The sequence below is a fragment of the Cryptomeria japonica genome, chromosome 8, assembly GCF_030272615.1.
Source record: "Cryptomeria japonica chromosome 8, Sugi_1.0, whole genome shotgun sequence".
Classification (NCBI taxonomy): Eukaryota; Viridiplantae; Streptophyta; class Pinopsida; order Cupressales; family Cupressaceae; genus Cryptomeria; species Cryptomeria japonica.
Genome location: NC_081412.1, coordinates 549074522 through 549146610, shown reverse-complemented (window position 1 = coordinate 549146610; position 72089 = coordinate 549074522). Strand labels below are relative to the sequence as shown.

At 33.7% G+C, this 72089-nt stretch overlaps 1 protein-coding gene and 1 pseudogene across 1 annotated transcript; one reads left to right on the top strand and one right to left on the bottom strand.

Moving 5' to 3' along the window:
• Positions 1-20209: 20209 nt before the first annotated feature.
• Positions 20210-32088, top strand: LOC131067028 (ABC transporter B family member 19-like; annotated as a pseudogene).
• An 8813-nt stretch (positions 32089-40901) lies between these two features.
• On the bottom strand, positions 40902-41873 carry LOC131067029 (uncharacterized). Its single transcript, XM_058001964.2, has one exon. The coding sequence runs from the start codon at positions 41871-41873 to the stop codon at positions 40902-40904; it is 972 nt and encodes a 323-aa protein (XP_057857947.2).
• Positions 41874-72089: the final 30216 nt, after the last annotated feature.

Sequence of the window (72089 nt, the reverse complement as noted above, 5' to 3'; positions counted from 1 at the left end):
AGCAACAACTCTTTTTCTTGGGATCAAAATGACATTTTTCCTAAAGATTAAAAACCTCGAAATAGAGGGCGATTCATTAAATTTCATCTACTCCTTAACAAATTTTCAAGCCTCTTCATAGAATATGGATTATATATTAAAAGAGGTTGTACAAATTATTTCAAACTTTGAATTTTACAATATCAAAACTTGTCATCATGAGGGTAACAGGTTGGTAGATTTACTTGCCAACATGGGGTGTAAGCTAAATAAAAGTGAAAAATTCTTGACTAAAAATGACTTCATTGTTGATTATCACCTTCGTGATTAGGATTGGTGTGATGCCCAGTCTCATTAAATGGGTGGCACACTCATGGTCATCATTGGTCACTTCCAGCCACATTTTAAATGGGTGTATGTTTTCTTGGTTTTCAGGGATGTTAGGTGCCATGCTTGATCCCTTGCCACATTATAACTGCTGACCCCATTTTGACCTTGATGCCAAAAAGTGTGCATCGTGGCTAAAATTAATCATGGTTCAATAAGACTCTTATCCATCATAATAAGTGGTTGCGTGGTAGTAAAGGGTGAGTGAACAGGCTGTTTGACTAAGCACTTAAAACACTTGGAAATTATGATCCACATGGGAGGCAATGTGTTATGGATTTGAAATGAAGTTCATTTTTATTCATAGATGCTAAAAGTCTTGGTTAACTTTGAAAAGAAAGAAAGAATATCTTTTCTATGTTTCTTCCATACCTCAAACCCTAGCCACTGTCGTGAACTATTCTGTGATTGCAGAGCTTATCTTTGATGCACTTGTGGGTTTTCTGCTATGTTAAATAGCTCAGTTCAAGCTATCTTTTGGTGGTATTTTTGGCTCTATTTCTTGGGATAATGTGAATGTTTTTTTGGGATTTTCTATAGTCCTCTTCAGGTGATTCTTGGTTAGTAATGACAGGTAATATCTTCTATATTTCATTGTATATTTCATTTATTTCACCAAGGCAGTGCAAAAAACAAAATGAGGAAAGTTTACAGTTACTCTTTGGTGGTTTTTCGAATCTGTTATCCACACTTGCTTACATTTTTGTTATGATCAGTTATTCCATTTCTTTCCGCATTTTGGAAATCAGAATGGAAGTGTTTGCTAAGAGTAATCATTATTGTTTGCATGTCCTCTTTCAGACATATACATTGCATTTAAATTTGTTTTAAGAAACAACAAAATAATTGGTGTAACAGTGAGATCTGTTTTTTAGTTGTATTTAGTTTGTAACCCTAACCCAGGTTTTCATACTCTTCTTCGAGGTTTTCTTTTGTACAATATGCTGAATCTATTTACATATAAAGATGCTCATTATTGTGAGTTTTTTTGTGGAGGAAAAAGAAAACAAAACATTTTAAAAAGAGGGGTTTCTATAGAAAAGTCTGTTTGATCTTGATTCTGCTCTGGTTCTGATACAGAGTACAGATTGTAATCTTTGATTGTTGTAGGTTTATGATGATTACCCTCTGTAAATGAAATATTTTGATTATGTTGATATATCTAACTCAGTCAACTCATTGATAAGTTTGTAGTTGCAAGATACATTGCACCTATAAGGTTACCAGTGATTGGAATTTGAGTTGTTCTTGATATTGTATAAGACTTAGGGGTTGATGCTCCTTGAAGTAGATACTTCTAAAATCAGTGTACATAGTTGGTGCTCTTTAAAATAATAAAAGGAATCATTTGGCGAGTAGTTTTTCTACCCCAAGAGGGTTTTCCACTCATGAAATCTTTGTGTCATGTGTCAAATGTGTTTTATATGTTCCATTAGTTGATCAGCTCTGATACTTTTAGTTATCCTGTTTATTATGTGTTTATTTGTTGCACATTTTATTGTGTTCTTAAAATCAAGTTAGGAGCTTTATCTATTTTCAGTTAGATCATTATTGCATATTAAGTCAAGAAGTTTAGCACAAAAGGATTACTCAATCAGTTAATATTGAATGATCTAAAATGAATGCTTACATAAAGGTTTTGTGTATAATTCGTATCTCTGAAGAAACTTTTATGTTTTGGTCATAAAGTATAACTTATCATATAGTGAGTCAAAATTTTATAGACTCTGGTTCACCCCCCCTCTCAGAGTCTACCCACTTCAAACAAGTGGTATCAGATCATAGGGTCCCTCCATATAGGTCTATCCTAGGGATTGTACCTGGTCTTTTGGAAGGTATTATGACTTAAACTCAAGAAGGTGCTTCACTTTCAAGAACTCCTATTTTTTATGGAACAGATTATGTGTTCTAGAAGATTAGGATGGAAACTTATCTCATTTCAGTTGATCTTAATGTGTGGAACATTGTGACCACAAAATATATAGTTCCTCCCACTATTCCTATTGACCCTAATGATAAAGCTAAATATGAGTTAAATGGTAGAGCTAAGCATGCTCTCTTATGTGGTCTCACTAAAGATGTCTTTGTTAAAGTCATGCATTGCTCTTCTGCTTATGATATTTGGAAAAAACTTGAAACTATTTATCAAGGGGATGCTAAGGTTAAGGAGTCTAAAATTCTTACACTCAAAACTCAGTTCGAATCCTTAAGAATGAAAGAAGATGAAACAATAGCAAGCTATTTTCTTAGAGTTGATGAAATAGTAAATTCTAGAAAGGGTCTTGGTGAAGATGTTGAAGAAAATGAAGTTGTTAATAAGGTGATTAGAACCTTGTTACCCAAGTTTGAAACTAAGGTTTCAACCTTAGAAGAAAAGAAAAGCTTTTCTACCATGACACTTGATAACCTAAAAAGCATTCTTACTACCTATGAGATGAGGATAGGTAATAATCCTCCTTCTTCAAAAGAAACAACTTTTAAAGTAGAGAAGCAAGAAGAACCTAACAGTGAGTCTGAACTTTTAGATGCTATAGAAGCTCTTCTTGTTAGAAAACTGAAAAATAAATATAAGGGTAAATTACCTTTTAAGTGTTTTAATTGTGGCAAAGCTAGACACTTTGTTGCTCAATGTCCTCTAAGTGATCAAAACAGTGAAGAAGAAAAACCAAAAAAAATTTACAAAAATAAAATGTGGAATCCTAAAAAGAAATTCAATACCTTCAAGAAAAAGAAGAGTCTCTTTACTAAAGAAGACTCTGGAGATGAATCGGACGATTCACTTTGTGAAGGTGATGAAACTCTATTTATGGCAGAGTTAGAAGATTTAACTAGCAAAACAAAAAATAAACTTGTTGATTTAGATCAAGGAGAAATTGATCTTGAAGGAGAGTTTCTCTATGCTCTAAAATAAATTAAGAGGTTAAAGAAGCTTGTAGCTTCACATGAAAGTTCAAATCAGATTCTACAAGTCGAGCTGAATGATGCAAACTTAGTGATCTCAAACTTGAAGTCTCTTCTTGAAGAAAGAGAAAAGAAAATTGAAACATCAGAACAACAGTCCACAAAACTTCAAAAATAGATTGAACAGTATGAAAGTACAATGCATATAAATGATATCTTGAGCAAGAAAAAGTTACATAAAGATTTGGCTGGTATAGGTTTTGATAAAGCTAAATCATCAAAGATGAACACCAAGCCTGCAACTAGAAAATCATTTCAAACTTACAATAGGACAACACCTTTTAGGTTTGGTTTCTTTCATGGATATTGTTTCTATTGCAATAGGTTTGGTCATAAGGTTAACACTTGCAAATTTCTACAATAAAGAACTCCTATGTTTGGACACAATGAAGCCTATGGCTTTCCAAACATAGTGAAGTGCAATAAGTGTAACATCTTTGGACATACTACTACACAATGCAAATCAAAGGCAAGTGCAAATAAAGTATGGAAACCTAAGCTTGTATCTAGTATTGAGCAGTCAATGATAGTGCAAAATGTATTTCTCTCAAATAAAAAATCATTATGGGTGTTGGACAGTGGCTTTTCACACCATATGACAGGGGATAGAAATAAATTTCTGCATCTTGAAGATTTTAATGGTGGCTTTGTACGATTTGGGGATAATTCAGGAGCTTATGTACGAGGTAAAGGTACATTACTGCTAAATGATGATACTCCTATTCAGGATGTGTATTTTGTTGAGGGATTAAAGCACAATCTATTGAGTTTCAGTCAAATTTGTGATAGTGGTTATAGTGTATCTTTTAGCTCTCAAGACTGTACTTTAAAAAATAAATCTGTTAAAACTGTTGTTGCTAGTCAGAGAACAATTCACAATGTTTACAATTTGCTTGATTCAACTGATTATGGGAATAATGAAGGCATTTGTCTTATGGGTCAAATAGAAGAAAATTGGTTATGGCATAAACACCTAGGACATATAAACTTTGACAATCTGGTTAGGATCAGTAAAAATCAGAATGCTAAAGGTTTGCCTGTTTTGAGCAAACCATTCAACTCAGTTTGTAAAGAGTGTTTAAAAGGTAAGAAAACAAAAGTGTTTTTCAAATCTAAAGAACATTCTTCTACAAGACCATTACAACTTGTACACACAGACTGATGTGGTCCTACAAGGACACAATCAATAAATGGTGAAAAATATTTTATGCTTTTTGTTGATGACTATACCAGAATGGTATGGGTCACTTTTCTCAAACACAAATCTGAAGCAATTGATAGATTTAAGATTTTCATAAAAATGGTTGAACGAGAATCTGATCTAAAATTAAAATGCTTAAGATCGGATAAGGGTGGTGAGTTTAATTCATAGGAATTCATTGATTACTATGAAAAACATGGCATTAGAAGACAATATGTTGTTTCTCATAAACCTCAATAGAATGGAGTGGTTGAGAGAAAAAATAGAACAGTCAAAGAAATGGCTCGCACAATGCTCAATGAGTCAAATCTGCCAGAAAGGTATTGGAAAGAAGCTATACACATAGTTGTTTACATTTTGAATCATGTGCAAATCAGGGTAAAATCTACCTTTACTCCTTATGAACTCTGGTATGGAAAAGATGCTTCTATTAAATATTTCAAGATTTTTGGTGCCAAATGTTATATAAAAAGAGATGAAGAAAATCTAGGAAACTTTGATACCAAAACTGATGAGGGTATCTTTCTTGGATACTCTACTCATAGCAAAGCCTATAGATATTTCAATAATAGATTGAACAAAATTGTTGAAACAATAAATGTGAGATTCGATGAACAATTTTTGTTAAGTAATGATTTGCAGGATGTTGAGGAAGAGGAAAACACTTTAAGAAAGCTTGATCAAGTTCCTAAACCTGCAGAAATAGAAAAGAAAAATGAAATATGTTCAGCAAGTTCTGATGAAGAAAATACAGAGAGTTCAAATGCAGAGACAGGTATTCCCCATTACACACCTTCAAAAATCATAACAAAAAGACATCCTCAAAGTTAGGTTACTGGCAATATAGATGCAGCAATTTTAAGTATAAGAAGGGCAAAAACAACTGAATAGGCTCAAATGGCTGAGCATTATTGTTTGGTAACTGATTTCGAACCCAAAATTTTTTTTGATGCTTTATCTAATGAATGTTGGTTGAATGCAATGAAAGATGAAATCAGTCAAATAGAGAAAAATCAAACTTGGGAGTTAGCGCCTAGGGCAGATGATAAAAATGTGATAGGAGGCAAATGGGTTTTTAGAAATAAGTTTAATGAATCTAGAAGGGTTGTTAGAAACAAAGCTCATTTTGTTTGTAAGGGTTATGCTCAATAGGAAGGAATATACTTTGGTGAAACATTCGCACCTGTAGCTAGATTAGAATCAATCCGAATCTTTCTTGCATACTCTTTCTATAAAAACTTTAAAGTTTACCAAATGGATGTCAAAACTTCCTTTCTGAATGGTTATCTTGATGAAGAAATTTATATGGAATAGCCGGAAGGTTTTGAAGTCGTAGATAAACCTGATTATGTATATAGGTTAAAGAAAGCACTCTATGGCCTTAAACAGGCTCCAAGAGCTTGGTACTCTAGACTAGATAATCATCTTACATCAAATGGATCCACTGAAGGTGTTGTAGATAGAAACTTATATGTTAAAGTCAAAGGTAATGATATCTTAGTGGTTGAGATATATGTAGAAGATATTATTTTTGGCTGTAATAATGATTCCTTATCCAAAAAGTTCTCTAAAATCATGGAATCTGAGTTTGAAATGTCTATGTTGGGGGAACTAACATTCTTTCTTGGTCTTCAAGTGATACAACTTCAGCAAGGTATCTTCTTGTCACAAACCAAATATGCAAAATAGATGATTAGAAGATTTAATATGACAGACTGTAAACCAATCAGCACTCCAATGAAGATAGGTTGTAAGCTAACCAAATCTAATGACTCACCTGAGGTAAACCAATCAGAGTATAGGTCAATGATTGAAAGTCTATTATATTTAACTGTATCTTGACCAGATTTAATGTTTGCAGTATGTCTAGTCTCATGCTTTCAATCTGCACCTAAACAATCTCATTTGAATGCTGTAAAACAGATCTTTAGATATATTCAAGGCACACTAGATTATGGTCTTTGGTATCCTCGCAATAATGATTTCACTCTTGTTGCCTTCACTGATTCCGATTGGGAAAGTTGTCTAAATGATAGTAAAAGCACTAGTGGAGCTGCCTTTTTCCTTGGTGATTGTCTTGTTGCCTGGCACAGTAAAAAGCAAGATTGTGTCACTCTGTCCACCATAGAGTCTGAATACATTGCAGCCAGTGCATGCTATACACAAATGATATGGATGTCTCATCAAATTACTGATATGGGCATTTATGTAGCTAAACCTATTTCAATTTATTGTGACAATACAAAAATCTTTCTAAAAATCTGGTTATGCACTCTCACACTAAACATGTTGCCATCAAACTCCATTTTCTACAAGACCAGGTGTTGGCTAATGAGTTTCAATTAGTATTTGTACCTTCACAAACCTAAGTTGCTGATATATTTACAAAAGCTCTATCTAAAGACACATTTGAAAGGCTCTGAGATAGGTTGGGAGTTCTCTTTCAATCTTCTCTTCTCAGATCCTGCACATATTAAGGGCGAGCATAGCTCTCCACAAGCAACACTCTTCTGCTTTGTCCCTTTGTCCTTGAGACAAAAAGGGGGAGAAACATTGGTATCTTGATAGTAATCTGCATTGGCTGGCAGTAATCTATTTTGGCATCTTGCCATATTTTGGCATATTGATATTGTAGTCACATAAATCTGTCCACTTAATTAAATGAATATTTAATATTTATTTGATTATTTAACCATCAATTAATAATTAATTAAATTAATATATTTAATTAATTCATCTTAACCCTCTTCTCCTATTAATTAAATAAATTATTTGATTTATTTGATTTAATTCACTTAACCAAATTCAGACCATTAATTAAATAAATAAATCATATTTATTTAATTAAATTTTCTCTCACATTTAAATAAATTAATATTTATTTAAATCCCCCAAAATCCCACCTCTCACATTTAAATAAATTAACATTTATTTAAATCACCTTTATCCTCTACCCACTTGTATTTTCCTACAAATGCAAGTTGCACAATTATTTTAAATAAATAATTTATTTAAATCACCTTTATCCTCCACCCACTTGTATTTTCCTACAAAAGCAAGTTGCACAACTATTTTAAATAAATTATTTATTTAAAATCTTATTTATCCTCACCCACTTGAAACCTTTAATGGTTTCCCTTAAAGTCTTCAAACTTGATGGCTTTAAAGTCTTCAAACTTAATGGCTTCCCTTAAAGTCTTCTTAAGACTTTAATGGTTTTCCTTAAAGTCTTCAAGCCTTTAATGGTTTCCCTCAAAGTCTTCAAGCATTTTAATGCTTTATCTTCCTTTTTCTCAATTAAATAAATTAATATTTATTTAAATATTTATCCAAATGCAAATTACACCATTTAATTGAAATAAATGATTTTATTTTAATTGAAAATACCAAAATTCTTCCCACTTGCATTTTCCTACAAAATCCACTTGCATGCCTAAACCCCTTCTAGATTCTTCTAAATCTTTCCTAATTAACCTAATCCATCCCCTAAATATTGTCACATTCCTAAGCAAATTGGAGTCACTTCTCAAAGACTCCAAAGTCTTTGAAAAGCAATTAAAGTTTTGTGTGTTCAACAAATTAACCTCTAAAGTCTTCCAAACCACTTATGGCTCTTACATGACCATTAATGGTTAATTCCACTTGCACCCATGGTTAAGGACTTTGACCCCTAACTTAACCCTCATGAAACCCATGTGTCTCTTCAAAGCATTTATTTCTTTGACTAGGGTAACCATCATGTCCCCTCAAGCATTTAATGCTCCTTATCTCTCCTCTCAAGCCTCCTCATGGTGACACTTGTCAACATGGGATTGGGTTGAAATTCTCATATGGATTGAATATCTTTCAATCCTAACCCTTGTTAAGATTACTCAATCTTAACCCTTCATTTCCCCATTTCTTCTATAAATATAACCCTTCTCCTCAAGCAAAAAGGAAGCATTAGAGTATTGTTGTTATACTGGCATTAGCATAGAGCTTTCTCATAGCATCACTATCTACACTTGCATAGCATTTGCTTATCATATTCAACTATCTTGAATCTCCATATGGCATCCATGGCTAGTGCTAAAAGCTGAGAGCTACACTCATTTGGGACTTGGAGAGGAGAGGAACAAGGGAGGAGCAACTATGAGCATCTTGATTAGCTATTTTATTCTATGTTTATATGCTTTCTATTTCATGCTTAATATCTCTCTTGATATGCCTATTTAGGATAATCTTTTGTTGCTAACACTAATGTTTGTTTCTTGTTCTCTTGTGTGTGTTGCCATCAAACAGATTTTCTAATCCTTTTTGCAGAGCATCAGATATTATTGGCTATCTTGCAATCTTGTAACATTGACATGTGTTTTGGCATTTTGGTGTTTACATATCTTGGTAGATTCATATTGCTATTTTGCATAGATTGCTTTGGTTCTTGATAGTCAAACATTTTGGTGTTGGTATCTTGGCTTCTGATCTTGACAGTGATCTTGGCATTGTTTTTCTTGACTTACCATTGGTATTTGATACAATGGTCATACTTGATACTGCATATTTGACAAGCTTTATTATTGGCAGTGGTTATAAAGTGACATATTATTGTGGCATACTTTTATTAACGAGTCATTGTTAGCATGGTTTTTGCCATCAAGGACAAAGGGGGAGTTTGTTGACCCCATTTTGACCTTGATGCCAAAAAGTGTGCATCGTGGCTAAAATTAATAATGGTTCAATTTGAATCTTATCTGTCATAATAAGTGGTTGCATGGCAGTAAAGGGTGAGTGAACAGGTTGTTTGACTAAGCACTTAAAACACTTGGATATTATGATCCATGTGGGAGGCAATGTGTTATGGATTTGAAATGAAGTTCATTTTTATTCACGGATGCTAAAAGTCTTGGTTAAGTTTGAAAAGAAAGAAAGACTTTATCTTTTCTGTGTTTCTTCCATACCTCAAACCCTAGCCGCCGCCATGAACTATTTTGTGATTGCAGGGCTTATCTTTAAGGCTGCACTTGTGAGTTTTCTGCTATGTTAAACAACTCAGTTCAAGTTATCTTTTGGTGGTATTTTCAGCTCTGTTTCTTGGGATAGTGTGAATTATTTTTGGGGGTTTGCTATAGTCCTCTTCAGGTGATTATTGGTTAGCAATGATAGGTAATATATTCTACATTTCATTTTCTATTTCGTTTATTTCACCAAGGCAGTGCAAATAACAAAATGAGGAAAATTTACAGTTACTCTTTGGTGGTTTTTTGAATTTGTTAACCACACTTGCTTACATTTCTGTTGTGATTGGTTATTTCATTTCTTTTCGCATTTTGGAAATCAGAATGGAAGTGTTTGTTAAGAGTAATCATTATTGTTTTCAATATCCTCTTTTAGACATATACATAGCATTTAAATTTGTTTTAAGAAACAACAAAACCGTTGGTTTAACCGTGAGATCTATTTTTCAATTGTATTTAGTTTGTAACCCTAACCCAGGTTTTAATACTCTTCTTTGAGGTTTTCTTCTGCACAATATGCTGAATCTATTTACATATAAAGATGGACATTATTGTGAGTTTTTTTGTAGAGGAAAAAGAAAACAGAACATCTTAAAAAGAGGGGTTTCTATAGAAAAGTTTGTTTGATCTTGATTCTGCTCTGGTTATGATATAGAGTACAGATTGTAATCTCTGATTGTTGTAAGGTTGCATTGATTACCCTCTATAATGAAATCTTTTGATTATGTTGATATATTTAACTCATTCAACTCATTGATAAGTTTGTAGTTGCAAGATACATTGCACCTATACGGTTACTAGTGATTGAAATTTGAGTTGTTCTTGAAATTGTATAAGACTTAGGGGTCGATGCTCCTTGAAGTAGATACTTTTAAAATCAGTGTACAGAGTTGGTGCTCTTTGAAATAATAAAAGGAATCATTTGGCGAGTGGTTTTTCTACCTCAAGTGGGTTTTCCACTCATGAAATCTTTGTGTCATGTGTCAAATGTGTTTTATATGTTCCATTAGTTGCTCAACTCTGATACTTTCAATTATTCTGTTTATTATGTGTTTATCTGTTGCACATTTTATTGTATTCTTAAAATCAAGTCAGGAACTTTATCTATTTTCAGTTAGATCATTATTGCATATTAAGTCAAGAAGTTTAGCACAAAAGGATTACTCAATCAATTAATATTGAATGATCTGAAATGAATGCTTGCATAAAGGTTTTGTGTATAATTCGTATCTCTGAAAAAACTTTTGTGTTTTGGTCATAAAGTATAACTTATCATATAATGAGTCAAAATTTTATAGACTCTGATTCACCCCCCCTCGTAGAGTCTACCAACTTCCAACAATAACTCCTCACATGGCGTGACTGTAGCCATTCATTTCTGAGATGATTAAACCCATTGCCATGGCACTTGACATGTTTTTTCTCAGCCTTATTGGCTTTTATTTTCTCACAGTTTTGGCACGCATGTGAGATTGGATATGATCCAAGATAGATGTAAATATTGGATAAATAAGGCTTTTGCTGAACAAATAAGGTATAAGGGTTTTAATTTGCTATGGCTTAGGTGGCTTTGCGTGGCAGATTTCATTCTTTGCAATTTAGAGGTAACAAGCCCATTCAATTGCAAATTATTTTTGTTGTTCCATGTTATGATATTCACAAAGCTCTTTCGGAGGTGCTAGGAGATGCTTCGCTTTATGATCACAAGATTGCTCTTCCTTGGCATTATGCTTCCCATTTTGCATCCAACATTATGGATTTATCATGGAATACAGAGTATACTAAATTTCTGGTTGGTTCATACATTCATCCAGAATTTATCACATGGGATGAACTTCTCTCATAGTTAAAAACCTATAATGTATTTGAAGGGTATTCTAGGATTAGAGGCTTCTTGGATAGAATTGACTTACTAGATGATTCTCCAACTCGTTCGTTTTTATTATCCTTTATAAATGGTCTAAGTCATAGTTCCCCCTACCCTTTTCTCAATTAGGTAAATATTCACCGATCCACAATTGGAGAAGATCTATATGCCACAGTTAAATTGAAATTTGAAGCGATATGGGATTTATACAGCCATGTTGATATTGACCCACATGGTTACCTATCCTCATTTCCTTTGCCCATGGATGTAGCTTCATCCGATGAATCAGAAAGTAAAAAGTCTTGGGTAGTCTGTTTCAACATTGTTTTTGACTCTCAGTATGTTTATATGAATTCCCATATGGCTTCTACAGGGCTCTCACTTTTTTCACAGCAGGGTTTTTTGATTAAAGGTTTTTTGAGATTGCAGTGTAATTTGAATATCATATCCCCTATGTTGTTGCTCTTAATACATTACAGGAAGCTTCCATCAACACTTTATAAGGCAAGTACTCAAGGTAGATTTACAAGTCTGGATATGGAGGAAGAAATTATAAGTCATATTCCATGTCAGATCGATCCATGAGTGAGTTTATGGTTTTCATACTCATTGTTGTCTTCCCTCTTTTGGCTCTGAATTCTCTAAGGTTGTAAACCCAATGTCCAATTTGGATGTTGTGAATTTGTTCAAGGTTGTAAACCCAATGTCCAATTTGGGTGTTGTAAAGTTGTTCAAAGTTGTAAATCCAATGTCAGTTTTGGGTGTTGTAATTTTGTTCATACTCATGTTGACTCAATGCCTATAGGTATCTTTTTTGGGGTCGGTTGGGGGTTTTCTTTGCCTGATTCTTTCCTATCGGCATGCCCCCATGAACCGAGTTGTAAAATTTATATATATTAATAATATTATGATGCTCCTCCATCACTGCCTAAAAAAAAAAATTACTTTGTTCTAATTCTATATATTTACAAATATTTGGTTAATGTGAGCACAACCATGAGACTAATACTAGCTCCTTTCAAGTAACCACACTAGAAACAACCTACAGGAAACCAAGAGTCACAAGTTAGAATTCCATATGAGATGTCCCCTTGAGATTTGAACATGGGTTGCATATTAAGAATCCAATAATTTAACTAATTAAACTCAATCTCTTACAAATATTGAATTTACAAATATAATATAAATATATACCACTATAGCTCTTATTACTTAATAGCTATTAAGACTTTTGATATGTAGTGTAGATATATATATTATTTTAAGATCAACTTTCACATATAATAATGTCAATCCAACCATGCATCTTCTAATGTACTTTTATAAAAAAAATTAGCTGATAGGCTTCCCTTGTGAGAAAGCTCGCGTACAGGAAGCCTAAATACTTTTCTCATGCGTAAGAACGTCTTTCAGGTGCTAGAAAACCATGCTTCTGCTGCTGGGAAACTATCTTCATGTCTGTAAAATTTGCTAGAATACAAGTTGGATATAATTTATCTTTGCAGTAAATGTGTTTATATCTGCTCACTATATTTCATTTTCCCGACTCTGATAGTAGTCTTCACAGTAAATGTACTATCAAGTGCACTGTATCTGATTCACTTCTCACCACCATTTATCGTACAGAGTAGTGTGAATGAGTAGTTATTGGCAGGTGTAGTGGTTTACCACCTCCTCTGATCACTGCCAAACTCTGCCCACTTTACCTTTTAATCCAATGGGGTACATATTTAGAAGACATCATCACAAGTGGGATTTCCTTAAGATGTTCTACTTTCTACATATTGTTTTATAGAAATTGACTTTGAAGCAATCAAAATGAACACTGCAGTTCTTTCTGTTAGCATAGGAGTGTTGAGGCTGGTGAAAAAGCTAAGATAAAGTGTAGAGCAATATTTACCTTTAATTGTTTTTAGAAGATCACAACCATTCAATCCTGGCAAATAGTAGTCAATGGTAATCAAATCCACACACCTTACAAGGTCTTCTAGTTTTTGTCTTCATTTGTGAGTTGGAATAAGATCAGTGTTTACGACTGTCCCCATATGCTTTGTTCTGAATCATCTATTTGTTATTAAAAATTTAAAATTATTAGGTATTTTAGATCTAGACGATTTAGCATATTGTATCGTTGTCAAAACACTTAATATAGATGTCCAAAAATTCAACTCGTTGGCGTTTGTTACTTTCTGCTTCTTAAGTGTGTGCTAATCCTGTTTTTCCAATTCGATCATATATTCATGACTCCTTCCTCCATTGTATTAGCCTGAAAATTAGTGTCAAAGTTTTTACGAAGTACATTATGTATTCAATGTATTTGTATATACAATTAATTCTAATCTGAACTAGTAAAGTTCTGTGGATGACTGTAATAATGAAATGGACAATCTTAAAGTTATTTGTCTATGTAGTTTATTTTGTAGTTAACGATTTGAACTTAATGTATACATTTATGTAGTTTATTTTGTAGTTAACGAGTTGAGTTAAAATATATGCGTAATGATAGAATATATGTTTTAATTATAAAATAAGTTATTTTTTTGAAATAATAATTTTAATTTGTTTGTAATGATGTTAGATTTTGCTTGTGGTTTTCATAATATTTTTGTAGGTGATTCTCTTCCTTGTCTTTCACATTATGTTTATATATATTCTTAATCTTACACTAGCATCATGTATTTTGTATTATTATTTGGAATCCTACAACACTTTGTTTTTATGTGTAGATAGTGTTTATTATGTTTTTTTTTTTTAAATAAAAGTGGATTATTCCACTAAACTTTTTTATTAATTTTTTTTTTACGCAGGATTCAAAGAGCATACCAAAGGAAAGAACCCTGGGAAGAAAACCTTCGATCACTGCTTATAAAATAAACCTATAGTATCTAACGGATCAGTTTATGCTCCCCACCCAAAACCACATACAAAATGCAGTCACAAAACATATAATATCAGTTTTGCATAGAGCACATATGACAATTTGCCAAAAAAACCCATCGGATAATTTTCAAATGTAGACTCCATAACTGCTATCAATGGAAGAAGACAAAATTTTCCAAAGCCTTGTGCCAAATCCCATGAGCCAAAAAAGAAAGTATCAAAAAACTTTTGGGAAAACACTATTGTATCAAATACCATGAGCTCGAACTCTCCTCCAGACAACGAACATGAATACTTGAAATGAAAGGGGAAAGCGGGAATAATTATCATCATAAAAATTTTCATCAACATTACTCAAGAAAATCATATAACTATTGCTGCAAACCTTCCCATACCCTAGAAGGAATTTCCTCAAAACCCACCTCTCATTGATTAGCATTGCTATCAATGGCTAAATTTGCCAAATAATCCGCAATCTTATTAACTTCTTTGTAACAATGGGATACCAAGAAAGATTCAAACAATTCTAATTTTTGTAAAATGGGATCAAGTATATACTGCAAATTCCAAAAATTCGATTTCTTTTTCATAACACATTGAATAATCACCATAGAATCACCTTAAATTATTAAGTCCTTAATTCCCAAAGAGATTGCCATATCCAATCCAAAAGACATAGCATGAAATTCCGCATAATTGTTAGTTTTAAAACCAATAGCATGACACTTAGCTCAAATAAAATTTTCATTGTGATCATAAATTACCATGCCTACCCCAACCGGCCCAGGATACCACGAGAGGCCCCATCAAAATTCAGTTTAAAGTGCCCCTGCGGAGGAGGTTTCCATCTAGTAGAGCATCTCTTACCTATTGCATCATTCTTTTTTAAAATTGAACCACGAGAGGGTAAAACTGACAACATCTTCCAAACTCTAGTAACTCTACTATCCCAGTGTGAAAAAGAAGTAAGATTTTCCAAATTCTTATAAATAAACAACAAAGGAACCTCAAAGATTGAAGACTCAATTTTTAATAGAAACTCGGACACAGGAGACCTTGTTCGTTTAAATATCCTATTGTTTCTCTCTAGCCAAACATTCCAAATCACAATAGATGGAGATATAATCCAAAGGCATGCATAAAAAGATGAGGCAAGCATAAAGGGCCAAGATCTAAAATGGGAAATGAGATCCTGAACAATAACAATGTATATATTTAACTTCTCAAACAACCACTACCGACATTCATAAGCATAATCACAATGTAGGAACAATTGTGAAAAAGATTCCAAATTTTTGTTACAAAGGACACAAGGGAAAACAATAGTAATACCAAGCCTATCTAGTCTCATACCTGTAAGGACTATATCATGAACTTCCAACCAAGCAAACACTCCAGCTTTAGGAAGACAAGCCGAATGCCAAAACAACTTATAAGGCCAAGATGATAAATCTTTAGCAACCATAAGAGAGTTGTAACCATCTTTAACAGTGTACTTACCAGAAATATTCTTTGTCCAAATAAGTTCATCCTCATAATAAAAAAGAAATACAATTCTATCCCCCAAAATCTTCTCAAAATCTAATTTCATGCTTTGATCAACATCATCTAATAAATCAATCGACTTCCATCTAGCTAGCTTAAGGGGTCCACTAGTCACAATTTCAAAATAATCTACTACAAAAACACCCAAAAGGGAGGAAAGAACAGTGATCAGAGGAGACCAATCCCTAATATTCACCAAAGGTGTGTGTCCATTCCATACTTCATCCCAGAATCTGACCTTTCTACCATTATGAACAATCCATGAGAGATGAGGCAAAATAACTAATCTACATTTACAAAGGAAATTCCAAATAGCAGAACCCGAAGGAAAATTTGAGACTTTAAAATTGTACTCTCTTAGTCCATTATTTAAATATCTGGCAAACATAATCTGTGCCCATAAGGAGCTAGGCTTGTCATATAATTTCCAAACCAACTAAGCACCTAAGACTAAATTTTGATTTTTCCAGACTCTGAATTCCTGTTCCCCCAAGTTCCTTAGGCAAGCATACCTTATCCCATGCAACTAAAGAGAGTTTCGTCTTGCCATCTTTATTATTGTTCCAAAGAAAATCTCTAAGAGTATCTTGTAAACTAACAATAGCTTTTTTTGGAGACTCCAAAATAGACATGAGATATATGGGAACAACATTCAAAATAGACTTGATAAGAACAATTTTACCTACCAAGGTTAACCATCTATGATTCCATGAGAGAATTCTTTTAGAAATGACCAAAATAATCTTATCCCAAAAACCAATCCTATCCTGTTTAACAAAGAAAGGAATCCCAAGGTAAGTACATGGAAGATTTCCTGTCTCAAATCCCCAAAAGGATTGCAACCTATGCTGAACCAGTTGTCATGTATTAAGGAAAAAAAATCTTTGATTTATCACCATTCACTTTCTGCCCAGAAAATGATGCATAATTTTATATTATTCCTTTAATCAGTTTTGCCTCTACTAACAAAGAATGTCCAAATAACAGAGTATCATCTACAAAGAGACAATGAGAAATACTTTGGGGAATAATCTGAATCCTTATACCTTTCCAAAGTCCCCCACTTTAGCAGCCCTAATAGCCCAACTAAAGGTTTCAACTAGGAGAAATAAAAAAAAGGGAGAAAGGGGATCTCCCTGTCTCAAACCCCTAGAGGAAGTGAAAAAACCACAAGGAGAACCATTAATTAAAACCGAGAATCTTGCAGAAGAAATACATGCATGAATCCATTTGACCCAGGCCTTGGAAAAACCTAACTTCTCAAGAAATGTTGATACATATTAACTTTCACTTTAAGATGTGATAATTTCTCTAAAATTAATCAGCTTATAGTATATTTATTACCAAATTAAAATGTTAATAAAATTAAGAAATAATTCTTTGATAATATATATATTCTATAAATTCTTAATTTTAGATTATCGTCTTCTTTGGTAATATATACTCTATTGCCAAAGAATTATTTTTTAATTTTATGAACTTTTTAATTTAATAAAAAATATATTGTAAGCTGATAAAATTTAGAAAACTTCTCACATCTTAAAGTGAAAACTAACAAATAAAATAATATTTAATTTTAGATGGATTAAAAATTAGCTTTATCCATTCATGTGATCATATTGTAAAATAGACTTAAATGATGATTATATGGATTCTTAATATTAGTCTTAATTTTAAATTGAAGAGAAACAAACAATTTTGTCACAATGGTTGGTTAGTCTTAATGTTAATTCATGTGATCTATTGTTAGGCTGTGGGAGATTTGTTGAACTCTCGTTCAAGGTTGAGGGAGCCTGGAAAAACCCTACGTTTCTTGCTTCTTGCAAGGAAGGGCTGCTTATTAGCAGTCTTCAAGGGTGCATTGGTTGGGGGAGCCGTATAAAACCCTTTTTAGGTTGTGGGAGCCTCTTAAAATCCACTCTCATGGTTTAGCCAGAGTGTGTTTTTGGTTGGGATATGTTCTTGCTGTTAGTGAGTTGGATCCTTGAAAAATCCTTGAAAAGTCCGTGGGTTTCAGGTCCCTTCAAAATCTGTTGTACCGGGTTTCTGGTCCCCTCAAAACTTATTTATCCTAATCAAAAACAACTTTGTCACAAACAATTCTATCATGTTATTTAGATCTTTCACAATTATCAAATACTTTTAAAAAAATAAACAAAAGTTTGTAACTAATTATATGATAATTCAAAACAAGATGGTAAAGTCCATATTATAAACATCTAAATGATGTCTAGTTTAAATCTTCTTCAATATAAAATATAAAAAAAAATAAACTTAAAAAGGAAAAATATCTTCATTAATATAAACGACTAATTATATAATGTTAAACCTTTAATTTTCTATTGGCATATCCTTCAATCTTATTTAGATGCAAGTGCTAGTTTTGCTTTTCTTTCTCCAAGGGTTTAATACAGAATCGTCCCATTTTCAAACAGGCCCGCGCAACAAACAAGTGCTGAGGAATCACACAAAAAGGGAGCGCAAAATTTGTCATCACTTTATCATGCCGCCCCACAGAAAGAAAAAATCCTACGATCTGATGTACCTCAACGAACGAGAAAAGTAAGTTTTGATCACGACGTGACGGGAGAAACTAAGAAGGAATTGCTTTAATTTGAGCTCATCTACCAATTCTTCAACCATAAATAACTTTCCGGAAAATCAGTTTAAAGATATCTGCTTTTGGTTTGTACCCAAATCCTTAAACTGGAAGGAGCTTCTGATAGAAAGGCCAGTCCCAAAGGAAATGAAAAAGAAACAAAAAAAGCTATGAAGGGAAATCCAATAGCTCTCTCTCTCTTCCACTCTATAATATTTTCTCCTTTGCAGATTCCCTTGATTGCCTTCTCATGCTTGTGGGAACACTTGGAGCAGTTGGAACTGGTCTTGTCGTTCCCATCTACGCTTTACTCTTCTCTGGACTTATGAATGAAATAGGGTCGAGTACAGAGAGAACTGAGGTTTGTTCTCTTCACAGTCTTTTGGTTCAAAATTCATAATGTTATGAAACATCAGTTGGGATTCAATAATTTATATTTGGGTGTCACTGGACTTGTTTATATGGGCTACAACAAACAGGCTGTTCACTGTCTAGTCCTTTTCAATGCATTCCTACTGATGACTAATGTATTGTAATCCGTTGTTTCAGTATGCCTTGTATACAGTTTACCTCGGTATAGCAGCTTTTGTTGTTGTATGGGCAGGTAAGATATTATAAATCATGGTAATGAAATGAATTGAAGAAATGGAAACATGTTCTAAATCTTATAAGTTTTGAACTGTGGCAGAGATATCGTGTTGGTTGTATACTGCAGAGAGGCAGACTACAAAGATGAGATATAAATATCTAGAAGCCATATTGAAGCAGGATGTGGCAGTGTTCGATACACAGATAAGGACTGGAGCTATTCTGGATAGCTTTACTACCGATTTTCTTCTTATCCAAGAATCTCTTGGTGATAAGGCATTTTAAAATTTGCTCATGTTGAAACTGCTACGCCTTAGAAGAAGACATTAATACATAGTGATAGAAAAGCCATTAATACTTTCTTATGTCTGCAATTAATTTTCATTCATAATTTTTGGTCAAAGAAATGGCTATATAAGTACAAACATAAAATTAATTTTTTTGGTCTATATATAAAAAATATCGAGAGATTATTTAAAGAAAAGAATGGCATATTTTTTCATTTTAATTAAAATTCAGATCCTCTTACAAATGAATGAAACAAGTGAAAGGAAGAAATGGCTATCTAACTATAAACATAAAATTATTTTTTATGTCTATATAAAAAATATCGAGAGATTATTTAAAGAAAAGAATGGCTCATGTTTTCATTTTAATTAAAATTGAGATCCTCTTAAGAATGAATGACACAAGTAAAAGGAACAAAACACAATGCATGCTACAGTATTCATAGATCATATGTCAAGAGATAATGAATATTATATAGAGCTCTTAGATCTAGTGAAAAACTATTATAAAATCTAAATGAATAGGTAAAATAACAACTTACTAAGAGATAATGAATATTATATTGAGATCTTAGACCTATTGAAAAACTATTCTAAAATCCAAATGAATAGGTAAAATAACAACTTCCAAAATTAATAAATAATAACTTTCTCATAATAGTAAATATATCTAATCTATTTTCAATTATTCAATTTTGTAAGAGAAACAATAAAATATAACAATAACTACCTCATACTAAACGCCCTTTCCTACTCCAAATCTGAAATCACAGGGTTCATTCTAAATAAATAAAACAAATGCTCACAAACCAAAATATTATTATTACACTATTAAGATTGAAAAAAAGATTTGAAAAACTTGACCAATTAAATATAAATTGGATGTCTTTCGCCTATCTAATTAAAATCATAAAATGACAGATGGCCAGCTTTATGTCGCATCTTACAAGAGTCGTTGCTGGGATTGCTTTATCGCTGAGATATGCATGGATTGTGGGTCTAGTTGTCCTTACCATTGTACCACTGGTTGTCGCAGTAGGGGCTTCATATGCGTCTCTTCTCTCCAAGGTTACTTATAAAGCTCAAACAGAACTCGGGGTCGCGGCAACCATTGCTGAAGAGGTGAGAATCTAAATTCATATACTGATAAAAAATTGTAATTAAACATAAATAAAAAATATTTATAATTTAAATCTTGGGTTCTTTGAAATTTTAAACATTGTTCAAACAGGTGCTTTCACATATTCGAACTGTTTATTCCTATGTTGGGGAGTCTAAGGCCATGGAATCTTATTCAAAGAAGTTGAAATCTACAGTTAAGTTGGGGACCAAGAAGGACTGGTTAAGGGTGTTGGAATGGGTGCTGTAATGACCATATCATATAGTTCGTGGGGTCTGCTTTGCTGGTATGCAGGAACCCTAACGAGAAAAGGCAGTTATAAACCTGCCGATATTTTGTCTTCACTTTTAAACATGCTTGTTGGAGTATTGTAAGTTCTCCTCATCTTCTTCTTATGAGTCATATATTGATCTTCCTCAGCTCTCCTTTATTTCTTTGGGTTCCCCTTATTCGCTTTCTTTATGGTTATAATTATCCATATTCCCATGCATTGAGTTTTCAATTTTGCCAAATATTATGTGAGCTTACTACCTATAATTATTGGTGACATGTCTGGTTGAATTTCAGAGCCATAGGGTACGCCGTATCAAGCCTAACTTTCATAGTAAAGGGAGTGGCTGCTTATAGGAAAATAATGGAGATCATTAATCAGACACCAAACTTAAAAGACAATTTGATTGATGGGCCTGAAACAGATCAACTGGAAGACAGCATCAAATTTAATAATGTTGGCTTCAGCTATCCTTCACGTCCGGATGCCATTGTTTTACAAAGTTTTAATTTGCTAATACCTGCAAGAAAAACACTAGCTCTTGTTGGTGGCAGTGGCTCGGGAAAGAGCACTGTAATTTCTCTTCTAGAAAGGTTTTATGAACCTACCCAGGGTATAATTTTTTCATGTTTAGTTCATGCCTGTGTTTGTTTGTTCATTTATTTTCCTCCTTCAAATCACTAAAATTTCTCTTAACCAGAAAGTCTGATAGTTTGCTTGGTTGAAACAAAAATTCAGGACAAATACTAGTAGATGAGCTTGACATTAAAAGACTCAATACAATGTGGCTAAGGCAACAGATAGGGCTGGTAAGTCAGGAGCCTGTTCTCTTTTCAACTAGCATAAAGGAAAACATACTGTATGGAAAGGAGGATGCCAATGAAGAAGAAGTGATGGCGGCTGCAAAGGCTTCCAGTGCACATGATTTTATTACCAACTTTCCCAAAGGATACGAGACCAAGGTGTGAATATTTGATTAGGTTCTATTTCTCTTTATATATTTTTTTATCTAAGGTAGGTTTTTAAAGATAATTCTTTATGGCATGCAGCTTTCAGTTTGCATGTTCAAAACAATTATTCTTAGGGTTCTTTTTACCACAAGCATTTTTAAAATAGGACGCATGAAGAGTAATAATTTTAGATGACTTTTTCTTGGTTATGTATAGGATTCTAGCAAACTTTAAACAGTCGTTTTGCTCAATTGTTGCTATTTTAAATAGATAATTACTTCAGATTTAATAGAGTAATTTTTTCTTGCTTTTGATGGTTGAGCAGTCTACAAAAAGATTATTCAAATAATATATATGTAGTTATTAGTTTGTAATTTTGTAGTTATTATTTTTAGTTAATGTTAGTATAGTATTAATGTTATTAAGATTTTTTTCAATTGGTATTTTAGTAGGTTGTAAAAAAAATTTATTGTGTAGATGATTTATATAATGTAGTAGTAATTTTCAAATCATTATCAAAATGGTTAATGGTAGTAAGTTATGATTCCAATAGAAAACTATAAATATTAGAGTATTAAAATAAATACCTTATTATTTTTGCAAGTGGAAACTAATTAAAGTAGGATACAATGAACCTATAGATTAGAATGCATTAAATATTTTCACAACAAATCAATGATCTTAGTTGAAAGATGATAGAAAGGACAATGCTATTAATTGCATTCTCAAATTTGACAATGTTAGATTATTAAGACTTAGACCATTAGAAGAGATATTATAAATTTAGCTAAATCAACTTAAGATTTTATCACAAGGACTCAAAGGATTCTAAACTAACTTAAGACTTTAGGAGAAGCTACAACATAGTGACGATTTCTGAAAAGGATAATGAGATCTTTTCTTCCTAAATTTGACGTAATGGTCAATACCAATTGAAGAAAGAAGCAGATTTTGTAGGTTCTTTACAATCCATTAAAAGATTGTACAACATTCTACAAAGAACTTAGTGCAAAATTTCCATTCTACTATAAGAATTGAAAAGGTATTACTACCCCCTTTCTCAATCAATTAAATCTTAAAGGGGGTCCTTTTACTAGTAAAGGATGTGATCAATAAATACGATGAGGATGAAATTCAATGGATTGTGGAAGAATTGAGTGCATACATTATGAACATTATGGACAAAATAAATTTGAATGTTTTAATGTGGAGAGTTTGTATTTTCAAGAGACACTTCAATATAGTTGACTCTCTATTTCTTCAAGTTAGATTTATTATTAAAACATTCAAAAAAGAAGAAAAAAACATGTATGGTTCCTAGATAGTAGCTACTCAAACCAAACGGTAAGAAAATTTGACCTTTTTATTTTAATGGGTTATTAAAGGTATTGGGTAGATTGTCAAAGAAAAATATAAGGCTATTTTGAAAGATAACTACTACTTCAAAATATTTGATAAACCCACTAATTATTAACATGTAGTAAAAGATTTATTGAAAAAGAATAGGATATTTAATTTTAAATATCTTTCAAATAAAAAACATGCCCACAAATAATTAGAGATGATTTAGGGTTACGGCACCAAGATTATTGAAATTTTAAATTTTTTAAGGTTGATTTTACTTCACCAAAAGAATATGGTGGGAGAACATTTGACAAATCAAGTAAAAGATGTTTGTTCAATGTGTACATTTGGTGCAAACAACATGAAGATAATATTCAAATGATTATATTATATTGGGTGCATGCTCTTCTTGAGCTTGTGCATGTTGACATCTATGGTAATATGTGAGAGTAATCATTGTGTAAAAATATTTCATTTTTGAATTTTATTGATGATATTTTTTTATGAGAAATGGGTTTATTTATTTAAGAAAAAATATAGACGCTTTTAATAACCATTTCATGGTTATAGATAAAAGTAAAATTTGGTATATAATCTAGAAAAGAATACTGCAAATAGATAGAAGGCATGAATTCACTTTGAAAGATTTCTGTGTGTTTTGTAACAATTATGGTATCAAGAGACAACTTACTATAGCTTATACCTCATACAAAAATTATATTATAGAGAGAGATATTCATACCATTATATAAATAAAAAAATCAAAAGACATATGCAACAATAAATTTACTAGGCAACAACAAATAAATACATAGAAAATACTAGGTAACCAAAGCAACCCCATAATTGATCGTTTGACAACTACCAAATTAGTAAATCACTATGATGTAATAAAATAATATGCTAACAATCCCCCTTATTACATCATATTTCCAAGAGAACACATAAAGAAAGTTTGAATTGTTTCAAACTTCACAACTATAACAAATTTCATGAATATGTTAGAATGCTACCCGAGTCAAACAAAATTCGTTCTACTAAGCATGGTCACAAATAAAGTGACACTATACCTCAATATTCCTGGTATGCTTCTGAAAAATAGGATAACATACAAGCTTTAGCACAGTCTATTTTTTGCAAAATAATATGGTAGAACTTGTCTCCAAAACACCCATACATATCAAAAAGAAACATATCCATATCACCTCATAGATAGATCCACCCAAAACATGATATTTTGGCTCTTCGGAAGAGAAAGAAATAGTGGTCTAGTTTTTGTTCTCCCAAGATATGAAACCAAAAATAAAAAACTGAATCCTAAAGTAGATTTCCTATTATCTATTAAACCTACACATTCTGTGTTCATGTATCCACATAGAAACATATGCATTATGCTTGTATAACAAGCCATATGCCACTATAACACAAAGTATCTCAAAATATGCTTTGTTTCTTTCCATTGAATAACCTTAGGTTCCTACATAAACCTAAAAAGATAGCTAATAGCATAACTAATATCCATCCTAGTATAAGTCAAGTAAATATAGGACTCTTTTTTTCCTTTTTTTCTGATAAGTAAATAGTTGGATGGGCTAGCACCCATTTTAATTAAACAATAAAGATAAAACATTATAAAAAGTCAATCATGTCCATATTGCCATAAATCACACTAGAGACCATAGTATTTCCACATAACAGATATCCCATTTACCTTATAGTTCTCTAAACATGTCCATCCATCAAACAAAAGAATATAGGCTAAGAATTAAAAAAACCAAAATGATTGACTAGCCCTAAAGCTGAACTAGACAACAAATAGAACAAAGTTAAACTTCTATCTAGAATTAGATCATCTTGACCTCACATAGAGTCTTGCACATCTTTATTCTCTAAATCTTCTTCCATGTCTAGAGAATCCACCTGCATTTTCCCTTTAATCCCCTCAATTCAAATGTAATATTTGACCAATCTTGGTCTTCATTTTCTTCAATCCTTGTCTAGTTCTACAAAGATTCTAGTCCTCTGATTGCTAAAGGCTTGTTGTCCTAATATTCCTCCTCATCAACTGTAACAATTAGGGAAAACTTTGGCACCTCATCAACTATATTTTGGTAATCCTTGGGGATGGTAATCCAATGATTGTCCAAGTTCATCAAAACATCATCTATCCCTCCTAGAAACTTCTTTTTTAAAAATTTCTTGCATAAAAACTTTTTCTCTTTCATTATGTAGCCAAAGGTCCACTGAAATAGACAGAAACATAGAAGAGATAGGTATTGACTTGACATCTATGGTCCGTGTTTAAGAATTCATCTACCAAAATAGATTTCACCACATGCACCTAGTTATCAGATGCTTGTGCCACATAATGGATCTCAGACATTCTCCCCAATTTCTCCTAAAAAGGCCATTTATCTTTTGGGAGCTGTAAAATGGATAGGGGTCTCCATAGTTCTTCATACAATCGACTAAACCTGATTCCAATAGTAGTTGAGATTAGGAAAAATATATAGGACTCTTAATCAACTAATGTTAATGAGAAGCATCACATGAGATGATGGATCATGATAGGAAAATTGAAACTTGTCTCCATGTGTGTTTACATAGGTTTGTAATATTCCATTCCTAAGTTCTTGAGAAATGTATTAACATATTTCATTTGATATACATAAATATGATTCTTTTGTTGCCACACTTCAAGTCGAAGACAATAATATAGGAGCTTGAGATATTTCATGTCAAACTATTATTTGAGATCATTTTTGTTGTATTAATCACCTCTGGTGAACTTGGTTTAATGATGAGATTGTCAACATGTACAATCACAATTACAATCTCTTCCCTTGATCTTTGATGTAGATATTAGGATCATAAGGAATCCTAATGAATATATTATTAAGGATATTTCCATAAATATTGATTCACCAAGCCTAATGAGCATATTTAAGATCGTAGAGGGATTTGATAAGTCTACATACTTATTTTTTTGTATCTATCCAATTGTAACATATCCCTCTATTTGAGTTATAAAGACTTCTTCCTTGAGTTCTCCATTAAGAATGGAACTCTTGACATCCATTTGATGAACTTTCTAACTAAATTGAGCTTTCATCACCAACACCATATAGATAGTATTTGATCGTTTTGTGGGATAAAATTTTCCATCATAGTCAATGCATTCCTTTTAAGCATATATCTTAGCCATGAGTTGGGCCAAGTAGTTATCAATGCTACTGTCTACCTTATACTTGATCTTGAATATCTATTTGCATCTAGTATCCATCTTCCTTGTAGAAGATCAACAGGTTCCCATACATTATTCCTTAGTAAGGCCTAATATTTTAAAGCCATGACTTCCTTCCAAGGTGGTGAATCAAGAGCCTATTGAACTATTTGTAGTTTTAAACTCTAAGTAACTATACCATGAGAGCCAAGTTCACCTTTTCATGAGATTTTCTATGTGTTTGGGGCCCAATAAGAGATGGATTTGTAATTGCATCACCTTTAGTATCCCTTATGGTAACCTAATACCACATAGGAAGAATTTAATGCACAAGAGATAAGGAGGGAGGTAGTGGTAGAGAGGAAAACATATCCAATGGAAACAAACCTCTTCTTGTGCCTCTTCATCAATCTTCATTTTTAAGTTCAATGATCTTCAATGTTTGAGAACTAGTAGGGGATGGTGACAAAGAGGTGTTGTATCCTAGTTCTTCATAAAAAACAACATCCCTACTAATGTCCACTTTCTTTATTAATTTAAATCCATAAGTCTATATCGTTTTCACTTTGAACTATTATCCAATCTTTTTCATTGTACCTTGAGAACATCCACATAAGTTGTACATCCAAACACTCTTAAATATGAAATAGAGGCATTCTTACCAATCCATGGTTCTTTTGGTTTGAAATTTTCAAACACTTTTGTGAGTTTTTGATTTAATAGATACAATACTATATGAACTACTTTAACCAAAAATATAGGAGCAAGATCAACATATTATAACATGTGTTCAACCATTTCAACAATAGTATTATTATGCCTTTGTACGACACCATTGTTAGTTATCTCTGAATCCCATTCTCCTAAAGTTAGTTTGGTAACTCCTTACTTGTTAATTACCCTCCCCCTGCTTGATCTAACGAAGGGCGCTTTAAAAGAATAACTAGATAACATTTATACAAGATCTCAAAATTCCTTGAGTTTTTCAAGTGCTTGAGTTTTATGAGCAAAACAATAAACCCTCCTCATTCTTCCTATAAAATCATCCAAAAAGAGTAAACAATTCCTAGCATTATTATGACATGGTGGCATTGGTCCACATAGATCAATGTGAAACAATTTTAAGGGATGGGAGGCTCTACACTCTACAACAAGAAAAGGAGAATGATGTTATTTTCTACAAAGACAATGTGAGAAAATAACTTTTGATTTCTGCAAGGAGTGAAGTCCTCTCACTATTCCTCTCTTACTCAATTGAAGAAGATGGCCAAAATTGTGATGACCAAATCGCCAAAGCAAAATAGTTATGGATGCACCAATCTCAATTACAATTGCCTTATCTTTATATGTGATATCAACAAGTTGTAACATCTCGCTGACCCCGAAAGCATGAGCAACAAATTCACCATTTCTAAATTTATCTCTAATGAGAAATATCTTTTCACCATTGTGGCAATCAAATTCAACTTTCAACTTGTGCTCCAATAATTGGCTAACTACAAGAAGGTTCCTTGTGAGACTTGGAATATATAGAACATTTGTAATATTGCACTTGTGAATTTTGAGGGGCAAATATTTATCTCCAATCCCTTTAACTTCATATGATGTTTCATTAGCAAGTAATACTTTCCCATAGGAGGTGGATGGAGTGGGATCACAAAAATATTCTTGTTCAGTTGTCATATGTCTAGATGCAACAAAATCAACATACCAATCTGAATTGTTTGATGTGGATGCCCCCATTTCAACAAAATACAAGAAATCATCTGAATCTAAAACTCTCATGGGTGCAACATTTCCATGTAGTTTATTTGGCTTTTTTGTCAATATGATTTCTTCTTTTTGTCCTCTATGAAGGCTTATGTGGCTTTCTATAGCTAGATTCACTATAAGCATCTACGAATTGTATCAACAATCTGGGAAAACCCTTGTTTGCTGGTTTTGGGAGCCAGTTTAAAACCCTTAATGAAGGTTAGCGGAGCCTTTCAAAACCTCATTATTCTGTAGGTTAAGGGAGCCTAACCCTTGTTTATGTGTTAGGGAGGTTTTGTGTCTATTTTGTGGCTTGGCTATTGGTACATTGATGTTCTTTTCTTTTAGCAGCATTGTTATGTGGGTTCCAGATACTGGTCAAATATGAGGGTTTCGGGTCCCTTCAAAACCTGTGGGGTTTTGAGTCCCCTCAAAACCTGTTTACGGGGTTTCTAGTCCCCTCAAAACCTGTTTACCATTAATCAAAAACAATCCTTGAGAGAATATCCCATCCTTCAACAAATGAGACATTTCTTTCTCTTGTAAGAGTTTTCTTGATTTGAATATGACAATCCTAATGGAACACTCTAATGATCTGGTTATTTTGAGCATGACGTCTCATTGTAATGTTGTAAACTACATATCTTTGCAATTCCACATTGCATAAAACCTTTGTTTAGCCTTAAAATAGATATTTTGCAATTATACTATGATTTTGTTAAAAAATCTTTTATTTTAGGAAAATTGGACTGTTCCCTACTCTTTGAATTTTCATTTTTCTTCGATAGAAGTGCTACATGTTGACGTCCACTTGATATGCTATGTCCTACAAAAATATGAGATTCAACTCAAGAGTGGAGCATTATATTCTCTAGATTTTGCTAGGACAATAGCACATCAGAGAAAAACACAACAACCTACTTTGATACCAAATGTAATTTTGAAAGCAGCCCTTACCCCTAAACCAGCTAATTGGGTGAATACGACAGCAGAGAAAAAAAATAACAGCCATAAAAACCAGTGATAAAATGAAATCACTTACTGATAACTCTTATCAGACATAAAAAAAGAATCTAATCATTTATACATTTCAACAATGGCAGAATCCTCTCTTTTTTATTATTGAACTGTATTTTTTATTTGGATACACAGCAGTTATATTCCAGCTTGATTAAAAACTACACTCGACTTGAATACAAATAGAGTTCAAAAGAATAGTTCATAACATAGCAGAAGGAACTGATTATGCATTAACAACAACATGCATTAGCATGATTTATTCGCTGACAAAGGAGAAAAGAGCTTCTTAACTGAACTCAAACAAAACCAAACGACAATTAAAACTGACTGTCTAAACAACGCATGGCAATGAAGGACAAGCAAAACTAGATGGCCGATGATATAACTGGATGATCAGTATCAGTCATCAACATGAGAAGCGGTGAACAGCGTGGACTAACAGTGCTGATATTTCTTTCAAAAAGAGACTTATTATTACAATCAGCTTGTTGAGTTGAGCCATTTATTTGCAACAGGTGATGGATAAGTTGTTGTGTGAATAAGGCAGGTAGGGGAAAGAGGAGCACAACTTTCTGGAGGGCAGAAACAAAGAATTGCACTAGCAAGAGCAATTGTGAAGAATCCAAAGATTTTACTGTTGGACGAGGCCACCAGTGCTCTCGATTCTGCTGGCTCTCAATGAGCTTATAATTGGCAGAACAACGGTGGTGAGAGCACACCGTTTATCTACTATTAAGAACGTCGATACCATAGCTGTTTATGAAAGATGGGTGTATTGTTGAAATGGGAAGTCATGATCAACTAATGGGCATATTTTTGTCTAGTAAATTTGCAGGCACCAGATTACTCCAATAATGGCACAGAGCACACATTACAAGTAATGCCAAATTTAAGGTATATATATAAATAGGACAGTTCCTAATGTTTGTATTTGAGTACTTAGTGTGGTTGCTCTTTTAATTCATTTCATTGGTGTCATGCCCGAAAGCAATGAGAAACAGGTTCCAAGAGTAGATGCACAAATATATGAAAGCAATGAGAATGAAAAAGAGACAGTTTCAAAGATGGGCTCAGAAGTTATGACATCGAAGAGTTCTGCCTGGAGATTGTTGAAAATGAGTGCAACAGATTGGCCATATGCAATGATGGGCACATTTGGATGCATTATACTGGGTTGTCTAGTCCCAACAATTGCTCTATTTATGGCTATATCTATATCCAACTTCTTCATACAGAATCATTCTGAAATGGAGCGCAAGATTAGGATAACTACCTTTGTGTATATTGGTATTGCTGTCGCTGCATTGCTAGGCAACGCGTTGCAGCAGTTTTGCCTTGGGATAATCGGAGGAAATTTAAGCGAAAAAGTTCGAGAGAAGCTCCTTGCAGGTACGGGGGTTAAACTGATACATTTTTTTTTTTTTTTGAGGACGTGCTGCATAGACAATTCGGGGACTTATATCATCCATTTGAGCTTTCCTGCATTCACTTCATACATTATTACACAAAGGATGAGAATAACTTATAGAATGGAATGATTTTGCCCTGAATCTTGCAGCCATTTTGCGTAATGAGATAGCTTGGTTCGATAAAGATGAGAATGGTAGCCTTAAAATCTCTTCACGCATTTCTTCCGACGGGACTCACGTAAAGACTGTAATTGAAAAAATATTTATTATTGCTCAGAACCTCACCAATATCGTTGCTTCCTTGATTATATGCTTTACAGCCCAATGGCAAGTCAGCTTAATCCTTCTCGCCGCATACCCTATTCTTGTTGCGGGATACATGGCTAAGGTCTGTAGAGATTTAAATTAATTAGGTTAAAACCTTTCTAACATGTATGGGAAGAATCGTAAGCTTACAAAGATTTACAATTCATTTAAAATGCAGAAAATGTCAGATAAGGGATTCGGCGGAGATCAAGCCAAGGCGCACAACGAAGCCACCGTTGTAGCAGGCGAAGCAGTGAGCAATATAAGAACACTCATAGCATTCAACGCAGAGAATAAAATTCTGTCTTTATTTCAGAATTTGCTTGCTAAACCGGTGAGACGCAGCTTCAAAAGAGGGCAAATCGCAGGGTTTTTATACGGGCTTTCTCAGCTGGGTCTTTATTGCTCCTATGCTTTGGATCTTTGGAATGCCTGGAGACTTGTCCGTAATGGGACAGCTAGTTTTTCTGAAGTTATTGTGGCATCTACTGTACTGTTTTTCGCTTCTTCTACACTCTCGGAGACGATGACTTTAGTTCCAAATTTTGTTAAAAGCAGGGAAGCCGTGAAGTCGGTGTTCGAAATCCTTGACAGGCAGACACGGATGGAGCCAGAAGATCCAGAAGCATTCAATGTCGAACACTTGAAGGGAGACATAGAATTCAGGAATGTCACATTTTGTTATCCTAATCGACCACAAGTTATTGTTTTGGAAAACCTGGACCTGAAATTGGAAGCAGGAAAGAGCTTAGCCCTTGTGGGATCCAGTGGGTGCGGTAAGAGCTCCATCATTGCACTGATCGAGAGATTTTATGACCCAACTGCAGGAACTGTTTTTATTGATCAAATGGACATCAGGAGTTATGACCTGCGCTCTCTGAGATTGAACATTTCTCTGGTGCAGCAGGAGCCTGCTCTTTTTGCTAGTTCTATCAGAGATAACATTGTGTATGGAAAGGAGAACGCATCAGAAGAAGAAGTTATCAATGCCGCGAGAATTGCAAATGCTCATGAGTTTATCAGCAAATTGCCTGATGGGTATGGGACTTTGGTAGGCGAGAGAGGAGTGGAAATGTCAGGAGGGCAGAAGCAGAGATTGGCAATAGCAAGGGCAGTACTAAAGAATCCTGCAATCCTGCTGTCGGATGAGGCTACCAGTGGTCTGGATGCAGAGTCAGAGAGGGTTGTGCAGGAAGCATTGGAGAGGGTGATGGAAGGCAGAACATCCATTATTGTTGCTCATCGTCTCTCCACTATAAAGAACGTGACCACTATTGCAGTGGTGAAGGAGGGAAGGATTGCAGAAAAGGGGTCTCATTCAGAGCTCATGGCCACACCTAATGGAGAATACAACATACTGCTCAACCTCAAGGCCAGCCATCAAGCAGAATCAAGTGAGGAATAGCTTATCTCCCTTTGGGGTTGAGTAATGTTTATAGTGAACGATAATACTGTATTACTATATAGCACCTGCTTCAAGAGGATCTCTACCAATGGATTTTATTATTGTTGTGCTAGAAATATGTTATTTCATATTTATAGTCTATTTATGTTTATGTTAATAAAAATTTTCCAAAGTGAAGGAAACAGGGGAGCATAAATAAAGCAAAACAAAACATTTTATATTAAACAGATTTAAAGATTACACCATCATGTGAGCCTCAGCTCCATCCACAGTTGACTTCATAGCATTTCACAGATTTACAATTTCATTGCCCTTCACAGCTTTGCAGGTGAGAATGTTTACAAAATTTTAACCCACATATTATATAGACAACTACGCATTTGCAAAGGTGAGAGAAACAAATATAAAATAACATTTTAGTCAACCCAAAAACCGTGTGAAATCTGCAACTGGGACAGTTTGACAGGTTGAATGAAATCAAACCAAATCTTGCCAAAATTGTCTTTCGTTGCTTGTCTTTAATGTTAAAAGAGACGTCTATAAGCTGAGATTGACAGAAGCAGTTGGCAAATGCATACGGAGGAAGTAAGACATGATTGATTGGGTGGTGGTAGTGGGGATTAAAATCTCCAACACTCCTTAATCATAACTACTAATATACTATCTATCTTTTTGTTCTTTGCAACTTTCTTTAACTGTTATGGTAGTCAAATTCTTCAGCAATCTTTTCTTTGTGTCTGCAGTCTTTTCTTCGGTTTTTTTTGCTAACTGGTTATTGTTACAAGTGTTGCACTTTTCAGCATTCAAAATGTCTTTGGTACATTTTCTTTTACAAATTCTTTTCTTTTGTTTCTAACTGATGGTTACAATGGAGTCTGTTGACTCACTCAAATTATTTTTTTGCATAATAACTTTAAATCATCTTTTTTTTTTTGATTGGTAAAGGAAGAGTCGAGATTCATATTATTTTTGAATTAATTATAGTATTATTATTATAGCTGAGTGGCATAACACTAAAAACCATTCTCAGCATTTCCAACGAAAACTGGTTTCCAAACAGGCAGAGAACCATAAGCATTATGATTTATCCATATAAAAACCTAACAAAATTATGCAATCTTAAAATAATCAAGCTAAAAAGAGCTTAGATGGCAGATTCTCAACTGCCTAGGTAACAGAGATTTTAAACATAAATAAGTAGCCAAAATAAACTATAGACAGTCTTGGATTAAGTTTCAAAAAAAAATTCACAGCACCAAAGTAGAGAACCTAGCTTGCACTAGAGGGTTCAGATTGGGGCGGTTCAATTCTCACTCTCCCACAGCCTCTGCCTGCAGGGTGACCACACCCACGACCATAGCCCCGATGGCCCCTCCTTGCTCCACCCCGACAATCTTGATCGGCTTGAGGCTCTTCGTCTACAACTTTAACTTTAAACCATCTTTTACATCTGCATATCTTTTCTTTTAAAATAAAAGGCCTTTCATTTGGCTTCCTCAATTATTGCGGTAGTCTCTCAAACTCTTTATTTTCAAATCTCCACAATGTCAACTTGGAACTTCTTGCATCTTTACAGTCTATAGTTGTCTTGCTAGATAACAATTTCCTTGAATCAAAACATTTCCTTCTCGAATATTCAGACCTTTGATGATTTATATCAACATATGAGCATTTATACTTGAAATTTTTTTGATCATACATGTAACTCTTTGCCAATTTGAACTAGAAATCCATTGACAATTCATTTTTATGCAACCTATTATAGATTCATTCTTCCATTCTTTCTTCCAACACATATTTTCAGAATGATTTCTTAAACCACAAATTTTACATGGATGCAAATCCCAACACATGTCCTTAATGTGACCTTCTCTGTTTCAATGAGAACATTGAGTTTCTTTCTTTCTTTGGATTGATTTGTTTAAACATATATCATGTTGAACATCTTTTTCACCTTTGATATATCCAAGCCCTTCATATTTTGGATTCTCTATTGGTTGAATGGCCTCTTTGATTCCTTCTTCATGTTTTCCCAATCCTTTACTTTTATAACCCATTTTCTTCATGATTTTAAAACCAACATTCTTTTCAAACCATCATTTGTTATCAATATCACAATTTGCAAAAAATGTATTTTTAGACATACTTTGCCCCTCAACCTCACATTCTTTACCAACAACAACTTCACACAAATTAACTATTTGAACAAAAAAACAAAGAAAATATTATGTCCCACATGAGACTTCATAAATAGATGGCTTTACATTTTTTAACATTCGTCACTTCTTCTAAATTATCCTTTTCCTTCTTTACTCTTTTTCCAACTTTACCCATTGGAACAAAAACTTTAACTTACCTTGCTCAGACACTTGATTGTGTTTTCGTGTTTTTTCTACTACAAATTACCTCCTTTCTTAGTCTTCTTCTTCATCTACGACTAGCTCTTTTGGATTGATTCAAACTTCTATAGATTTTAAGTATATTCCTCTACAAACTTTCACTCTCAATCTAGACACACACCCATACAACTTCTTTAAACTTTTTATGATGCTAAATTATAGTCATTGACATTTTCATTTACCAAAAAATAAACTTCATTCTCAAAACTAAGAACACTTCTAAACTTTAGTTCTTATAACATCTTACAATCAAAATTAGAAAAACTACAAACTTCAACAACTTTTACCAATCTTAACTTACAGAAACCTTCATGTTCCTGAGAACTCCTCAAAATTTAACTTGGTCTTCTTTTGATGCCCACGATCTTTTGAGCTTTCAGCATAGCCAAGAACTTCACCTAAATATTGTGTACCTCCTTTGTCTCTCCTTCAACAGTTGTGGCTATACCAATCTTTAAATTTGGCAATATCTACTCCTCTTCAACTTTCTTCTCCACATTTACTATAGTGGATTTACAAATCTACAATCTTTCTTTAGTTTTGAACCCTTTGTAGTTTTTATCTTCAATGAGTATACTTTTCCTTTTGATCAACTACAATTTTTTTTATTATCCTTGGATAATGTTCTTCCTTAAAGTGGTATGCACCCTTTTGCAATAAACTACAATCTCTTTTTTCAATTTGAGTTTCTATTGGCGACTTCTTCTATTTGATCTTCTAAACAAGACTCCAAATCAATGGATGACGAAACACTTCTGTAGCTTCATAAATACTATGATTTTATTGGCATTTCAAATAGTTTCAGACTTTAAGATTTTTTTGTTAGCAGTAGCTCACTCAGTACAACACTTCCTTGGATATTTTTAGCTCTCTAGGCACTTTAGGGTCTTTGTAGTGGCTATTCCATAATCTTGAAATGACAAACTGATGACTATTATTTGCCATTAAATTGCTTCTTTCAAATACCTTAGCAACATCTCTTATTTTATAAACTCTTTCAAATTTCTACAACTTCTCTCTCTCTTGGCAATTGCACCCTTTGATCTACATTTTTTCTTCTTCTATCTTTTATACTGACTTCCAGACTAAAATTTTGTAGCATTTGAATGGCTTTGTGATCTCCTTAAGGCGTCCTCCTTGCTAGGCATATCTTTAGTGTTGGGATTAAGGTGTCTCAACCTTAGAGTCCAAACATGCTAATGTAAATATTTTTATTTTTTTTCCACATTGGAAGTCCCGAAGTTTTGGGAACTAGTGTCATATGTTGCTATGTTGAGTTTATGATAAATTTTCTATTATACTTATGGCAGTTTCTAGTTAGGTGGAAGAGTCATGGAGAGTTATATTTTAGTAGTTTGTATTTATGGTTTGAGTTAACTTTCGACAAGTGGTGTGAGGTAAGGAAGGAACCTAATTGGTCATGGTAACTTCTATGTTGTACTTACATTACATTTGGCAAGATGACTTCTATGAAAGAGATAGGTGTTGTTGCTTCGGAAGTTGCTATGTGCAACATGTCATTGGATTAGCAAGATGTTGCTTGTGACAAAACTTACCTCTTAGGTTTTAAAGTTGGTTTTAGAAACCATGGGCACATACCACTTTGTGATGAGCTCTATTAATATGTTGATGCCTTAGTCATTTTTGAGAGTGAGACAAGTTGAAGGTATTGTAATGCTGCTGGAATTGTTTTTAAAATCTCTGTTGTAGCTACTCCCAAAGAGTAGTGACTCTATGCATTATATTGTAACTATTATTGTTGTTGAATAATACAATTGAGTCTGGCTTTTGGAGTGTGGGTTTTTCCCAAAAGGGTTTTCCCACGTAAATCTGGTGTTGTGGTTTTATTTGTGAAATTTGATTTTATATTTGTTTATCTAATTTGCAATTGTTTAGAAGTCTGTAAGAAATTTTTGCATCACCTCTCCTATTAGATTTAGCATTTGGAAGCATTATTTTGCACTTAGGCTTCCTTTCATTCATAATCTATGTCTTTGTCTATGTCTTCCTCTACTCTTCTTTCTTCAAACTCCTTGATGAACATATCCTCTAATTTCAACCACTTCAGTGTAAACAATAGAATTTAGTTTCTTTCCTTTATTTTTATTCTTACTTGACAGCTACGACTAGCTTGCAATCTCTCGATGTGGAAGTGCTAGTTTTTGGAGATTTATTTCAAACTTCAATGGGAACGATCCTTTTCCTAGGCGTACTTCAAAAAACTATTATCTTTTGTCTCAAGGCTTTTGAAAACTACAAACTTCTATGGCAACGTCTTAATGAAATCATGAGAGGTAAATACTCATCTCTTTTCTTTGATTTGTTCCAGATCTTCTACTATTGGTAACTTTTAACATCTTGCTTGGGGACTACAGCCTCTCCAAATATGCCTAACATTCCTTTGATATTAGTTGTAAACTCTTACTTCAAATCTAGCTTGTTCAACAACTTTTCAACCTTCAATGGTTGTGCACATTGCATTCTCAGCCCACAACCAGAGGCCTCCTCATCGCCTTCATAGGCTTATTCTCTTTCGCAGCAAATAATATCTCTCTGCAACCTAAACACTACCTTGATATCCCTTCTTTGATACCAAAAGAAAGAAACAAGGGAGCAGAAATAAAGAAAAACATAACATTTTATATTAAACAAATTTAAATATTACACTATCATGTGAGCTTCATCTCTATCCATATTTACACAGACTTAAATTGGACTTCATAGCATTTCACAAATTTACAATTTCATAGCTCTTCATAGCTAAGAGTGTTTACAAAATGTTAACCCACATATTATATAGACAACTACACATTTGCAAAGGTGAGAGAGACACATATAAAATAGCATTTTAGTCATCCCAATGTTGGAAAGAGAGGCAAAGGATATAGAAACTAAACAAATTATAAATAAAGTATAATAGAGACAAGATAGAAAAATGAGCTTTATAGCTATGAACACTTCATATATATTCATACATAACAGATATACAATCTAATTTAAAACAGAGTTGTTGTTCTTTCTAGCCTAATGCATCAAAACAAGTCCCTAGTTCTAATTTTTTGTTACTATAGCCACATCTAATCTGTTTTCTTTGTGTTGCTATCCCAGCATTACCTCTTCTACAACACTTCTTACAAATTAGCTTTTATTTTATTAAAATAATACAACTTCTAGAATCTTCTACAAAATCTAGAAGAAGAAGAAGAAGAAAACAAAACAATAAATTCTATTTAGTTCAAGTCCATTTACTACTGTCTTGTATGTACATAAAGAAAACATTGCAATCAATATTTTTAATTCAAAAAATTGTCATGTTTGGAGTAAGAAGGAAGGAATGGGCATGGTAAAGTTGAGTAGATGGGATGGATAGTAGTCTATGGAGGAGTAGGTGGGTAGTTGAAGATTAATTTCAACACTCCCCCTTAATCGCAACTGCCATCTATAATACCCAAGTTGTTTCGTTGATGCACAAAACTTTCTTTTCCCAGTGGTTTGGTGAAGATATCAGCAAATTGGTCTTATGACTTGCAATGTTCCAAAATTATTTCTCCATTGTTGATCAACTCTCTGATGAACTGATACCTTGTGTCTATATGCTTGCTCCTTTTGTGAAATAATAGATTTTTTGACAATGCTATAGCTGAGTTATTGTCACAATATATTTTTGTTGCACTTTCTTATTCATACCTCAATTCTTTCAACATTCTTCTCATCCAAATGGCTTGACATGTTGCCCCTGTCGCTGCAACATACTCTACTTCAACTGATGAAAGAGTAACTATTGGTTGTTTCTTTGAAGCCCATGATACTACGCTTGATCCAAAATGAAAAGCATAGCCTGAAGTGCTTTTCCTATCATCTATGTTTCCAACACAATCACTATTCATGTATCCTATCAACATGAAATCATTTGACCTTGAGTTAAATATTCCATAATTCTTTGTTCCACTAATATATTTCAAAATCCTTTTTCCAGCATTCCAGTGTGTAACTTTTGGAGACTCCATGAACCTTGAAATGAGGCTAACTCCAAACATTATATCTAGCCTTGTGGCTGTTAGATACATGAGACTACCAACAATTTTTTATAAAAATTTGGATTTACATAAGCTCCTTTGTCATCTTTACAAAACTTTAAACCTGTCACTATTGGTGTTGGGGCTGATTTGCAATTCATCATATTGAACCTCTTCAAAATATCATTTGCATACTTAGATTGTGAAATGAAAATACCTTTATCATTTTGACTTACTTCAATTCCAAGAAAATATCTCATTAAACCCAAATCAGTCATCTCAAATTCTTTCTTCATAGCTGATTTGAACATGTCAATTGAAAGATCACTAGTGAATATCAAGTCATCAACATATAAACAAACAATCATGATCTCACCTTGCTCATTCATCTTGGTATACAATGTAGGCTCACTGCTACACCTATTGAATCCATTTTGTAAAAGATAACTATCAATTCTTCTATACCATGCTCTTGGGGCTTGTTTGAGTCCATACAGTGCCTTCTTGAGCTTGTAAACCTTGTTTTCATGACCCAAAATCTCATATCTAGGTGGCTACTCCACATAGACTTCTTCTTCTAAAATACCATTTAAGAAAGCTGATTTCACATCCATTTGATATACTGCCCACTTTTTTTGAGCTGCTATGGCTAGTATTGTTCTCACGGTGTCTAAGCGAGCAACCGGTGCAAATGTCTCATTGTAGTCTACCCTGGGTTGTTGTGAATAACCTTTTGCCACCAACCTTGCCTTGCATTTTTGCACATCTCCATTTGCATTCAATTTTGTTTTGTAAACCCACTTCACTCCTATCACCTCTTTTCCTTGTGGAAGACTAACTAACTCCCATGTTTCATTCTTTTTAATTGCATCAATTTCTTCATTCATTGCTTGCACCCATTTTTGTTCCTTAATAGCTTCTTCAAAATGAATTGGAAAATCTACATGCGAGTATAAAGAAAAATGAGAAGTCTGACCTGCATTATTTTCACCTTCATTTTGTTCATAAATCTCCCTTAAACTTCTAATTTTTTGTCTCCTCAAGATTGCTAATGTAGGATTGGACATGTCACTTGAATTTGTTGAATGTGGGCTTGATGATCCAGCACCAAGACTGCCAATTGAAGATGGTGTTAATTGCACATTTGATGGAGTATTTGCTTGAGTGTGTGGGGTTGTCCTTACACTTGATGGTGTCATTTGTTGTCCACTTTGTTGACCTTGACCAGCTATAGGAGGAGTCACATTTGAAGGAATACTTGCTGATATAAAATCTTCATTTTCTTCTTGTGGTAGGTTGGTTGCAATATTCATTGTTTTATCCAAAGTTCCATCCCATGCTTCATCTTTTATGAATTGCACATCTCTGTTGATTATAACCTTTTGGCTTATTGGATTGTATAACTTGTATGCCTTTGACTCATCACTATATCCCACAAATATACATTTTTTTCCTTTGCTGTCGAACTTTCTTCTCAACTCATCTAGCACATGTGCATATGCCACACATACAAATACTTTCATATGAGAAATATTATGTTTTCTTCCACTCCATGCTTCTTCCAGAATCATATTGATAACACTTTTAGTAGGAGATCTATTAATTATATATGTTGCACATGCTACTGCTTCAGCCCAATACTCATTTGACAATTTTTTTTCCTTCAACATGCTTCTTGCCATTTTCATTATTGTTCTATTTTTCCTTTCAGCGACACCATTTTGTTGTGGGGTATACCTTGTAGTAAATTGTTTGTGGATTCCATGGTCTTTGCAAAATCTTATGAAGTCATTTGAGATATATTCACCTCCTCTATCTATAATCAATGCTTTGATGTAGTGCCCACTTTGTTTCTCAACAAAAACCTTGAATTGATGGAAATAATGAAATGCCTCATGCTTATGTATTAGAAAGTAGACCCATATTTTTCTTGTGAAGTCATCAATGAATGTCAAGAAGTAGTAGCTTGCACCAATGGAATGTGTTTGCATTGGACCACACAAATCTAAATGAATAATCTCTAATGGTTTATTTGCATGAATTGACTTTCCGACTGGAAATGATTCTCTATGTTGTTTACCCAAAATACATCCTTCACATATTCTATCAGGTTTTTCTATTAGTGGCAACCCCATCACCATTTTCTTCTTATGCAATAAGTTTAAGTATCCAAAGTTTAGGTGCCCAAATCTTAGGTTCCATAACCAATTTTCATCTTTAATTTCAGCTTGATAAACTACTTGGGGGACTGCTGCAACTTTTCCTTCATGCACTCATGGATTTATTGTGTTATGTTCTTGAGAAAAGTCTACTTTCAAATCTGGTTTTATCATTAGCGGAAACATTCTATTGCTTGTCATTTGGACTTTTGCTATGAGCTAATTTCTTGGAAATTTGTCTAAAATTGTGCATTCTTTGTTCTTGAAATAAACTCTATACCCTTTTGAATGAGCTTCCCTATACTCATTAAGTTATGTTTCAGTCCAGGAACAAAATACACATCTAAAATATACTTTTTCACCCCCATTTTGGTTAGAATGTTGACACTTCCTTTAACCATAACTGAAACTTTGTTGTCATTCCCCAATGTTACATCTGATTTTACACTCTCATCCAAACTAGAAAACATTTCCAAATTTCCAGTCATATGATTGCTACAACCCGAATCTAAAAACCATATATCTTTCTCACTTTCTTGTGCAACATTACAAGCTATGAACATGTTATCCTGAGTTTGATTTTCCTTGGTAAAATTTGCACTTTGTTGTCTAGAATCATATTGCTTCTTTCTACATTCATTAATGTAATGCCCAAATTTCTTGCAATAATGACATTGGACTGATGATTTGTCATACCTTTGGCTTTGGAGCTGATTTTGAGTTGATTTTTGATAGTTGCCTCTTCCACTTGAGCTTGATGGGCTGCTACCTCTTCCACTTGAGTTTGATGGGCTGCCTCTTCCATCTCTATATGCATTTCTTCCTCTACCTCTGAAATTTGTTCTTCCCCTACCTCTATCATGGCTGATTGAAACTTGTGTCTTGAATGCATGCTCCAAATTTGAATTTGTTGACCTACTCAGTCTATGCTCATGAGAAATGAGTGAAGCATGAAGCTCATCCACTGGAAATTGTGATAGATTCTTTGTCTCTTCTATGGCCACCACAATAGATTCAAATCTTGTAGGCAAACTTCTCAAAATCTTTTCAACCACTCTTCTTTCTTCAAGGTTTTCACCATGAGATCTGATTTGGTTTACTAATCCAATGATTTGAGTGAAAAATGAGTCTATTGTATTTGATTCTTTCATGTAGATGGTCTCAAAATCTCTTCTTAACATTTGCAACTTAGCTATTTTTACCTTTTCCATTCCTTGATAGGTTGTTTGAAGAATGTCCCATGCTTGCTTGGACTTTGTTGCTACTTGAATCCTTGGAGAAATGCTTTCATTCACTCCTTGAAATATGAAGAAGAGGGCTTTTGAATCTTTCTTTTTTATTTTCCTTCAATAAGTCTTTCTCTGCTTGAGTTAATGCATTATATGCTGTTGCATCTACTGGTTCTTGGTAGCCATTTTCAACAAACTCCCATAAATCTTGCGCACAAAATAATGCCTTCATTGTGATTGCCCAATAATCATAATTTTTCCCATTAAACTGTGGAATCTGTGGATTTGTCAAACTTGTGCTTGGAGCTGCCATTGTAGACTGTGAAAAACCCTTCTATCTCTTTGAAAAGACTTTCTCAATCACTTCACCCAATAACTTTTAACCTTCAGCTCTGATACCACTATTGGAAAGAGAGGCAGAGGATATAGAAACTAAACAAATTATAAGTAGAATATAGTAGAGACAAGACAAAAACATGAGCTTTATAGCTATGAACACTTCATACATATTCATACATAAAAGATATACAATCTGATTCAAAACAGAGTTGTTGTTCTTTCCAATCTAATGCATCAAAACAAGTCCCCAGTTCTGATTTTCTGTTACTGCAGCCGCATCTACTCTATTTTCTCTGTGTTGCTATCCTAGCATTACCTCTACTACAACACTTCTTACAAATTAGTTTTTGTATATTAAAATAATACAACTTTTAGACTCTTCTACAAAATCTAGAAGAAGAAGAAGAAGAAAACAAAAGAGAAAATTATATTTAGTTCAAGTCCATTTACTACTGTCTTGTATGTACATCAAAAAAAAGATTGCAATCAATATTTTTAATTCAAAAAACTATCATGTTTGGAGTAACAAGGAAGGCATGAGCATGGTAAAATTGAGTAGATGGGATGGATAGCAGTCTACGAAGGAGTAGGTGGGCAGTTGAAGATTAATTTCAACACCCAAAAGCCATGTGAAATCTGCAACTGGAACAATTGATAGGTTGAATGAAATCAAACCAAACCTTACCAAAATTGCCCTTCATTGCTTGTCTTTAATGTTAAAGGATATGCCTATAAGCTAGGATTGACAGAAGTAAGATGCGATTGTTGGGTGATGGTAGTTGGGATTACAATCTCCAACACAAAGCATTTATAAAATGTATAAATTTCATTGGTGATCAAATTTATCATGCATAGAAATTTTTCGAAAGAAATACAATTTAATTTTGGATTGATAATAAGGTGTTAAAAAAATAGATAAATTATTAATTTTATATGATATAATTAAAATGATTAATTTAAATTTTGTGTGAAGAAGTGAAAATCAATATTAAGGTTGAAATAACAAGATAATCGTATGTGTTAATTTATCTATTGTATATGTAAAAATATAAATGTAAAATAATGTGAATGTGATATAATATTTAGCGAACAATCATCATAGATAAATAGATAAAATTACAAGGAAGGGTTAGATATCATAATCAAAGAATAAAGAGATTGTATGCTTGAGTCTTGCAAAATGGTATTTGGGGAGTACACTAGAAGAACAATATTTTTGTAAATAACCAAGAATGAGACAGCTATGTATGGGAAAAATCCAATAAATAAAAGAAAAACGAGACACTTGACTCAAAACATGGAATGAGAATTAATATATTCCTAAACATTGGATTGGAATAAAGCTCAAAACGTTTTTCAAAGAACTCTTAAGAAGACATTTGGAAATAATAGAAAAAGCTACTAGAATAATGTCATTAAACTATGATTCAAAATGAGAAATATACTTTTAGAAAATATCATTTAAAGATGGTATTTCGTACATTACAAAGGAACTTGCATTCTTTATAGAATATAACTTTTTTAAAAATAGATTAATAACTTTAGAGGGGTAGCACCCTTGTATTAATCAAGACTTGAAAAATACATAATTGGTTCAGAAAGAGCCGTAGGGGGAAAGGACCATTAAGAAAACCCCTTGCCATTGCTCCAACAGTAAATACAAAAAAGCTAGCCACGCTGGTTGAGATGCTAAAAATCTAGGAGAAAACAACTAGAGGAGAAAAATGTCGATTGAACCAAAGGCCTACAATCAACTAAACAGTGTATGAAAATGAACATGGAAATAAATATTCTTTTGCACTTGAGTCTGGGTCCTCGGTACTGGGAGCAGGAGCAGCAACTACATCAAAAATTACCAGGCAATCATTCCTGCAAGCTGCATGGGCCAATGATTCTGTTTTCTCCTAGAGGTGACGGTCATCATTTGGAATCCACTCTTCTCCACGGTGAAGCCTCCAAGACTTGCCCTCAACTATGTCACCGTTGGCCATAATACCAAGTTCTTATCTACTCAAAAGCCCTTCCTCTTGGATATAAGTGCTTCTCCAGGGAGCCTTGAAGTTGGGAAGTATACTGACAACCTTGAAAAGTAACTCAATATTTCTAGTAATGATAGGCCAGGAGGCTTCCAAGGCATTGAAGTCAAGAGACTTTATGATCACCATTTTTTGTACCTCCGCACCATTTCCCAAACTCATATAATAATTTTGGGGAAAGGGCAATCTGATATTTTCATCAACATTATCCAATACTGCGTCAATTTCCCCAAGAAAGCGATGCTCAAACACCGTTTGGGTGAGAAGCTTCGCCCTTTGCTTGCTAGTCCCCATATAGAGCAACATGGCTAGGAAGAAAGTCAGGATGTCTACATTAGCTTTGTATCTATGGTATGCATTAAGAAATTCCTCCTCCAAAATTATTTTAACATGGTGCAGAATCAAAGGGTGAGTCGAGGAGAGAACTGCTTGCAGGCGTTTATCAGAGATTTTGCCTAGGAAAGCCATCTGACGATAGGTTGCCTCCAACAAAATTGGTGTTTCCATTGTAAGCAGTAGAGCAAGAAATGGGAAGAGTTTGATATGTTAAAAATAAGCAGGTCATCCTTTATTTATCTTGCCAGCTCATAAAGGTTGAGGAGCTCGAGGGCTTAACTAAGCGAGCCAAATTACTTCGCACAAACAAGGTACATCTTAAGCATGCCACCTTAATCGCAATTGATTGCCTCTTTGATGTCAGTGGTCATCTGACTTTATCTTATCTCAAAGTAATGATGAAAAAAAGATATCTTCTGACATCATCTAAACCAGACTTTGAGTTAATGAACTTGGTGAGATCATACTACCAAAACCATAAAGAATACTAGTTGGGGATAGTCAGGAGGTCGGTAAGAATACATCTCCCCATAAGAACTACCAACCGGTAGGGGCCAATACCATCGGGGGCACAAACATCCCTTCTTAGAACAAGATCGGGTGTAACACTTCTGCCATAATAATCACCATAATCAAAATGTAGACGTGCCTCCATCCAAACTGGGTGTCTGAAGAGAGAAACAAATGCAGCCGCTTATCAGAAATTTGTTAGACTATCATTCTAGTAGCACCAACAAAGGCACTGGAGTAACCTTGAAGAGATCCTAAACCAACGCATAAAAATTACCAGTTCAGGGGAAAGGTGCAAGAGGCCTATGTAAACAACGGCAATGCCAACCAATAAAGACCGGGAAGTCAGGACTGATACCCCTATCGTAGGAGCCATGAAAACCACCATTTGAGGGAGACCCATACTCGGTAAGGGTACATCCCCCAGTATGTACTCCCAACTGGTAGAGACCAAAACTTCGAGGAACCAAAGTGGTTCATTCCTCTGCCAAAATAAATGCAACATTAAACTATAATAATTGTTATTATCAAAATTTACCTAAACCTGAGCCATATGCCTAGATGAAGACCACCATCTGCAATTGTCATCTTAGATAGTCTGTCTACTTCCAAATTGCCTTCTTTATAGATATGGCTGATCTGAAAATCTTCAAAGGTCTCAAGCAAACCCACCATAGGTTGAGACGCCAACTGGGGGTATGGTTATTACGAACACCATTGATAACATTTAATGAATCACCCTCCAAATGGATTCTTTTTATCCCCAACTCAACCCCCAATTGAAAACCTCTTAATGTTTCTTGAAATTCAACCTCATTGTTAGTGGCTAGACTGATGTCGTCAGAAATTTCGTTAATGTAGATGACTTCAGAATCTCTAATACAACATCCAATACCAATACTCCCCGGATTCCCTGCACAGGCACCATCGAAGTTAATCTTATGCCACCCTAGTTCTGGAGCCTCCCATTGCACTTTCAATCTTGGATTAACTAGTATCTTAGGATTTCCATTACTGAAAAGCAAGGGGATGATCAAGTTTGGGAACGCAATATTTAACTTCCAATCCCAGTCAGTGTATAGATTCTTTTTCAATAATTTGGACTTGGCCGCTTCATTCAGGAGGTCAACTAGGTGGTTCTCAATTTTCCCAAAGAGGGCTAACTAGCCATAGTAGAAACCAATCATCCAACCCTTTTAGAAAAGGGCATACTAGATTTAACTTACCCATAAAATGCCGCCAACAGTTGCTGGAGAAATTGCACTGTAGCAAAAGGTGATCAGTTGTTTCCTCTTGATTCCAACATTATACACATCTACTAGCCCATTAATACCTAATTTATGGAGTCTTTCATTAGTTAAGATTTTCCTCTGGAAAGCCATCCAAGCAAAGGAACCTACTTTAGGAAGAAGATGTTTGTGCCGAAACAACCTAGCCAACCAATCCTTCTTATCTATTGCAGCTTCTTTCAATTTATAGCCAAAACATACCTTATACTTACCATTAGAAGAGCCACACCATCTAATGATATCCTCATTCAGGGATGGATGAATATCAGCAAGAAGGTCTTTCTGATTTTGGGCTAAAACCAATGGGTCTAGAGAGTTCCACACCCATTTGTCCATACCATTCTCCTTAATCGAACGATCATAATCATAGACCTTGTGACCCGAAAGCCAACATGTTTCTCTCATTATAGGTTTAATAAAGTGGTTATGACACAAGGCTTCTATGCCACTCCAAGAATCCATCCAAAAGGATGCATTCCTCCCATTTTTGACATCCCAAGTGACCTGATCACTAATGATTTCTCCACATTCTAGAATAAAATTGCAAATGGCCATGGAGAGTGTCTATTGGTGGATTGGTGTGATTTAATGAAGTACACCGTTGTCGCGTGTTGACATCCTTAATTTGAATATGTTTCGTTGTGTGTACGAGTAACATAATTTACTTATGGGCATGGCACCTTCTCTCTATCTTATCTAATAAAAACAAGATTTATTTTGTTTTTTAACAATATTCCCTAGGAGGGTTGGTAACTGTGAGAATCCTTTTAGGATCAAGTGAGTCTAGATATTTATATTTAAGGATTCTTTTCCATCTTTGATTACTGCCTCTACAAATATCCCACACCAATTTTTCACCCATAGCCAAATTCATAATAGAAATCTGTCGAATGCCAGCACCTCCAGCATTTTTTGGTTGGCTTATTTTTTGCCAGGCAATAGGTGGAAACTTCCCTTTGTCATTTGATTCATTCCATAGGAAATTTCTCATTATAGTGATTAACTCATCTTCTATGGCAACTAGTATCTTCATACAAGCGATGGAGAAAACCGCTATGGCATAGAGGACTAATTTTATCATAGTAAGCTTGCCGGTAGATGATAACCACTTCCCTTTCTAATTTTCAAGCCTAGATTTACATTTCTCAATAAGATGTGTCCAATAGCGGCCACTAAAAAGAGGAGCCCCAAGGAATTTACCTGGAAATTTTTGCACTCTTAAATTAAGAATTCTTGATAGGACAACTTGCATATTCAGCATCGTGTTGATAAAGAAAACTTCTGACTTGTTCCAATTGATTTTTTGCCACAAAGCCTTGCAATAGTCATTCAAGCATGTATTTATTATCCTTGCCTCTCTTCTGATAGAGGCTCCAAAAAGAATAGTATCATCAGCAAATTGCAAGTGGGTTGAATGTTCAACTCCTGTAGCCACATTGACACCCAGCCAACGACCATCACAGTGAAGAGATTTAATCATCTGACCTAAAGCTTCAGCCATAATTATAAACATAAATGCTGACATAGGATCCCCTTGGTGAATGCCTTTTGTTGTAAGGAAAAAACCATGAGATTAACCATTAACTAGAACTGAGAATTTAGGGGTTGATAGACAATTCTTGACCCAAGTGATCTATTCATTACAAATGCCAAATTTCCTCAATACTTCTACAAGAAATTCCCTATCCACCATATCATAGGCTTCCATGATATTCATCTTTAATATCATACAGGAAGCTTTAGTCTTCCTAGCAGAGTGGAGAGTTTCATGAGTAGAGATGATGCCTTCAACAATAGAGAAACCAGGGGAAATGCTACTCTTTTCATCTAAAATAATATATTTTAGAAGAGGATTTAGCCTGTTAGCAATGATCTTTGTTACTATTTTGTAAACTGATTTGCATAAAGAAATTGGTCTAAAATCACCCATTTGCTGAGGGTTCTTATTTTTCGGTACTAAGGCTAGAAAGGTATGATTAATGGCTCCCAACATAGTCATTTTTTCTTGGATTCTTCTATCGCTAGGTGCAAATCCAGGGCAATAATATCTGAGAAATGTTGAAAGAAGGCTGCAGGTAAACCATCAGGGCCTTTCAGTATTGTGTCTTTCAGTAACTAAAGGAGGGATTGCATCTAGAATTTTGTTTCTTGCTTCCTGAACATTCTGACAATTTCCATTCATCAGAGATTCAAAATTTCTTATTGCTTCCTGGGCAATATCCTCTTAATCTCTGGCAAAACTACCATCTAGTTTTACCACCTCCGATATTCTAGACCTACTACAGTTGGTAATAGCCGATCTGTAGAAGAACTTGGTATTTCTATCACCATCCTTGAGCCAAAGTTCTTTGGATTTCTATCTCTAGTGAATTTCTTCACGTCAAAGAATTTCATTTAGCTAAGATTGTTGGCATTTGTGCAGAGTATGTTGACATGATGATATTATGTTGTCATTGATGTCAATATGTTAGAGAGTGAACCGACAATATGCTGAAATGTGAATCAGTACAATATGGTTAATAGGTATATGTGCAAAGAAGTGAACAGGTATTTAGCCATCCCTTAACCAGGTGATCTCTAGCATTATCAGTTCCTAGAAGAACCTATTGTAACAGTCTTTAACCGGACTAGGCTCCTAATAGAGCGGACTTCTAAAGAGTTCAAAAAGTAGCTTGTGGGTATTCATTCCCATCGCGGTTTTTCCTAGTTGGGTTTCCATGTGAAAAATCTGTGTGTCATGTGTAGTATTTTTCATGTGATGATTTAAGTAATTTGTGTTTGATGGTAAATCATGCTGACCTAGCTATTATTTCATTTCGAATGATAGATTATATATTTATGCATAAAGGTGAAATGGAAGTGTAGCATTAGGTTGAGTGGAAAGCTAAGTGATCAACTGGTTAATGCTTGTCTCAGTCATTCTTGGCTTTACCGGTTGCACTCTGTTTTAGACTAGTGTTATTGTCTATTAGACATTAGCAGTGTTTGCAGTCAAACTGTTTCAGAGGTAAGAATTTGTGACTGTACTGATTCACTCCCCCCTCTCAGTACCGGTTTGGTACTTATTGTTCATCATTAGGTTATCAATTGGTATCAGAGATTCCTCCAGGTCCTCTATGCTGTAAGCTTAACCGCTTGAGGGAAAGATCCTATTGTAATGATGAAGAGAGAAGGTCCAAAGTTCAACAGAGATAACTTCAAAATATGGAAGGATAGAATGAGGATTTACATTGAAAACATGGGTTCTCAACACTGGAGCTATGTTGAGAATGCTTTTGTTATTCCTACCAGTACCCTCACCGATGATCAAAAGAGAGAAATACAAGAGAATGGGCAGGTCGTGGAAGCCCTAATCAACAGCTTATCTGACATTGAGTTTATTGATGTCCAGGATAAAGATAATCCCAAAGAAGTATGGGACACTCTTGAGAGTATCTATGGTGGTGATGAGCATGTAAAACGAGCTAAGGAAGAAAGCCTTAGAGGGAAATTTGAAGACATGCTGATGGTTGAAGGTGAGACCATTCAACAGTATGGAATAAGAATCAAAATTGTTATTGGATATATCAAGAGCATGGGTGTTAAAATGGAAGATTCCATTGTAGTAAGCAAAGTTCTGAGATCCTTATTACCGGTCTATGCAATAAGGGTTACCACTATTCAGGAGTTGAGATCGATAGACAAGACTAATGTATCCCTAGACTCCATCATTGCATAGTTGATAGCCTATGAGCTAAATAGTTTTGATGGTAGTGTTCAAAAGACTGAATCAGCTTTTAAAGCTTCTGTTGTACCATCCAGAAAAGGAAAAGAAGAAACTCTAGTGGTGAACCAAGAAAGAGGAGAGAAATGGATGATAAGAAGATCTTGATGGAATTTGAAGCTCTTCTTGCCAGGAAACTTCCTAAAGGAACCAGTAAATACAAAGGTAAGCTCCCTTTGAAATTGTTTTCTTGTAATCGGATGGGACATATTGCTATAAACTATCCTAATGGTGACAACAAGGACAAACTAGAGAGGTTCAAGTAATTCAAAGGAGGAAACCAGAGAAACTATTTTGTTGCAGTTGATGAAGGTTTCACAGATGAGGAATCAGAAGATGAAGAGAATGAAGGCATTGTGCTTGTTGCAGTAAAGGAAGATCTGTCAGACAAGAAGGCTCTTGTCTCCCACTTTGATAATTCCAATGAGTGGATTATTGACAGTGGTTGTTCTCACCATATGACTGGTGACCGGAGCAAGTTTCTATCATTGGAATAATATGATGGTGGTGTGGTTCATTTTGGTAATGATGCACCATGTATGGTTAAAGGAAGAGGTTCCATCTCTCTGAATGGAAAGAGTAGTGCTGATAATGTGTATTGGGTGGAAGGTCTCAGAGACAATCTATTGAGTGTTGCCCAACTAAATGATAGTGGACTTATTCTGGATTCAAAAATGGAGTGTGCAAAATCAAAGGAAAGAATGGTGAATTAATGGCCACCGGTATGCAAACCAAAGGTAACTTATTTCAGCTGGATGCAAATGTAAGTACATGTCTTACGACTAAATTTGATGATAGCTAGATATGGCATAGGAGACTCTGCCATGTAAACTTTGATAACATTGTGAAGGCTAGCAAGAGAAAGACAGTCAGAGGATTGTCAGTGCTAAGCAAACTAGAAAATCCTTTGTGCAGGGAATGTCAACTTGGGAAAATGTCTTCCTCAACTTTCAAAGGTAAATCTTTCACTGCAGAAAATTTACTTGATCTTGTGGATACTGATTTGTGTGGTCCTATGAAAACTAGGAGTGTGCAGGGAGATAGGTATTTCATGATTCTGACTGATGATTGCTTAAGAATGATGTGGGTCACATTCTTGAAAGATAAGTCTGAAGCTTTTGGAAAGTTCAAAGCTTTTACAGCATTGGTAGAAAAGGAAAGTGGTAGAAGAGTCAAATGCCTTAGAACTGATCAAGGAGGAGAGTTCACTTCCAGTGAATTCAACAAATATTGTGAAGAGAACGACATCAAGAGGCAACTGTCTACCCCCCAAACTCCATGGCAGAATGGTTTAGCAGAGAGAAACAACTGGACTATGGTTGAAGCAACTAGAACTATGCTGATAAGGAAAAGTCACTCACACCTTTTGGAGAGAAGCGGTGAGCACTGTTGTATACACAATGAATCGGGTACTCATCAAGAAAGGAAAAGATATGTTGGTATTTTGGTATGGTTTTGTCATTGATGTCAACACCTGCTAAATACACCTACTTTGGAGATCTAGCAACATTCACTGGCAATCAGTAAACTGTTCAAAATAGTCATCGGTATATGCTTAACCGGTAGGATATAATGTTCACCGGTACCTGCATTGACATGGAAGACACTTGGTAATATCGAAGACATCATGTGGACACTTTTCTTTGAAGTAATAATCATTGACATATTCTTATTTGCATATTTGCTTTTACCGACAAATAGGTCCAGGTTATCTAGGGTTACACTGGCAGGTTTATCTTTTCCAGATCAGCATGGCACGCTATGGAGATGATTTATTATTGTTGTAAATATATTAAGCCGACATGTTCAATTAGTTATTGCATCGGATATTGTATTATTTGTAAAATGTTTTTATTGTAATATCTTGTAGAGCCAACCTACTAAAATTGGTCTTAAGGTATGGTATAAATGTAAGATCTTATTTGTAAGATCAAGTGTGGAATGCGAAAAAGATTTAAGGAAGGATATATGCAAGATCAAGCAGAGATATACATGAAGACATCATTTGAAGGTGAACCTAGGTTTTTGTAGAAGCATATCAGCATTACACCGGTACTGAATCCAGCATATGAAGATGCTATTTTGTGCAGTACATTCTCATTGGATTTAACCATCCAACTGTAGTCAGTGTGACTCGCATCTGTGATTGAGCAGTGAGCTCTAGGTTGTTGGCCTTTCTACATGTGCAGACCCCTCTTTGTACACTTTCTATCTGCAGTAGTATCATCTGATTGTGGGTAAGGTTTCCCACCATGGTTTTTCCCCTTACAAGGTTTCCACATACAAATATTTGTGTCATATGTTGTGGATGACTTTATGTTTATTTTTCATGCATTAATTCTTACCGGTATAGCAATTTTCTATTAACACTGTTTACCGACATACTTAACTATCTTACCGGTACTAAGCATTAAGTTGGTTAATAAGATTTTGGTTTGAATTTATTAGACAACTGATTCACCCCCCCCTCTCAGTTGTCCTCGGGACCTACAGATCAAGGAGGAGAGTTCACTTCCAGTGAATTCAACAAATATTATGAAGAGAATGACACCAAGAGGCAACTGTCTGCCCCCTGGACTATATAGTAGAATGGTTTAGCAGAGAGAAACAACCGGACTATGGTTGAAGCAGCTAGAACTATGCTGATAAGGAGAAGTCACTCACACCTTTTGGAGAGAAGCGGTGAGCACTACTGTATACACAATGAACAGGGTACTCATCAAGAAAGGAAAAGATAAGACTCCTTATGAGTATTAGACTGATAAGACACCAATAGTAAGCTACTTTTGAATGTTTGGTAGCAAATGTTATATCAAGAGGAGTGAACATCAGAGAAAGTTTGATCCAAAATGTGATGAAGGAATATTCCTAGGATATTCCACCAAGAGAAAAGCTCTCAAATGTTTCAACAATAGGACTCAGAGAATTGTTGAAAGCATCAATGTTAGAGTTGATGAAAAATCTGGAAAACCTAAGGAAACTGACAATAAGCAAGTCATAGATGAACCGGTAGTAACCTTCTGGGAACCAGTTGCTAATCAGCCAAGTACCATTAAGAATGTTCCCACACTGGTAGATGTTGATGATGATGAAGATGAGGATGAAGAAGAAAAGTAGGAGGAATCAGTCAAGATCACTCCTCGATATGTCAAACTGAATCATGATCCAAAAAAGATCATAGGAGATAAGGATGCAGGAATCCTTACAAGAAGAAAGGTCAGAGATAATTCTTGTATTATCTCTAAATTTGAGCCTAAATCATTAAAAGAGGCACATAAAGATGAAGGTTGGATCAAGGCAATGGAGGAGGAACTTGACTAGATAGAGAAGAATGGTACATGGTCTTTGGTGCCCAGAGCGGAGCATAAAAATGTCATTGGTACCAAATGGGTTTTCAAAAACAAGTTGAATGAGGATGGCATAGTGGTAAGGAACAAAGCTAGACTAGTATGCAAAGGATATGCTCAAGAACAAGGAGAAGATTATGGAGAAACCTTTGCCCCAGTAGCCAGATTGGAAGGAGTTCATATGCTTCTTGCATATCCAGCTTTTAAAGGATTCAAGGTATACCAAATGGATGTAAAAGCTACATTCCTAAATAGAATAATTGAAGATGAGGTGTATATAGAGCAACCAGATGGGTTTTCCCTATCAAAAGATAGTGACTTGGTGTGTAGGCTACATAAACCCTTGTATGGACTGAAGCAGGCACCTAGAGCATGGTATGAATGCTTGCACTCCCACCTTATGAAGATTGGATTTGAAAGAACAAGTGAAGATATCAACATCTACTTGAAATCAAAAGGAGATCAGATTCTGATCTATGAAGTATTTGTTGATGACATCATCTTTGGAGGTGATGACAAGATGAGTCATGAATTTACTCATGAGATGAAAAAGGAGTTTGAAATGTCACTCATATGGGAAATTAAGTTCTTCATTAGACTGCAGATTCAACAAATGAAAGATGGAATCTTTATTACTCAGTCCAAGAATGTCAAGGAGGTGTTGAAGACCTTTGGCATGGAAGATAGTAAACGAGTTGGTACACCAATGGTGACTGGTTGTAAGCTGTCAAAAGAAGATGACTCAGTGGTGGTAAATGAGAAAGATTACTGATCAATGATTGGTAAGTTGCATTATGTAGTGCATAGCAGACCGAACATTTCACATGTAATGGGTATTATCACTCGGTTTCAGCAAAGCCCTAGAGAATCCCACTTAGTAGCAGTCAAGCAGATTCTTAGATATCTGAAGGGAACTATTGACTATGGGTTATGGTATCCATACAATAATGATTTCAATATAAAAGTGTTCACAGATGCTGATTGGGTTGGTAATGTAGATGACCGGAAAATCACAATCGGTGGTGCATTCTTTCTTGGAAGTAGACTGGTCTCTTAGATGAGTAAAAAGCAGAGCTGTATCTCTCAATCTACAACAGAAGTGGAGTATGCTGCATCTTTTATGAACTACACCCAAACTATTTGGATGAAGCATGTATTGAATGGCTTCAAAGTTCTTGTATCTAAACTGGTAAGTATATTTTATCACAATACAAGTGCAATTAACATTTCCAAGAATCTGGTTTTGCATGCAAGAACCAAGCACTTTGAGCTCAAGTATCATTTATTGAGGGAAAAGGTTCAGAACAAGGAGGTTGTACTAGAACATGTTTCTAGTAAGGAGCAGTTAGCAAATATATTCACCAAGCCTCTACCAAAGGCTTCATTTACCTATTTAAGAGGTGAACTAGGGATGTTGCCCCCTCAAGAGGTGAACTGAAAGAATGTACTCCATATCAGTCAAGTATTGTAGTGTCCACATTTTTCCAGATTGATGTGTTGAAGGATGCTAATCCTCAGGAGGAGCAACATGGTGGAACAGGAAACATTGTGCCTCCACTTTGGCATTGTTGTCAAAGGGGGAGAAGATGAGAAGCGGAGATGATATCCGCAGCAATGGGGATAAGATGTGATGCAGAAAGAGAAATCTTTGTATATTGCCATCAATGCCAAAGGGGGAGATTGTTGGCATTTGTGTAGAGTATGTTCACATGATGATATTATGTTGTCATTGATGTCAATATGTTGGAGAGTGAACCAACAATATGCTGAAATGTGACTCAGTACATTGTGGTTAACTGACATATGTGCAAAGAAGTGAACAGGTATATTGAAGACTAAACAGTTGGCAAAGAGAACTAGTATAGTGCTATAAACCAGTATATTGTGCAATAGGTGAAGTAGCAACCGGTATGATGAAATGTGAACCGGCATATGGAATGTTTTCTATGAAGACTTAATATGGTATGACTACTGGCTGGTAGTCTTAGCTTAAGGGTTTGTGGTTGTAGTGTTCCAAGCCTGTGTGATTCAACCAATGACATCGTGTGATGAGTTAGAATTGTAATAAGGATTAGATCATGGTGTCATGTCAGTCTTGTGCGCGTAAAGGATCTTGCATGAAGGAAATTGATCCTATCTACCTCGGGAATGTGTGAAGTCCCTATAAATGGTGGAGAATGTGTGATGGCTTATAGCTTCCATGGAGTGGTGAAGAGTGAGCGATGGAGAATGTCTCGAGATCTGTTCAAGACTGTTGCATTCAAATGCAAAGTATTCAATGACCAAGATTGAACCGCCTGAATTGTTTAACCTAAATGTTTAGGGTTTAGGGTTTATGCTACCAACCTAGCTGTTTCCTATAAGGTCGATGTTGTGTTCTATGCTAAGGTTGCTGGCAAATGGTGTGTGTGTGTCTAAGTGTAGAGATACGCGATTCTTTCCAAACCAGACAAGATAAGAGGATTGATTCCTGCATAGTGTGTGTGCAGAAGGAAGGAACTTAAGCGGAACTGCATTAGGCATTGAGTGCTATTATCAGATCATTGTAATACTTGTTGATCTTTAACCACTTCAACAGTTGGAAAATCCCTTAACCAAGTAGCTTGAATCAGCTTGCTATAAATCCTTTAATAGGGTGACTCAAACTCATTGAGTTCTTGAAATCGTCTAGGAAGGTAACCTCTAACAAGGTTTAACCCTTAACTAGGTATTTAACCATCCCTTAATCGGGTGATCTCTAACATTATTAGTTCCTAGCAGAACCTGTTGTAATAGTCTTTAACTAGACTAGGCTCCTAACATAGCAGACTTCTAAAGAGTTCAAAAAGCCGCTTGTGGGTATGCATTCCCACCATGATTTTTCCCAGTTGGGTTTCCACATGAAAAATCAGTGTTTCATGTGTAGTATTTTTCATGTGATGATTTAAGTGATTTGTGTCTGATGGTAAATCATGTTGACCTAGCTGTTATTTCATTTTGGATGATAGATTATCTATTCATGCATAAAGGTGAAATGGAAGTGTAGCATTAAGTTGAGTGGAAAGCTAAGTGATTAACCAGTTAATGCTTGTCTTAGTCATTCTTGGCTTTACCGGTTGCACTCTGTTTTAGACTGGTGTTACTATCTGTTAGACATTAGCAGTGTTTGCAGTCAAACCAGTTCAGAGGTAAGAATTTGTGACTGTACTGATTCACCCCCCCTCTCAGTACCAGTTTGGTACTTATTGTTTGGAGAATTTCAGTTAGCTCAGACTTGAGAGAGCTTTCCCTTTGGAAGAGTACTTCATTCATGCCTGACTTAATGATAGAATTGGAAAGATCCTCTAGTTTTGCCATAACCTTGAGTTTCTCCATATGGATGTTTTGGAACTGACTCAAATTCCACTCTTTGATTTTGATCTTAATACACTTGAGTTTCTTATTTATCTTGAACAACCTTGAGTTGTTTTCAAGAACCGGTTCATTCCACCATGCTGCTATCAAATCACGTAGATCTAGCACTCTAATCCACATCGATTCAAATCGGAAAGGATGACCACCCTTAGAATGTCCTAGAGACACATTAAGGAAAATAGGGAAATGATCTTATCCTATAAGGGCTAGAATAGATGATTCAAGATTAAGATTTTGAGCTAGCCAATCACTAGCCACCAGAAACCGGTCAAGACATTCTACAATTTTCGTGAAAACAGTATGCCTATTTGTCCATTTAAAGGTACCAATCTTTGGGGCAACATATAATAACTAATTCTTATCAATAGAATCCTAGAAATCTTTCTGAGCCATACAAATCCTCTGAATACCACCCTTCTTTTCATTACTTGCCAAGATAGCATTGAAGTAGCCCGCAAATACACAACTGCCCATAGTTATATTTTGGAATGTGTATGATAGGAGTGCCCAAAGCTCACATTTGTCATTAGCAGCAGAATGTCCGTAGACATTAAAGAGATTGAAACTCTCATTTTTGCATAAACTAGTGACTAGACAATGCTGCCAATATTTATCTTCACCAAGGAGAGTGACTTGAACATTCAAACGGTTCCAGATTATTCCCAAGCCACCAAAGGCTCCCTCAAATTGCCTTAATAGACATTTCCATTATTTCTATACTTTTTTTTTTTTTTCAATCTCGTTCTGACTCCATTTAGTCTCCCGTGATACCCAAATATCCCCCTTAGTCTCATCAATCCAGAGCTTAATTAAACACCACTTGTCAAGGGCATTAAGGCCCTTGACATTCCAGGATAGTAGTCTCATGGAGCCTGGGGAAGGGGGTTCCCCTTCCCTAAGTTAATTTTGGATTTCCCATTAGCTATACCTATGATTATTAGCATTGTTTTCCTTCATTTGCGCCCTCTTTTAAGGATAGAGGTAGATACTTCACATTCAAGACCTATGTTCTCCCTTGAGAAGCATTTGGGGCAAAGGTGCAACCGATCTTCCTTGTCAATCCTTTGAATCCATATCTCTCCGGCCCCAATAATTTTGACTTCTTCTAGGATTTTGGAGATCTGGCTAGTATTAATGCATATCCTGATAAAGCTACCCCACACCCTATCATCCAGAATATCATCCACAAAAACAAAGGTGCCAAGCTCTTTGCAGATATCTTTTATGATCTCAATGTGCCAATAGTCTGGTGGGTAGTTATATAACCTTAACCAGACTATTTTTTCTGGCAAGGTATAGAACTGAGGGTTAAAATTTGGTTTGCAATCAATGATATGCACCCCAATCCCATCCAAAGTATAAGGACCTTTATTTTTAGCATTAAACATGTCCTCATTTTTCATAAACTCAATCAGATAATAATCATTTGGAAAGACATTAAAGTTAATGTTCTCTCCCCATTGTGATCTACACCATTTATCAAAATTTCCCCTTAACCATTTACCTCCACCCAATTTGGTAAAAAAACAAAAATATTGAAGATTTGACCTAGCCAAATTAATCTTATTATCATCCAAAATAACAATGGGTCTCGAAGTTTTCCTTACCAGTTTGTGGATGGCCAAATGAGCTGATGGATTGTATCTTCACCGGTATTCATTTTTTCAAACTTGATCCAAATTAGATAGCTGGTTTTTGGCCAGGGCAGTGGGCCACCAGGCCTCAGCACGATCAGCACATGAGGTTTTGTCTTGTCTAAACCACCCATTCCAAAATTTATTAGGGTCGTTACCCGGAGGAGGTTTAAAACCTTGCTTATAACAATTAGGGATGTTAAGTTTTCCTGTCTCCGATACAGAGGAATTAGGTTTTAAAATTGACTTCCAATTGCACGCCAAAATAGAAGCAGGAAGCTCCACATTTCGAAACCAACCATCATTGCTCCATAAGAAGCCATTTTTCTTCCATGTCTGCGAGTTTATTGGCCTGAGATTACATTTTGTGTAGGGGTGACTAGCATCTGATTTCCTCTATGGTCCAACAACCCTACTAACTCTCATCATAGGATTAGATACATCCACCTTCCATGGTCGGCCTGGGGATTGATCTTTCCATGTTGTTGTTTTGAGTGATGGTTGCTTACCAATCATAAGGTTTCATATTCCTTCGATTGGAAAAGCTTCATCCACTTCATCGCTCCAAGACCTGAACTTCCCCTGACCCTTGCCATGAATCAGAGCCCCAATAATCTGCTCACCAGTTTGAAGCTTGCTGTTGTCGTTGCAGCTGCCGAATTTGCCACCTTCGCTCACCATCTAACTTTATCAATTAATAATATTCATTTTCAAAAAGTGAATTTATAGAATATAACTTTTGAAAATGACATTAGAAATCAAAATATAGCCACTCAACAGAGAGAGGAATCTTCTAGTTAAAAAAAATCCTTTAATTTGTTTTTTCTGGTTTGAAATCATATTAAGAATATTATGCAATTGAAATAATTAGAATATTTTTGATTAATTAAGAGTACCTTTAAGATGTCAAATTTTTTGTAATTTAATTATCCTTCAATTTTTTTAAGATGATAATATAATGAATGTAAAATTTATTGTTAGGACTAGAAGGGTGGTTACCAAACTAGGTTTACAATGACTAAATTTAGACTAATGCCCTCCTTAAGTGCAATTTAGAGAGTATTATATGCACGAAGATGAGTCTTGGCTACTAGTGCTAATGTTTTGAGTATAGATAACTTTGATATCTTCAACATGCATAAGGAGATACAATTTGGTTATTTGAACTTGGAGTTTTATCGTCCTTATTAGTTCATACACCTTTCACTAATATCACATCTCCTCTAGCCATTGCTTCTCTACTATTCAATATTCCTACATTATTGATTTATCTCGATTCAAGGCAACAAGGTTTTCATAGTTTTATTTCCACTTTAGTTGATTGAGATGATTACTTATATGACATATCAGATTTATTTAATGATTCACATTTTATAGGATTCATAGACACATTTAATGACAACAACATCAATGCTCTCGTCCACACATATACATCTTTTCTTTATGTTTTTCATCATCCTTCACATAGAGAAATTAAGTATCTTTCAAAGATTTCTTCATTGTCTTTGGATCTTGTGTGTTATTCAAAGACTTATATTCTTCTCACCTAGTAAGATATCATTCACCTATCTATAATTTTCCTTATTCCATTAGAAATAAATGTTGTTTGGTATTGGAGGATCTCATTCTACATTCTCCTTAGCCCATAACTTAGCAATGCAAGTTCTATTTATGCATGGGGGACATTCATAGTCTCTCTCTTTTCTCTCTAATGTGGGGGAATATTATTGTACATTGTAATTGTTGGAATGTGATTTCCAAATTGGATTCCCATCTAATAGTGGTTGAGTCATCTTGGATTCCCATCTAGCAGTGGTTGAGTCATCTTTGATTCCCATCCAGCAGTGGTTGAGTCATCATGGATTCTCATCTAGTGTGCCGCTAGGCACTTGCTGTTAGGTGACACACCATTAGGCATCTTGCTAGAGGTGCAAATGTTTTGAGACTTACTATAAATAGAAAGTTTTATAAGGAGGCTTACTATTAATAGTAATTTCAGCATTTATTTTACATGTAGTTGTGTGAATCATACTTAGTATATTTGATAAGTTGTCCTAAATTATGACTCTGCAACTCGGTTTTTTTAATGCATCTTGAGGTCATGTTTTGATGTACAGTTCTTGGAGATTGTTGTAACTCTATAATTCCCAAGAATCAATATGAAAGACATTTTGGCCATGATTTTTTCCTTGGTATAATTTTATCAATTTTTTTCACATAAATCTATGTGTTATGTGTTGTTTCTCTTCTCTACAAAATTTATGCACTTGTTATTTTTCTTACAATAATAGCAGTAGTCCTTCAAGGTTACTTTATTTTGATTATAAAAAATTTGTATATAAGAACATTAGTGTAAATAGAGCTATTGTCAAACTAGTTAGCTAATCGTGATTTTGATTCTAGTTTACTTAGGCTATTCCATGATTTTTTCCTAGATCATAGCATTGAGACATGTGTCCTCATCACTTGAGACACTTCTTACATGCATGTTTGACACTTTCTCACACACTTGTCAAGATAGTTCATGTGTTCAATCTTTGGAGGGTTGGTCATAGTTTGAGTCTTACCTTCCTACCTCATCTACCTTTCCTATATACAAGGCATATATGTACATTTCAAATACTCTTACATATTTACTATTCTTATGGTTTCACAAGTAAAAGATTGTTTTCATATTTTCAGACTCCTAGCTGACTCCAACATTTATGATAATGTAAATTTCTAGAAGACATAAAAACTATAAAAAAATATGACAAATAAAAAAAAAGTCATTATAAAAAATATTAGAAGTAACAAAAGGAGAACTAGAGGAAATGGCAAAAGGATGGGATGTGGGTCATAAGACACATATAGGAGTGAACAAATTTTACCTTGGCTAAGTTCATAAAACCTTTGCAGAAGAGAAATTATAATGCTTTGTCAAAATTCACTACCACCAACGAGAGCTAGTGTTTTCCTCGCAAGTATCAACAAATTAAAAGTTTGAAAAACAATGACATCATGACTTGAAGGATAGTTGAAATCACCATTCTTAATTCAATGATGCCTTCTAGTTGATATACTTCTGGTCCATCAATGAAATTGCCTTTAAGATTGGTGTTTGATTATTGATCTCCATTATTTGTTATAAGTAGCTCCTCCCTTTACTATAAAGGTTAGGATTGATGCCATGTTCCCTTTGGATTTGAAATTCAACAAAACATTTCACCAACAATTATTGTTATTAAGATAATATAAATTTTGGGCAAAAATTAAAAAAAGAGGAGCCCAAAGAAATAAAGAAAAACTGAGGAAGATCAAAATGCCAACAACTAGTCTCCACACAAAATGGCATTGTAAAAAACTTTCAGATTTGTAAAATAGAACATTTTTTTGTCCAATTTTTTGTGTTTTTATAGCAATGGAGATGCAAATAATGAAGATTTAGCTACTGAAAATTTCATGAAATTCTATTATGTTTTGAGGATTTTAGAAACTGTATATTGTGTTATTTTGTGTGGAAATTAGCCGTTGATCAAAATATGACTCATTAGACTGAAGAGCTTAATGCATGGGAATTTAAGATGATCTAAATAATAAAAAAATTATAGCCATTTGTTTTTCCATACAACTCATTTACTCCAATAAAGTTATACATATCCTATGAAATAAATTCATACTTGCAACAGATTGTACGGTTTAATTTACTTTGTAAAGTCGGCAAAAAACGGGTAGAATGTGACATGATAGAAGAAAATAATATTTTTAATGGATGCAATTTTATTTATTTATTTTTCTATTATTGATTTATTATAATTATTTTTAAAATATTGTGTTGAGTAAATAATTTTATTTTTTTTTCACTTTAAAAGAATATTTTTTTTATATTCAATAAAGTTTAAATGACATAAGGTAGAATAATTTATTTTTGGTATAAAAGTCATATATATATATATATATATATATATATATATATATATATATATATATATATATATATATATATATATATATATATATATATATATATATATATATATATATATATATATATATATATATATATATATATATATATATATATATGTATGTATATAAAATAAGTGGAGAGATATCTTTCTAGAGGCCCTTATATTTTTATTAATTTATCACATTAAAGCACAATAGTCTCTTGGCTTACTCTCTCTCTATATATTATTAAATATATACATATAAGCTAGTAGTAGTCATAGTGTGAATTGGAAGACATGAAATAAATTAATTTTAAATTATATATTAGTGTATAGTTATATATTTTGGATTGGTACAGTGTTAGATTTAGGATTCCATTTGGTTGAATTCTAGATTTAGAATTATAGTTAGGATTGGGATCAAAAATAGTAGATCTAATTCAATAAGGATTAGGGTTAGGGTTTAATTTGATTTAATTTAGTTTTATTTAGGCGTTGTCACAAATTAATGCTATTGTCTTTCATTAATTTAATAAATATATAATTTTTTAATTTCTAAACTTATTTATTTATAGTATTGTCATTTTATATATATTTTTCATTTATTGTGAATAGTTTGAAGTAGCAACTTTAGGGAGATTGGTTTTGGTTTGTTTCATTCTAATAAATTTTCTACTTTGCTACAAGTTTTATTTTCAGAAGTCTCTTGCGATGGCTTTTTCATTTTAGATCTATTTTTTGTTTATTGTGAATAGTTTGAAGCAACAAGTTTAGGGTGATCGGTTTTGGTTTGTTTCATTCTCATTATTTTTTTTCTTTGCTACAAGTTTTACTTTTATAAGTCACTTGCAATGGTTTTATATTAAATCTCGTAGTAGAGGTGACTCCATAGGAAATATATCAAATTATAAAGTATTATGTTATTTAATATAGTTATATGAATATATAATAATAATGTATTATGATTTGTCCAAGGGGTTGAGCTTAACTGGCTAAAACACTGGGTTCTCAGTGTGGAGACCCAAGTTCAATTCCCGATAGGGACATTTGAAGTGGAATTCTAAGTTGTGACTCTTGGCCTTCCATAGGATGGGGAAGGTCTTGGGGTCAATCTAATGGAACTATAAGCTGCGACTCTTGGCCTTCCATAGGATAGGAAGGTCTTGGGGTCAATCTAATCAAACATAATAATAATAATAATTCAAAGATATGTAATGGGGATGGGGCCCCCTACTGTGTCCCCACTAGTTCATAGCTCCAGTCAAAAGCTATTAAGGCTTCGGCCAATTACCAATCAAAAAAATAAAAAAAAAATAAAAAAATAATGTATTATGATTAGTATTATTAAATGTAATCCTATTTATTGTTGATGATAATCTCTGTATCCTCTATCCAGAAGATTACGTCAGAGCTTCAAAGACCATAGACAAAGGTGAATCGCTCAAAATAGATTTCAAGATGCCCATTCTTATCATCAAGGATAAAAAATTCTTCTGCAATGAGAACCAGATATAACAAGGAATATTACATTCCTCAAACAATGGCTTGGTGTGGTAAAAGAACCAAAAGGATATTGGTGGGTAAACTATATGATCGATGAGGGTTGGACCTCATTACAAGCCAAAAACCCCATCGACATGGGGAGTGAGGAGGCATAGGCTTCTAGCATGGAAGCCGTAGATGATAATGATAAATTTAAGGATATCTCTATAACAAGGTTTTCTCTGTATTTAGATATAATTACTCTAATACATAGGGAAGAAGGATCTATAAATAGTAAACTTCATACATAAGACTGATTATGAATGCATTTTGACAAAAGGGTTGATTGGGACAGGACATATACTCAAAAACATATGGCTCTGTTATAATATAGATAAATAAGGCAAGGACGTTGATATTATTTCATTTAAAGACATATATATACTGAAGTAGCATAGATTATAATTAGGATATATTTCTCAGTAAGACATATACTCTAATGTTATTTTTCTTATATTAGCATCTTAGATATGACTAAACAGGTATGCTCTATGGCCACTTGGATATATCTATCTTCAGGGTGCAGAGGCAGGAAGTATCTCTGTAACATTTACATATTTTTCTTAATTTTCATTGTATCATTTACATTAAGAAACTTCTGTAATTATAATATTAAGGTACTAACATGGATAACATGACATATGGAAATTTCAGTTATATGCAGCGATACCTTTCACAAATGTTATTGTAACCTACCCGTAATCTTTCATATTATAGTCAATGATATGATCCATGTGCTGACTCAATATAAATTAATCCTAGGTTGCATTAATAGTAGTAGAAAGTATTAACATAAGCTTGTTGAGATAATAGTAGTTCTTTCTTTTTTTCACTAACACTTCATGAAGTGGTTTGAAATAGGGTTGTGTTGTGAATCTGTCTTGCAAGTGATAGGGTGAGTTAGAAGGCAGTGAACTATGATAAAGGAGGCAAATTTTTACAAGGAAGATTATAGAAATTACCTATGATGGGCCTGTTTTGTCCAAAATGAAGGGATTGTGAAGGAAAATATGTAATGTAATAAATGATGTAGAGTTTTAGTATCAGTAATTGATTGGACAAAAGGTCCTGGGAATGGTCAGAGATTTTCTCCTCTCTGCTCTTTCCTACCGGCACCCACACTAAGTGGAGATTGTAATTTTATATATTATTTAATAAAGTATGGCTTCGGCCTTTTACAGAGCAAAAACTAAAATAAAAAATATAATCCTATCTATAATTCTAATTAAATACAAAAAACAAATGTATTATATAGTTATGATCCTTAAACCTAATCCTATCTAAAATCCTCTTCAATACAAAAAAAAATACTTTAATTTTTTTTAAAACTTATCTTTTTAAAGACATTAAAATCATAAAAAACACTTAGATATAATTCAATTATCTAGAGACGTCTATTTTTTCCAAGACTTAGATCATAAGAACATGTAGATACAATCCAATTACTTCAAGATGTCTATCTTTTATAAGTCATTAAAATCATTAGAACATGTAGATGCAATTTATTTTGACATATTGAATAAGATTAGACCTAATGAATCATGCATCAAAATAAAGAAATACATAATTAATAAAAATACACCTTTTCAAAAAATATTATTCAAATAAGCCCCAAATAGCCAATCTATCAAAATATCTTTCAACCTAGACCTAAATAACATCTCTACCAGTTATAAATTCTATTTTTGATTTGAAAAGATAGATTTATATATATATATATATATATATATATATATATATATATATATATATATATATATATATATGTTTGATTAGATTGACCCCAAGACCTTCCCCATCCTATGGAAGGCCAAGAGTCACAACTTAGAATTCCACTTCAGATGTCCCTATTGGGAGTTGAACTTGGGTCTCCACAGTGAGAACCCAATTTTTTAACCAGCTAAGCTCAACCCCTTGGACTTATGTTTCTATATTTTAATAATAGAAGTAAATATAATATTTTATATAATATTTGAAAATAAAAAATCATTATCACTAAAAATGCAAGGTTATAATAATTAAAATTATAAGGCATGCAATCAAAGTTCACAATCTATAATGGAATAGTATGTTATAAGTTTCATTTTTCTAAATAACTTATAGATGGTTAAGTTACATCTTTTAATTTTTATCTAAGCTATTAGGATTAGGGTTCCTTGAGAAGCATATTATTGTATATAGTTATATGAATATATAATAATAATAATGTATTATAATTATGGTCCTTAAATGTAATCCTATCTATAATTCTAATTAAAACTATAATCTAACTTTAAATGTCACAATAATTAAACCCTATTGCTAACCCTATTTTAACTCTAATCTAACATTAATCTTGATCATATTTCAACCCTAACCTTAATCATATCAACAATTCAATTTTTTATTGTAACCTTAACCTTAATCCAAAATTAAATCTAAATCTAATTGAAGCTTGTTGCTAACCTTGTTTGAACCCTAACCCTAATTAATGTCTAACCCTAATCCAATTTAAATCATAATAAACTAAAGCCCTCACCATTTTAAATTAATAAAAACTATTTTAACCAACATTTCCATATTACTCCATTTAATAAAATTACACAAGAGGGACAAGTCATAAAGCTATGAAGTTTGTTCAATTGTGAAGTTAAAAGAATAATCATAACATCTATATTTAGAGAATTTTTTTGTCTATGTATACTATATTATGAAGCAAAATAGAAGGTTCTAAGATAAAGCTCAATATCCAATGTAAATAAATAATAACACTAATTTTAAAAGCATACAATAAAACTAACTTTGAAAACAAATATTTTTGAAACAAAAATCTTGTTTAAAGCTTACAAAATTACTACAAAATGGTGATAAATTTAGATCTATTTTTCATTTATTGTGAATAGTTTGGAGCAGCAAGTTTAGGGAGATTGGTTTTGGTTCATTTCATTCTCATAAATCTTTTGCTTTGAAAGGGTTTTGTAATATTTTTCCTACAAGTTTTATTTTCATATGTTGCTTGCTATGGTTTTATATTAAATCTAGTAGTAGTAGTGACACCATATGAAATATTATTGTATATATTTATATGAATATATAATAATAATGTATTATAATTGTGATTCTGAAACATGTAATCCTATCTATAATTATAATTGAAACTCCTAATCTAACTTAAAATGTCACCCTAATTGAACCCTAATTCTAACCCTATTATAACTCTAATCCAACATTAATCTTAATCATATTTTAATCCTAACCCTAAACCTAACCTTATGAATAATTCAAATTTTAATTATAATCTTAACTTTAATCTAACAATAAATCTAAATCTAATTGAACCCTATTGCTAACCTTGTTTGAACCCTAACCCTAATTAACGCATAACCCTAATCCTATTTAAATCACAATAAGTTAAGCCTCATCATTTTAAATTTATAAAAACTATTTTAACTAACATTTAAATATTACTTCATATAATAAAATTACACAAGAGGGACAAATCACAAAGCTATGGAGTCCATTAAACTTTGAAGTTGTACATTGTTTTCTCTATTTTTGTTCCTTTGCTAATGTTTCATCGAGAACCTGATAATTTTAACCCTAAATTGTCTCAAGCCTTCATATATACTCCCATACGCTTTTGTAGAAAGATATCTAATAGGATTGAACCATAAAAAACTTTCATGTGATTCTACAACTATTTATTTCAACTTATTTATAATGACTTCGATGGTCAGTGTAATTTTTTACTTATGTGCTAATTAACAAACATGAAAATGTAAACTTATAATTTTTATACCATTGTAAGAAACCTCTCAGCTTAATTATTTAAATATGTTTCCAGACATATAGTGTTGTGGTTAAAACACTTGTTGGTGAAGAACCACCAAGGCTCAAACCCTATTGCACCATTGTGCTCGCAAGTCTTGCGTCTTCCCTAGGCCATTGTGCTCGCGAGTTTGAAGAAGAGAAGTATGGAGACGAGGTCACCCATTTGTGGCCTCCCTCGATCATAGCTCCAAGTCAAAGTGTTTGTGTCATGCCAAAAAAATAAAATATTATTATTTAATTAGAATAGTGTAAAATTTAATTTTCAATTAAATTTAATCTCAATTCAATATCCATAGTCAAATATTTTAGATAATATTAAATAGATAATTTTAATTAATAATATAATAGTTTCTCACTTTAAAAAATAATGTATTTGATATTTTTAAATAAATGTTACTATAATTTTCTGACTTTAAAAGAATTTGTTTTTCTATTTTATTTGAATAATTTTTAAATAAAAAAATTTGTATAAAAGTCAATTTTTTTAATTACAATAGTGCAAAGTTTAATATTCAATTATTTTAGTCTTAATATAATTTGTTATAATCGAATGTGAAATAAATATTGTAAATAATTTTAGATAGTTAATTTAAATTATTGATAGATTAATTTAATCAATGATAGATAATTTTATTAATGAAACCAATTAATAGCACTCCTAAATAACCATCCAAAACCGAATCCAATGATTTGATCATATCGGATAAAAAATAGGCCAAAACTAAGTCCAACCAGAACAGGAACCAATCAGGATAGGTCCAACTGGGAAAGAACCATATCCAACTAGAGCACAATGTTGACATCATTGACAACACATAATCATTATTTCCAATAGTCCGTTTCGATCATGATCTAATGATGGATCTCTATGTTTGTCACTAGGAGCTAGGATTAATTCTTTAGAAAATCTTGAAGATAACTTATGTTTTATTTCAATAACCTCGTACATGTCATCAAAATAATTAGAATCAATATTATTATTTGCAGAAAAATTATCATCCATATCATCATCTAATTTAATCACAATAGGATCTTTAGTAGGAAGAGATTAATTATCATGTTCAAATATTTTAACTTTCTTAAGAGTTTTTCCTCCTTTGGAATGGTCATAGATAGGTAAAATGGTATCAAAGTATTAGTAGCTTTTTTAGGAGAGGAAATGGTTTGTGAAGCGAGATCATGAGACTTAGCATGACACCTTCAACATTAGTCTTGAGCATTGTGGTTTCTTTTGGTTTGGTTTCGAATTTGAGAAGACTTGTGGTTTCTTTTCTTCATTTGTATAAGGAGGAATCAAATAAACCTTACTAGTTTCAGATACAAAGAATTTTGGAAGTTTTTATGATATACGAGGGGTAACTAAATCATAAATATGAGGAATAAAAGGTGTTGGACCCCGGTCAGAATCTGAAATGAGGAGGTGGAACATTCGTAGGTATTATCAATGTAGAAATCATTTCACATTTGAATTTATGGTAAGATAAGAATAAAATATCTTGACAAGGTTATAATACTTGATGTGTTTGAGCCCAAAATAAGTCAAGGAAACATTTTCTACAACTCTCTAAAGGTTTTTAGAGGCTATGATTGATCGTGATAACATTTTCTCAATTTGAGGAAACTTCAAACACTTACAAATAAGAGAAGCAATATCTTTCATGAAAGTAAGCCAAGGAAGTCCTAGTCTTACTTGGAATTAGTTGGAGGTTGGGGTAACAAAAAAGGTGACATCTATTCTCTTCTTACCAACTTAAATGGGAACTATTATAGAACCATGGGTAGGGAAAGAAATAACATCATAGGTTTTAATCATCACATCATATTTGTCATAAGAATATTAATGAAATTTCCTTGTAGAGAGATATTCATCAATTATAATATTCACCATTACACAAGGTCCACAAGCACTCCCTAAGAGAAGTTACAGTTAATCTTCATGAAAATGAATAAAGGTCCACGCGGTGCCTTAATAGTCTCCTTAAGATCATAGGTAATTCAAGGTTTAGGCTTAGGTTTTGGTTTGGATTTTGGTTGGTCAATAAGATTGACAACATTGTTGGCCTCAACACAAGTATTATCAATATTCATGATAGTAGGGTTTCTAGGCTCAAAATATTGGTAGAAAAGGAAGCCAATAAGTTGTTAGGCTCAACAAAGTTGGTAGAATGAGAAGGCAAAGGATTGGTATAGATTTACAAATTTTGGTTAGGGGGTGTAACTGATTGGTTTCCTTTATCATTAACACCTACAATAGTTATGGTATTTGAATCAATGAGGTCTTGGACAAGATATTTCAACCTATAACACTTCTCAATATCATGGCTAGGTTGATGGTGATATTGGAAAACGGCTTTGGGATCATGGGAAGGCGCAAATGGTTTAGAAGGGTCATGTAGTTTAATAAGAGTGTGTTTCAAATTATTAGCATTAATCAAATGCAACATAACATTATGTAAAGTTTTTGAAAGAGGTGTAAAATTATGAGCTAGTTTTAAAATGGATGACGAATGAGCCACACCTAGTGTTGAAGCTATCACTTGTGAAACAACATTGTTTCATGAATTATTAATCTTAATGAGTCCTTTGTTTTGTTTTTTAAACTTGTGGAAATATTTGTAAGAATAATCATTTCCATCAACCAAAAAGTGGTTGACTCAAATTGGCTCACTTGATGTTGATAATATGAAGCACTATACTCAATTGATTGAAATAAGTAAACTCATAGAGCAATAACTTATCTCTAATATCTTTTTACAAATTAGAAATAAAAATTATTTGAACATACATATCAAGAATAGGATAAGATATTTGAGCATGCAAATGTTTAAATCTATCAGTAAAATTAGTCACTTTTTCCTTAACATCTTGTCTACAATAGATCAATCAGTCAAATAAATTTGAGGACCAGTATTATTTTTAAATTGTTGAATGAAAGAATTATCCAATTTTTAAAAAGAAATGATGGAATAAGGAAGAAAGTAATAAAACCATTGCAAGGACTTATCTCTAAATTTCCTAGCAAATAATTTAGTCATAAGTGTATGAAAAGTCACTACACAAGGTTTGAAATAATTTCACATGAGTCAAGGGATCAATTTTTCTATTATAAGTCTTCAAATGAGGTGATTTACATATATTGAGGGATAATTGTATGAATAATATCTTTGGAAAGTGGGCTAATGATGTCACAAAGGGGAATGTTGAACTTGGATTGGGTCATGGAAGTGAGTTGTTGTTGCAAATATGAAACACTTTGGGCTAGGTTATTAATGGTTTCTTTGGTAGATAGGTTGGTATTGGACATATTGGACAATGAAGGATGATGAATATTATTAGAAATGAATGGAGCATTGGAATATGAAATTGGGACATTATGATAAGTACATATAGGAGATGGTTTCAAGGAAATATATGGAACACTGATAGAAGGGGGTATGATAGGAATTCTTGCAAGACTAACATGTGTAGGAGTGAAATTTTGTGTAGATGTAGTCATGATAGGTGGAGTATAATTAGGCACGTTAGGTAATGATGTTGGGGTAGGAATGGGATTTTCAATGTTATTAGGAGGATTTGAAAGATTAATAGCTTCAACACAACCTTTCATGGATATGACATTATCATTCACAATATGAGATATTCCATGCAACCAATATACACCATGTTCATCATTTAGAACCATCTTCCTCATAACTTCAATCAAGGGGATTGCCTCACTATTCGAGTGTTCTTAACCCATCCAATGTTCAAGGTATTCCAGATTATCGACAAGATTTACTACTTGGCTAGGAGACAGTTGAGTTAGGGATTCATCCTCAACATGAGAAGTGTGGAAGAATGATTATCAACAATGTTAGATATTTCATGTGTAAGCATAGAAGTTTTCACCTAAGCTCCCATGAAAAGTGTTAGTTGACTCATGCTCTAGACCTCTTAGGGATGTCATAAGTCTATAACTTCTTCCTATAGGGATATTATATGTAGGACTTAATGTTATAAAATTCATGCATAAAGACAATGAAGGGAATGTCTAAATATACAAATCTTGAATAAACTAACTATTTAAACATTGCATTAAATGAAGAAAAATTGAATTTCTAAATGCATAAAATGTAATAGAAATCAGATCTAGACATCCAAATTAGAAATAAGAATAGGATACATTGGTCTCACCAAAATGTAAGTGTGTGGGGGAAAAAGTGACACTAAGCAAACATGCCCTAATCTCACTTTCAATCACACACTTGTGGAATACGAAAGAGCCTAGAGG

Bases quoted from the DNA above. Each gene is read 5' to 3' on its own strand.
- LOC131067029 (XM_058001964.2), bottom strand. From the start codon at position 41,873: ATGGAAAAGGTAAAAATAGCTAAGTTGCAAATGTTAAGAAGAGATTTT.